The sequence below is a fragment of the Melitaea cinxia genome, chromosome 5 (genome assembly GCF_905220565.1).
Source record: "Melitaea cinxia chromosome 5, ilMelCinx1.1, whole genome shotgun sequence".
NCBI classification, from domain to species: domain Eukaryota; kingdom Metazoa; phylum Arthropoda; class Insecta; order Lepidoptera; family Nymphalidae; genus Melitaea; species Melitaea cinxia.
In genome coordinates, this window is record NC_059398.1 from 18,292,463 (window position 1) to 18,363,670 (window position 71,208).

The following is a 71,208-nucleotide window of genomic DNA, read 5'->3' on the forward strand; positions in this document are numbered from 1 at the left end:
TTTTACGATTTATGTAATAAGTATAATTAGAGGCAGTCTAGATGAATGAGTTACTCTTTTATATGAGTGATGTCCTGGCAAGATAATTTACATTAATTTTTTATCAGACTACAGAATAGAAAAGGAGTACTAACTTATATGTAATGTAAGGTACATGTATGTTTGTGAATCTTGAGCGCTTGAAAATTTAGTGAAAATCTTCGAGACATTGAACATTCCATAACAAAATATGGGACTAATATTTTATTTTTATGTATGGCTTTAATTTTAAAATTTTAATCATTTTTTTTACACAATAAATGCTATCATTACATTATAACACATTGTATTGATTAGTTCGATACAGACGGACAAAATCGTATACGCGTTATTTCGAGTCAATATAACGACTGAAAATAACTGGAAACCCAAATTATATCATTTTAATTCCTTTTTCTTCTTCGTCCTTTTCCGTGTAGATTTCATCATCAAAGTACTAAGGTTAATCCAATGAACCCAAACATGACACCTGTGTTGTATGCTAGTCTTAATTGATGATGCTGCAGTACCAGGTCAAGGATATTAAGTTAATAAAGTTTGACCCCGAGAGAAACAAAACTAAGCATTAAGCTCCCTTTTTGTTCCAACTGATTTTTTTTAATTAACATATAAGAATTGTTATAATATAGTAAAAAAAAAACTAAATAAAAAAAAATTAAAAAATAAATAAAAAAATAAAAATTGCATGTTTTTAGAATAAAAAAGGACATGGGTTCATAAGCCCGTGGATGTATATCACTTGTATAAAAAAAAATATATATACATATAGTTAAAGAAACACGTGGAAAAGATTTGATAGTGAATTATAGCTAAAATATCTTTCTAACGAAACAAAACTATATTAAAATCGGACTATTTATATCATAATGCTCATTTTAAAGTACCTTCTTTTTGTTCGGATGGAGGGGGGGGGGGGAGGTCCTACGTTGATATACAATAGTGCAAAGTGCACAATATTTTTTGAGATCGTATTGCTAGACAATCACAAATCGCGGCGATGACGCCTTACAAATTGATCCAATATATAATGGAACTGTGAGTGTTCAGCGCTCAAGATTCATCGGGTTGCCTATAAATAATTGCAGGCTTTCCAGAAATTAACTTAATGACACTATTAACGTACTAATAATGTATAATTTGTGACATTTATAAATTGATATTATTAAACTATTTTTATTAATACATAATTATAGTATATTTCAATTGCTTTTAAGCCATAAATATTACAAGCTCGTATCATTAATACTAATTTATTTATTTATTTAAATATTTACTAATAATATTAGTAGATTCTTTATCAAATGACAAATTATATAATATGATATTGTTGATTGCTCGATACTTCGATCAGTTAATAGTTACTAAAAGAAAGTTCTTACCTCACTACTAAGGAAATACATATATGATGGTTATTGTTAGAAGAATTTAGACGTCAAATGAAAGTAATTTACTAAAACAGATAGTTTTGCGTTAGTTTACGTTTTGACGGTTTTCATTATTTAAATTACAAATCAACAATGTTCACAATAAAATTGAGAGATTACAATTATCTATTTAGACTTTATAAAATTTCTATCAATGTCAACATAATAAAAGTTAATAATAAAAAAAATTAAAGTCAATACCTACTTGGGTCAAACTCTTCCACATAAAACTAAATTTAATTAATTTAACAAATTAATATTTGAAAAATGTGTATTAACATCAAGTGTCATCCACTACAACCTAAAAGAAGAGTCATCCCGTGACTGTGGTTGCTGTATAGTGTAAAGTATCCGAAACGTCGGGCATCTAAAAAACTTAATAAACCGTGATAAAATCCGACAAAATTGTTTTGTTATAACCTTAAAAAGAATTTTTTGAAAAAGAAAGTATTCTATTAACGGTTGTAAATTTTAACAAGATATATAAATATACAATTATAAGGAGAGTGTGACATAATAGTAGGAATTAAAAATGGTATTACATTGTATATACAATATACTTTTTGTCACCTATGTGACTACTGCTGCGACTCCTAGTGCTTCTCAAGCAGGGCTCATGTCACACCATCATCACTAATGTATACATACATACGTAAAATATACTTTTTTTAATATTAATAAACACTATTTTATCACATCAAAGAAATATTGAGTAAACTTTTGCTATACTCAGTCATAAGAACATTAGAATATTTATTTTTATACCTTAACACTTCTAAAATATTTAAATACATTATAAAGTATAAAGATTTGTTTATCTGATTGATAGTATATAATAAGTGTAGGGCAGTTTACTTGGCTTCAGATTTCTTCTCGTCATCCTTGAAGAGTAGTGGCGTCATCCCTAGGAAACACCCGAGAGTGATGCCCAGCACCCGACCCTGAAACGCATTATTATAAACTTTAATGATGTGCTGTAGAATTATATACATATATATTAGAAAAATTAATGTTTCTATTTGGTTGTTATAAATAATATGAAGTAACTAAATTTGGAAGACTGGGTGTAGCCTCTGTGCAGCTTACTGACGATGATTTGATTTTTCTATTATTACAAATTATGATGTTTCCTCAGGTAAACATGACCATTGTATGACTTGTAAATGTAATGTCAATGTCAGTCAGTAGTGTGACGTGGTACCATGTTAGCGAAGCGGCGGCTGACGGGCATGTCGAGCTGCACGGGCGCCAGTCCACGTAGTGGGCCGAGCAGATGTCAGTCAGTAGTGTGACGTGGTACCATGTTAGCGAAGCGGCGGCTGACGGGCATGTCGAGCTGCACGGGCGCCAGTCCACGTAGTGGGCCGAGCAGATGTCAGTCAGTAGTGTGACGTGGTACCATGTTGGCGAAGCGGCGGCTGACGGGCATGTCGAGCTGCACGGGCGCCAGTCCACGTAGTGGGCCGAGTAATGTCAGTCAGTAGTGTGACGTGGTACCATGTTAGCGAAGCGGCGGCTGACGGGCATGTCGAGCTGCACGGGCGCCAGTCCACGTAGTGGGCCGAGCAGATGTCAGTCAGTAGTGTGACGTGGTACCATGTTGGCGAAGCGGCGGCTGACGGGCATGTCGAGCTGCACGGGCGCCAGTCCACGTAGTGGGCCGAGCAGATGTCAGTCAGTAGTGTGACGTGGTACCATGTTGGCGAAGCGGCGGCTGACGGGCATGTCGAGCTGCACGGGCGCCAGTCCACGTAGTGGGCCGAGCAGATGTCAGTCAGTAGTGTGACGTGGTACCATGTTGGCGAAGCGGCGGCTGACGGGCATGTCGAGCTGCACGGGCGCCAGTCCACGTAGTGGGCCGAGTAATGTCAGTCAGTAGTGTGACGTGGTACCATGTTGGCGAAGCGGCGGCTGACGGGCATGTCGAGCTGCACGGGCGCCAGTCCACGTAGTGGGCCGAGTAATGTCAGTCAGTAGTGTGACGTGGTACCATGTTGGCGAAGCGGCGGCTGACGGGCATGTCGAGCTGCACGGGCGCCAGTCCACGTAGTGGGCCGAGTAATGTCAGTCAGTAGTGTGACGTGGTACCATGTTGGCGAAGCGGCGGCTGACGGGCATGTCGAGCTGCACGGGCGCCAGTCCACGTAGTGGGCCGAGTAATGTCAGTCAGTAGTGTGACGTGGTACCATGTTGGCGAAGCGGCGGCTGACGGGCATGTCGAGCTGCACGGGCGCCAGTCCACGTAGTGGGCCGAGTAATGTCAGTCAGTAGTGTGACGTGGTACCATGTTAGCGAAGCGGCGGCTGACGGGCATGTCGAGCTGCACGGGCGCCAGTCCACGTAGTGGGCCGAGTAATGTCAGTCAGTAGTGTGACGTGGTACCATGTTAGCGAAGCGGCGGCTGACGGGCATGTCGAGCTGCACGGGCGCCAGTCCACGTAGTGGGCCGAGCAGATGTCAGTCAGTAGTGTGACGTGGTACCATGTTGGCGAAGCGGCGGCTGACGGGCATGTCGAGCTGCACGGGCGCCAGTCCACGTAGTGGGCCGAGTAATGTCAGTCAGTAGTGTGACGTGGTACCATGTTAGCGAAGCGGCGACTGACGGGCATGTCGAGCTGCACGGGCGCCAGTCCACGTAGTGGGCCGAGCAGATGTCAGTCAGTAGTGTGACGTGGTACCATGTTGGCGAAGCGGCGGCTGACGGGCATGTCGAGCTGCACGGGCGCCAGTCCACGTAGTGGGCCGAGTAATGTCAGTCAGTAGTGTGACGTGGTACCATGTTAGCGAAGCGGCGGCTGACGGGCATGTCGAGCTGCACGGGCGCCAGTCCACGTAGTGGGCCGAGTAATGTCAGTCAGTAGTGTGACGTGGTACCATGTTAGCGAAGCGGCGGCTGACGGGCATGTCGAGCTGCACGGGCGCCAGTCCACGTAGTGGGCCGAGTAATGTCAGTCAGTAGTGTGACGTGGTACCATGTTAGCGAAGCGGCGGCTGACGGGCATGTCGAGCTGCACGGGCGCCAGGCGCGGCGCACCGAACCCCAGCAGCGCGGCGGCGCGCTCCACGTAGTAGGAGGAGCCGATGCCGATGACGTCGCTGAACGTGTTGCCTAGCGCCGCGGCCGCCATCGTCGACAGTGTGATGTACGCGCTCATGCTGCTCTCTATACTGTCACCCTACAACAGGAATAGACAATATTTTATTAACTTTCTTTTATTTTTAAAATTCATCAAAATTAAATATTTTTATTGTAGGTGTTTTTAATATCTCAGTAATTGTACAATACAATAAGCTGTGTGGTTACGGCAGTAAAGAATATAAACACCCCGTCTCTTCTTGTGGGTGTCATAAGAGGCGAATAAGACATAACACAGTTCTACTACCACCTTGTAACTTAAAAAGCCGACCGATGGTGGGATAGCCATCCAACGGCTTGCTTTGAAATACACAGGTCAAAGACGGGCAGCAGCTTCTTTGGTGAGACAAAGCCAGCCCCGCAGTCACCAAACCGCCTACCCAGCGTGGTGACAATGGGCAGTTTGCGCCATTTCTGGCATAAACTTGGGGAGCCTATGTCCACCAGGACTGAGACAGGCTTAAGTGTGTGAGTGAATTGTATTAAAATGACTATTGTATTACTTTTAAAATCACATTCCACATAACAATACTTTTTAGCTTTGATTAGATTTACTTACAGCAATTATCATGATGAAATTATCCAAGAATCCAAAACCAATGAATGGTATAGAGTTAGCGAGTGACACTGCAAACACACAGATACAATTTACATACTTTGTTTAAAAATTATCAAATAATTAAAGAATAGGTTATATAATATAACACTTACAGTGTAATAATTCTTTTGTTGTGGGTCTTGGAACATTTGCAGCTGAAAACATAAGAATTTTAATTAAATTAATAATGATTCAAAGACTAATTTTATTTTCTACAAAAATATTTCTTACACAACACTGCTTTTTCTTATGTTGTATTATGACTTGAATTAAAAATTTATTATATAACATTATTCTATATTTACTTCTTCTTCCAGGCTTCTGTTTTCCAAATTGGAATCATAGTATAGTTTGTTAGGCTTTATTACTGTAAGTTATATACGTTACATTTGTAGGTTAGTAGAAGCAATTATAAATGGTTTAGTGATATTAAAGAAACTCATATAATATAATAATTATGTGACAGATTTAGCTAAATTCACTATGAGTAATACATTTGGTCTCTTCGCAAATAGCTAGCTAGCTTTAGACTGAAACTCTACCAAGTAACTTTTTTTATTAGACCAGATTAAAGCTGGATCTAGTCAGGTAAGTTAACAGAATAAAAAGCAGTGTAATCAGTGCTATAGCAGTTTCAATTCTAATGATAATTACCATATTTCTTCTTCAACCAATCTTCAGGAACAGGACAATATGACCCGGTGGGGTCGACATCTCCTAATGTGGGCACCTTGCTAGGCCGCCCAAACTTACTCCTCCATCTCTGTCCACCCAATTTGTCTGAAGCAACAGATGGAATAATGTAAACTGTACTGTGACCTGTTTCATACAGTACATGAAAAAGCTTTGTTTTTAAATTTTAAATAGAACTGAAAATAAAACCTTCGAATTCGTCTTTGATCCTTGTAGATTCGTACTCTTGTAATGCGGTGAATAACAATTTTCTTTCGTCATCGTTCAGTCGAAGGATAAGTTCTGTTGCGTGCGCTTTTGTTACTGGACCCGTAAATTGAGTCGGTTCCTCGAAATCCTTCGACGTAGGGCCTAAACCTAAATGTCGAATATTTATAACAAGGGGGGTCAATTTGCTATAATTTGAAGATATCACTGTCGCACTGCGTCTCACGTGAAACAAAGTAGGTTTTTTATGAGAGTAAATATTGACATTATTTATTGAAACCCTACAAATCCTGTTCAGTAAATAAAATGATTTCATTTTTATTTATTTACTTATTTACCAAATAAACAATAACGTGATTTATTTATTATAAACAGCATTAAAAAACACGTTACACGCGGGTTTGTGACAATGCTAAATAATATTATAAACGGCTGTGACTCAATTCAATACCAGTAAACAAACACATATACAGCAAATATCTTTTTAGTTTTTAATTACCATAAAATTCAATAGTGATTACGTTTCGTATTACGGAGAGAACTGTCATATGTCAGTTATTGATAGATTACACTCGTTAAAATAAAATTTTAAAGTATTTGTAATGTAAGGCATGTTGATTTTAAGCTAGAGTATCGGCACAATAAATTTTTTAGGCAAAACAGTATGAAAACATCACTTAACTCATCCGGTAATCATTCTATGTAATACTATTATTAGTATAGCTTTGGAATTTAGGTACAACTCATACCTATAGAACTAATTCGACTTTGAATCGAATTGTCAAAGATTATGTCATACAAGAGTGAGTTATGACATAAGTCAAAATTTGGCAAAGAAACTAAAAACAGATGCAAAGTTAAATTTTTTGGAAGCTGTAAAGTGACGATGTACTTGTACTACGCCAATAATAATAGATATTTTTATTTATTACAGCCCATAAGTTCTGTGTTAAATTATTTTTAATAATAAAAAAAAAATACACCGGATTGCAAGTTTTGCGTGAAAGTGTTATAACTACAAAGGAAGCAAAGGAAACCATGCACGATGTTGGAAGGTCTGGTAGCTTGGGTATTGAACAACTACCTCGGGAAGTATGTGGAAAACCTGAACACCGATCAGCTGAGCGTCGCTCTGCTGTCCGGTGAGTAAACTTTAGACCCGAAAATAGGTCAATCCATCGGCCATTGGCGCTTGTTTTTAAATGTCCCTGCGAGTTGTACTCCTAATATTCCTTTGTTTATTCATAATATTTTGATATTGTAATAAAATGTTATTTCGTCTAATACATAGAACATTGTTTATGTTTAATATTATGCTACAACTTGTGGAACAAGTTATAAAACGCTAGTATTCAGTAGATATAATATATATATAATAATAGTAGCAAAAAATATATCAAACTCCACAAATATTTCTTTTTAATATTTTAAATATTGATTTTTATTTTATGGGTCTTTAAACTTGCAGGAAAAGTAGAGTTAGAAAACCTTCCACTAAAGAAAGATGCCCTTAGATACCTGGGTCTTCCGGTGGAGATTAAGGCGGGCTTTATTGGCAAGGTTCAGCTGCAGGTCCCAGTGAGGCAGATACGTTCAGCGCCATGGCTGATAGCCATCGAGAAATTATACCTGGTAGCTGCACCTGTTAATTTAGATGAGGTAAGGAAATTGACTAGTGTGAGCTAGCTTTTATGAGCTTGTTTTAATTAGAAGCAAGGGCAGATCCAGGAGGGGGGGGGGGTCAAGGGGGTCATAGGGCCGTTGAATGTGAACCATTTGTAAAAAAATAAAACAAATTACATTAATGTACTCAATTTTTCATAATGACAGCTGCCATTATTTTGAAAAAGAAGATCATTTATTAAGGGGACACTTTTTCTTAATTATTTTTCATACCAATCCATTCATTTTGTCAAACTTTTTAAGAAAAGTTATAGTATAAATAATGTCACATGGTGAGCTAAGAATCATCAAGTGATTATATTATTAAAAATTGTTATGTTATTAGCTCATCGCCTCACTGTTTGAGACTGATGAGAGAAAACCATTTTCTTTGAATTTGGTGTTTTTCTCTGACCAAATGTTCTGTTCATATTAAAACGATCTATCTAATAGGAATCTAGGAAATCTAATACTATAATATTATAAAGAGCTAAAGTTTCTAACTATGTTTGTAGGGGGTAATCTCCGCAAATACTGATCTGATCACGAAAATTCTTTCACTAATAGAAAGCTACACTATTCAGGAGTGACATAGACATATATTTTATTGCGAATGAACAAAAAATTCAGTGAAAAATCTTATATATATAAAATTCTCGTGTCGCAATGTTAGTTATAATACTCTTCCGAAACGGCTGGACTGAAATTTATGAAATTTTGTGAGCATATCGGATACGTTTGAGAATCGGCCAACATCTATTTTTTATACAGATAAGTTATAAGGGGGAGAGGGGGGAATTAAAGGGGGTTTAGTAAAATTGGCAAAACAATGTTTGCGGGGTCAGCTAGTCACTAAATAAGTAAAAGAAAGTCAGTACAATAGTCCCATTACTGTCCGATTTTCATGGTATTTTTAGGTCAATTTGTATTTATGATTCTAATTATACTAGAGAGATAGATTGTTACGACATTATTATCTACATATTGATAACGTAACTTAATACTTGAAATGTTCTTATCATACAAACTTGTACGAAAACAATACAGTCACATGACCTTGCATTTGAACTTAACTGTCTGTATGAGATAAGATTGTGACAAAAAATTTAAATAAATTGATAAAAGGGATTAATCTAGTTGTTAAAACTGGATTTTTATTGTTCCTAATCTAGTATGCTATACAAAATACATAAAAAATATATGATGATGAGAAGTTATGATTTTAACTTAATTAGCCGCGACTTTTTTCCTGAAAACATATTTTTAATTTCATCCCTCATCGAAGAGTAGAACCTAATCATATTAATGTCGGAATATAATTGTGTTTGCTTCGCAAACGAAAAAAAAAAAATCGACTTCAATTACGTCGACAAGTAATACAACGTAGGTACGCGAAAAACTAGTCAAGTAAATACGCGTTATCAAAGGTTACTCAAGAAGCCATCATCATATCTCGATCAAATTTAAATGGTCTCATTATGGTTATTTAAATTTGACATTACATGACAAGCATAACGGTATGTATACAACGTAATACAACGTAGGTCGACGAAAAAATAGTAAAGTATTATTAGATTCAACTCCAAAAGTACTTGTCAGATCTCAATTAATTGTACATGACCACATGACACGCACCACCTTTCGATTACAAAAAAAAAAAAATTATCGAAATCGGTCCACCCAGGAAAAAGTTCTGGGGTAACATGCATAAACAAATAATTGTGTTTGCTCGCAAAAGAAAAAAGAACCGACTTCAATTACATCGACGAGTAATACAACGTAGATCGACGAAAAAATACTCAAGTAACTACGCGTTATCAAAGATTACTCAAAAAGTAGTGATCAGATCTCGATAAAATTTATATGTAACCACATGATAAACATCAGCTTTCGATTAAATTAAAAATTATCAAAATCGGTACACCCAGTAAAAAGTTATTACGGATTTTCGAGAGTTTCCCTCGATTTCTCTGGGATTCCATCACCAGATCCTGGTTTCCTTATCACGGTACCAAACTAGGGATATCCCCTCTCCAACAAAAAAATTTATCAAAATCGGTACATCCAGTAAAAAGTTATGTGGTATAATACAACGTAGGTCGACGAAAAAAGCGTCAAGTAAAAACGCACTATTAGATATAACTCAAAAAGTAGTTGTTAGATCTCAAATAAATTTAAATGGGACCAAATGATACAACACCTTTCGATCAAAAGAAAATTTGTCGAAATCGCTCCACCCAGTCAAAAGTTCTGAAGTAACATACATTAAAAAAAAAAACAGTCGAATTGAGAACCTCCTCCTTTTTTGGAAGTCGGTTAAAAAATTCAATTGAATTGAGAACCTCATCCTTTTTTGGTAGTCGGTTAAAAAAGATTCGAATTCGTTTAGAGTAGTTCTATCGTGAAACACAGTCGATACAGACAAACAACTATGAATAAAAAGGAGAATAATACCCCCAAAAAATATTTCCTAAGGGCTTATTAGCGCGATATACGTTAAAAGCCGTAAATATAAGGATTCGTAATCTTCAATAACTATTTAGCTCACTAGTAACGCGTGTGTGTATTTTAAACGTACCTATTTGTGTGTTTATTTGTAGGTATCGTAAAAAATGTCCTTATATTTTTTCACCTTTTTAAACAATAAAAGAAACTGTCAACTATCTTGTTGTAAATAAATATTTATTTATATATAACTAGCTTTTACCCGCGGTTTGCTCGCATTTCATTTTTTTTAATGAAATGTATCCTATGTTACTTCTAATACCTCCAAGAATATGTGTACAAAGTTTCATGATGATCGGTTAAGTAGTTTTCGCGTGAAAGCGTAACAAACAAACTTACATTCATCATTACAGCCTATACAGTCCACTGCTGGACATAGGCCTCCACAAGTTTACGCCAAAATTAACGTGAACTCATGTGTTTTGCCCATAGTCACCACGCTGGGCAGGCGGGTTGGTGACCGCAGTACTGGCTTTGTCGCACCCAAGACGCTGCTGCCCGTCTTCGGCCTGTGTATTTCAAAGTCAGCAGTCGGATGGTTATCCCGCCATCGGTCAGCTTCTTAAGTTCCAAGGTGGTTGTGGAACCTTGTTATCCCTTAGTCGCCTCTTACGACACCCACGGGAAGAGAGGGGGTGGCTAAATTCTTTAGTGCCGTAGCCACACAGCACTTACATTCACATTTATAATATTAGTAGGGATTACTAATGTGATTAAACTACTACATAAACTGATTTATAAAATTGTGATTGTTTCTACTAAAAATGAAAGAAAGAAAGAAATCTTTCTTTCTTTCTTTCTTTTTACTAAAGATAACATTGACACCTATACCACGTACGCAAACCCCCATCAGTAGTCAATTAGTAAATTTATTCGACGATGACTTCTTTTTAAACAAAAGATCTAAGCATTACTAACCCACGATCCTAGTTTTACTAGGCAGTTGCAGGAATGATGGTCTGAAGTTAGTTATGTTATTAATCGACTGCATGATAAGCATAATGTATAATGTTTCTACAAAATACACGGGCAATTTAAAGCTCGTGAGTGTTGTATATTTGAGTCATAATAAAATACCATTAACTTTACACATAGGTAAGCAACGTTACGTCTTAAAAGTAATGTAGGTAGTATAATTGTATGGGAATCTTCTCATATTCAAAGGGTCCTTTTTACAGCAACAAACTTGTTTACTTCGTTGTTTTTAATGTTAATATGTTCTTGATAAAATCTGATCAAAGAATGAATACCCTCTGTTACAAGCGGGTCTCTATATAAGTTTAGTTAAATCAGCAACATATTATAACAAATTAACTGTCGTTTGTAGTGGGACAGCGCAGTGGAGGCGAGTATAGCCCACGAGCGCAAGATGGCGCTGCTGGACGCGCTGGAGGCGCAGTGGCGCGCCGAGCACGAGTCCAACGACGCCGGCTACTACGCCGCCTCATACTCCTCCTGGCTCAGCTACGGCACGGGCCTACTCGCCAACATCGTCGAGAACCTGCAGGTTAGCTCCTAAACGAACATCAGCCTATAATAATATTATATACAGTTTTTCTCTCAGGAAATGTAATTTAAAAAAAATAAATATATATTTTAATAAACAATATCAGTTACGCCTACATTGTTATTATGTTCTATGCTTTCCATAGGTTTTATGCTTTGTGTAGAAAGGAAAGAAAAAAAAAATATTTAGATATTTTCTTAGTTGATATGAAACTGAACTGTTGAGGGCATCCTCTTAAGTAGGTGATTTACTCGTGTCAGGGTGTCTTTATTCCATAACTGTATCCGGTCATATTACTATCATATGTCATCAACACGCCATATTATCTTTCAGCTGAAGCTGAACGACGTACACATCCGCTACGAGGACGCACTGACGTGCGGTAGCGCGTTCGCCGTTGGTCTGGCGGTGGAGTCCCTGACGGCGGAGTCCTGCGACGCGTCCTGGTGTCGTGGGTTCACATCGGTCACGGAACCTTGCTCCTTCAAGCTCCTCGAGCTGCATAACTTGGCGCTCTACTGGGACCCCATGCCCGTGCCCGCCGGCATGATGGCCGACTGCACTATTGCTGAACTCACTGTTAGTTGGAGAAACATTATACACATCAAAAAATTACTGTTGTTTCTAGAGGAAATTGTAGTAAAGACTTCGTTTCTAGTAAAGCGAAATTCGTAATGAAAAGAGAAAATTGTTGAAGTTTTTCGACCGTAACATAAGGTCTTAATAAAACACTTGTTTGCAGGAGTACATTAAGCTACAAAAGCACTTTTAAATCGGCAATTAACAAATTAAAATAATATTTGTTTTTTAATATATTCATTATAATTTATATGAAGCTACTACCACTTTAGAATGTATAGTCTACAGAGGAGAGGTACTTTTAAAAAAATGTCAATAATTATAAACGTTGTCTTAGTGGCGCTGTACTTCATGCAAGTGCCACTAAGTCCATAAATTTTCACCATTACTAAGCTCGTGAAGCTAATGTAAAAAAGACTCCATGAACTGCAACACAAATGTCGCGATGTCCAGGAGCGCATGCGCGCGACGTGGGGCGGCGCGCACCGCTACGTGCTGGCGCCGTCGACGGCGAGCGCGCGCGTGCGCCGCGAGCGCTGCGAGCAGCCGCTGCGCGAGCGCGACCGCCCGCGCCTCGCCGCGCACCTCACGCTCGACCTCGTGCAGCTGCGCCTCTCGGAGGTGACTGCCTGCTGCCGAGATCTTGGCACTGGCCTACGACTTCATTTCATTCGTGTTGATTACGATCGTAGTTATATAGGTCCTTGTAAAAATGCGTTTTCGTAATCTATCCGGCTCGAAGGATCAAAATTGGTTTCGACCCGTGTTAATAAACCTATTACAATCCATCTGTATATAATTCATATTGTACTAGCTCATCGTATATGTTAAAAGCAATAGGAGTTATTAAGATTTATATTCATTTATCAGAGCGTGATATAGTGAATACTGAGGTATATAATACTGACACATATGAGTGACACTTGTGTTTATGGCTATGTGTACAGAGGCAGTACAGCGAGATGGCGGGCTGCGCTCGCGGGCTGGAGCGCATCGCGCGCCTGCGGGAGCTGCGTGCACTGCGGCCCGAGCGGCCCGTGCGCGGGCACGCGCGCGACTGGTGGCGCTACGCCGTGCGCGCGCACCTGCCGCACCACACCTGTACGATACCAACCCCCACCTACCACTAACGTTATTGCTACTCCATATCGTCGATGCTGAATGATTTCATTTTATATTGTCTTTACAATATGTTCGGTGCAAAAAGAACAGAGTCTTTATTTCATTTAAAATTTTATTTTTGATTACATATAGAAGCATATTTAAAGTCGGTATTAATAAACCATTCTAAAGACGACTTATATTAAAATGTACTAATTTTGTAGTAGTGGAGATCTCAGTCGCTCAGAGAACGACACTAATGTGGCCCGCCCCGCAGGGATGGATCCGCGGCCGACGTGGGCGACGTGCCTGGAGCGGGCGCGGTGCGCGCGCGAGTACGTGGACGCGTGCCTGCAGGTGCTCAGCCAGCCGGCCGCCACGCTGCCGCCGGAGCGCCAGGCCGCCAAGGACGAGTTCGAGTGGCGCGCGCCGCTGCACGTGCTCAAGGCGCTCCGCGAGGTGGCCATCCGCCGCGTGCCCGCCCCGCCCGCGCCCCCCGCGCCGCCCAGCTCCGGCCGCGGCGTGCTCGTGCGCTGGTTCCCGCAGTGGTGGGGCTGGTACGCCGCGCCGCCCGACGAGCCGCGCCCGCCGAGCCCCACCGCCGCCACCGCCGCGGCCGCCGGCTCCGCGACCTCCGCGTCGCGCCTCGAGGACGAAATCCTCGACGTCATCGCGGACTCGCTCGACGACAACACTCTGCTGAGACGAGACGCTCTTTTCGGACTCTTCGAATTCACCCTGTCGAAGGGCTCGCTCGATCTGTACACCGACACCGACGAAGCTTCGAGGTTAGGTTTTTGTTCACCGTAACGACCGCACTTCGGTATCAGACCATAAGCACACTGACGACGACCGTACTCGCCAGCGCGGCGGGCGCGGAGACGCTGGAGGGCCTGGAGCTGCAGTTCAGCGGCGTGAGTGCGCGCGTGGAGTCGCGGCCGCGCGCCGGCGCGCACGCGCTGCACGTGGCGCTGGGCGGCGTGCGCCTGCGCTCGCGCCTCACGCCGCGCTCGCTGTTCCCGGTGCTGGTGGCGCCGCAGGGGCTCATCCGCGCCGGCCTGAGCGCCGCCGCGGCCCGCGCGCCGCGCGCCGCGCCGCCGCCGCCGCCCGCCGGCGCCGAGCCGCTGTTCCAGCTCTCCTACGAGCGGCGCCCCGCCGGCCTCAACTGCGACTACAAGTACCTACCGCCTGCACTACTGTTTGCTTTTCATCTCTCTTCATCGATCACAACGTTATAGTGTATAACGTATATATAAAAAAAGAGTGTGCTTTAGGTTACACGACTGAAGTAAAACTTATGAAACTTAATTCTCTCTCTCTCTCTCTTTCTATCTTCATTAACTTGTATCTCCCTCTCAACTTCCAAACACAGACAAAGGAGATGGAAACATTTCATACATTCTTGGGCTAAAATGTAATGAAATGAAAACGGTATCAATTAATGCATTTAGGCTTATTGATCCCTCGCTGAAAATTATCTATATTTTGGTCTTCCGAGAGTGGAGTTATTAAACTTTTTATAAAAGTGAGGTTATGTTACAATGTCTATAAAAAAACCCGATCACTAAGTTCCTGTGGCACTAATGTTTGTTATATTTAGTGAAGAATGTTTGAAAACTCATTACAAATATTGATGTACATTTGAAACAATAAACAAATATCAGGAATGGACTCAGAATGCATAGGAAAACAGTAAACACGAAACGAGTGACGTACACAGTATTACTGTTAGTCAGCTGTCAAAGCTGTCATTAAAAATATGATTTATTTTAAATCAATACAAAATCGATAATCATTTTGGTTTATCAGATATAACTCGATATTTTCGCTATTAATGTAACTTTATTTAAATGCACTTTATTGTTTACAGCTTTAATTGTGCATCTAAATACCTTGAGTTAATTAAATAGTGCAAAAATTTTCTTTTTAAATTCTGTGATTGATTATAGTTGAATCGATACCCAAATAATTTGACGAAAACTATCTTTCTCAATTTTCTTCGTTTCCAGATTCAGAATTGAGCTGATATTTTATATGTAAAAATAAAAAAATATGACCAATTTTTTAAACCACATATCTATTCTACATTTTGGCCCAAAAGTCCCCATCTCCTTTCCAATAACGTCACAAAACGTGACGGGCGAAAACGTTTTAAACTGTAACTGTACCTGTGTGTTAATGTGCTTGCTGGTGTAATATGTAAGAGTGATCGACACAATGAGTAAGGCTCGCGTCGTGCCGCAGACTGCGCGTGAAGTCGCAGTCGCTGGAGGTGGTGTGGTGCGCGGCGGCGGCGCGCTGGGCGCGGCGCTGGGCGGCGGCGGGCGCCATGGCGCACGTGCGCCTGCACACGCGCGCCACGCTGCACCACCACTGGGGCCGCCTGCTGCACCACACGCGCAGACCGGTAACCATCGCTTATAGCACCAAACTTCTTTTTTTTTATGTCACTAGGTCGGCAAACAAGCGTACGGCTCACCTGATGGTAAGCGATTACCGTAGCGCCATAGACGCCTGCAACACCAGAAGCACCGCAAGCGCGTTACCGACCCAATCCCCAATTCCCCCAACAGGAACACAATACTGCTTGAAAACAGTATTATTTTGCTGTGATCTTCTCTAAGGTCGAGGTACTACCCCAGTCGGTTGCTCCATATTTTGAGCAAGAAATTCCTGCTATGCCCTACCTCAGTTAACTTCGGCTTGGAATTATTAATCCGAAATTTTACCGTGAGGATCTGCCTTGGAACTGACGGCCCTCCACTTTACGTGACCTTTTCCATCATTCTCAGTTAGACTATTGGCCCTTATGTCCTGCTTCTTTCTTTCTTGCTACACTTTCTATCATGAAATATCATATGCAATTTTATTGAAATAGGACACAGCAGTATTAAGAAAGGGCACAGAAGGATATATCTGGGCAAAATTTGGAATAACCCGACTGGGGAAGAACCTCAACCTTACAGAAGACAAATACAGCTAAATATTGTTCTAAAGTAGTGTTTAGTTCCTATGGTGAGTGGTGGTGTGGTTCCTATGGTAGCTAAGGTCGACGACAGGGTCGGTAACGCGCTAGCAATATCAGGGATGCTGCTGGCGTCCAAAACCTATGGTATACAAAAAAATGTTGTCATTTCGTAATTGTCGTCAGACGGAGCGTCGTTCGTGGCAAATCGAGCTGGACATATCGGCGCCGCAAATCCTATTCGTGGAGGACTTGTGCGACAGCGACGCCTCCGTCCTGGTCGTTGACTTCGGACGCTTGAAGTTGGCCAATGCCAACCTACCTGACACCGAAACTAGCACCCTGAAACAACAGTCTATGGATGACGATGAAGGTGATGTACAATTTTGGCTTAAAATTTGACCAGGGTTAAAGTCGTACATAAATTTGTTTTTTTTTTTTACTATAACATAAATCTATACTAATATTGGAAAGCTGAAAAGTGGCTTGAATTGAAAATTTCTTTACTCAAACTCAATTCGACCGTATATATTTTTTATTTTTTTATGTATGTTCGGAGATAACTTCGTCATTTATGAACCGAATTTGATAATACTTTTTTTGTTAGAAAGGAGATATCCCTGGTGTGGTACCATGATAAGGAAACCAGGATCTGATGATGGGATCCCAGAGGAATCGAGGGAAACCCTCGAAAATTCGTATAACCTTTCACTGGGTGTACCAATTTTGATGATTTTTAATTTAATCGAAAGCCGATGTTTATCATGTGGTCACATTTAAATTTCATCGAGATCTGATTACAACTTTTGGAGTAATCTTTGATAATGCGTAGTTACTTGACTAATTTTTCGTCCACCTACGTTATATTACTTGTCGATATAATTGAAGTCGTTTTTTTTTTCGTTTGCCTGCAAACAGTAGATAATAAGAGTTACGAGTAAAATAAAGACCAGGCGTATTGTATTGTGTTTAGAAATGTTTTTGACGCCGTGCTCGACGCCGCCGGGCAGCTTGCTGTCTCCAGCGTCACCTCCCTCGTCGCCGCCCGCGCAGCCGCCCGCCCTGCACCAGTATCTGCGCACCAGCCTCTATGACCGGTGCGCACCGATCGCACCACACACCTCACACATACAAGATCTCGTATCGTGTTTTTTTTTCTATGAAACGTGAACAGTTCACAGTAAATAATTCGACGAAACGCATACGTTCTATTGAACATACAACGCTCGTGCTCGCACGCACACGTTCAGTTGACACTACTGTAGTCTACTAGTTGAAGTATTAAGTCAGCGACGTAGTCTAATACAAAGCACATACCGACAGGTACAAGATCGAGCTGAGCGACCTGCAGATCTTGGTGGGGCGCGCGCGTGACAACTGGAAGTACGCGCACACCAAGAGCACGTCCGCGCTGCACCTGCTCGACCGGTTCAGCATCTCGCTGCAGGTACCGTCCGATTTACTGTGGGAGTGGTACGATCTGTGCATTGATATCTATGTTGCAATCAGAAAATAGATTTTACGGAAGTGTAAGAATATGGCGCCCGCAGGCGGAGCGGCGCGTGGTGGCGACGTCGGAGCCGCAGTACCCGCGGCTGGCGCTGTGCGGCTCGCTGCCGGCGCTGGTGGCGCACCTCAGCGAGCACAAGCTGGCCGCCGTGCGCGCCGTGCTGGCCCGCGCCGCGCCGCCCCGCGCCGCGCCCGCCCGGTGAGTGCACGGTGCCGTGGGGGGGCCTCGCTGGTGGCGCACCTCAGCGAGCACAAGCTGGCCGCCGTGCGCGCCGTGCTGGCCCGCGCCGCGCCGCCCCGCGCCGCGCCCGCCCGGTGAGTGCACGGTGCCGTGGGGGGGCCTCGCTGGTGGCGCACCTCAGCGAGCACAAGCTGGCCGCCGTGCGCGCCGTGCTGGCCCGCGCCGCGCCGCCCCGCGCCGCGCCCGCCCGGTGAGTGCACGGCGCCGTGAGGGGGGATGGGGGGGCGGCTCGCTGGTGGCGCACCTCAGCGAGCACAAGCTGGCCGCCGTGCGCGCCGTGCTGGCCCGCGCCGCGCCGCCCCGCGCCGCGCCCGCCCGGTGAGTGCACGGTGCCGTGGGGGGGCCTCGCTGGTGGCGCACCTCAGCGAGCACAAGCTGGCCGCCGTGCGCGCCGTGCTGGCCCGCGCCGCGCCGCCCCGCGCCGCGCCCGCCCGGTGAGTGCACGGTGCCGTGGGGGGGCCTCGCTGGTGGCGCACCTCAGCGAGCACAAGCTGGCCGCCGTGCGCGCCGTGCTGGCCCGCGCCGCGCCGCCCCGCGCCGCGCCCGCCCGGTGAGTGCACGGTGCCGTGGGGGGGCCTCGCTGGTGGCGCACCTCAGCGAGCACAAGCTGGCCGCCGTGCGCGCCGTGCTGGCCCGCGCCGCGCCGCCCCGCGCCGCGCCCGCCCGGTGAGTGCACGGTGCCGTGGGGGGGCCTCGCTGGTGGCGCACCTCAGCGAGCACAAGCTGGCCGCCGTGCGCGCCGTGCTGGCCCGCGCCGCGCCGCCCCGCGCCGCGCCCGCCCGGTGAGTGCACGGTGCCGTGGGGGGGCCTCGCTGGTGGCGCACCTCAGCGAGCACAAGCTGGCCGCCGTGCGCGCCGTGCTGGCCCGCGCCGCGCCGCCCCGCGCCGCGCCCGCCCGGTGAGTGCACGGCGCCGTGAGGGGGGATGGGGGGGCGGCTCGCTGGTGGCGCACCTCAGCGAGCACAAGCTGGCCGCCGTGCGCGCCGTGCTGGCCCGCGCCGCGCCGCCCCGCGCCGCGCCCGCCCGGTGAGTGCACGGCGCCGTGAGGGGGGATGGGGGGGCGGCTCGCTGGTGGCGCACCTCAGCGAGCACAAGCTGGCCGCCGTGCGCGCCGTGCTGGCCCGCGCCGCGCCGCCCCGCGCCGCGCCCGCCCGGTGAGTGCACGGTGCCGTGGGGGGGCCTCGCTGGTGGCGCACCTCAGCGAGCACAAGCTGGCCGCCGTGCGCGCCGTGCTGGCCCGCGCCGCGCCGCCCCGCGCCGCGCCCGCCCGGTGAGTGCACGGCGCCGTGAGGGGGGATGGGGGGGCGGCTCGCTGGTGGCGCACCTCAGCGAGCACAAGCTGGCCGCCGTGCGCGCCGTGCTGGCCCGCGCCGCGCCGCCCCGCGCCGCGCCCGCCCGGTGAGTGCACGGTGCCGTGGGGGGGCCTCGCTGGTGGCGCACCTCAGCGAGCACAAGCTGGCCGCCGTGCGCGCCGTGCTGGCCCGCGCCGCGCCGCCCCGCGCCGCGCCCGCCCGGTGAGTGCACGGTGCCGTGGGGGGGCCTCGCTGGTGGCGCACCTCAGCGAGCACAAGCTGGCCGCCGTGCGCGCCGTGCTGGCCCGCGCCGCGCCGCCCCGCGCCGCGCCCGCCCGGTGAGTGCACGGTGCCGTGGGGGGGCCTCGCTGGTGGCGCACCTCAGCGAGCACAAGCTGGCCGCCGTGCGCGCCGTGCTGGCCCGCGCCGCGCCGCCCCGCGCCGCGCCCGCCCGGTGAGTGCACGGCGCCGTGAGGGGGGATGGGGGGGCGGCTCGCTGGTGGCGCACCTCAGCGAGCACAAGCTGGCCGCCGTGCGCGCCGTGCTGGCCCGCGCCGCGCCGCCCCGCGCCGCGCCCGCCCGGTGAGTGCACGGCGCCGTGAGGGGGGATGGGGGGGCGGCTCGCTGGTGGCGCACCTCAGCGAGCACAAGCTGGCCGCCGTGCGCGCCGTGCTGGCCCGCGCCGCGCCGCCCCGCGCCGCGCCCGCCCGGTGAGTGCACGGTGCCGTGGGGGGGCCTCGCTGGTGGCGCACCTCAGCGAGCACAAGCTGGCCGCCGTGCGCGCCGTGCTGGCCCGCGCCGCGCCGCCCCGCGCCGCGCCCGCCCGGTGAGTGCACGGTGCCGTGGGGGGGCCTCGCTGGTGGCGCACCTCAGCGAGCACAAGCTGGCCGCCGTGCGCGCCGTGCTGGCCCGCGCCGCGCCGCCCCGCGCCGCGCCCGCCCGGTGAGTGCACGGTGCCGTGGGGGGGCCTCGCTGGTGGCGCACCTCAGCGAGCACAAGCTGGCCGCCGTGCGCGCCGTGCTGGCCCGCGCCGCGCCGCCCCGCGCCGCGCCCGCCCGGTGAGTGCACGGCGCCGTGAGGGGGGATGGGGGGGCGGCTCGCTGGTGGCGCACCTCAGCGAGCACAAGCTGGCCGCCGTGCGCGCCGTGCTGGCCCGCGCCGCGCCGCCCCGCGCCGCGCCCGCCCGGTGAGTGCACGGCGCCGTGAGGGGGGATGGGGGGGCGGCTCGCTGGTGGCGCACCTCAGCGAGCACAAGCTGGCCGCCGTGCGCGCCGTGCTGGCCCGCGCCGCGCCGCCCCGCGCCGCGCCCGCCCGGTGAGTGCACGGTGCCGTGGGGGGGCCTCGCTGGTGGCGCACCTCAGCGAGCACAAGCTGGCCGCCGTGCGCGCCGTGCTGGCCCGCGCCGCGCCGCCCCGCGCCGCGCCCGCCCGGTGAGTGCACGGCGCCGTGAGGGGGGATGGGGGGGCGGCTCGCTGGTGGCGCACCTCAGCGAGCACAAGCTGGCCGCCGTGCGCGCCGTGCTGGCCCGCGCCGCGCCGCCCCGCGCCGCGCCCGCCCGGTGAGTGCACGGTGCCGTGGGGGGGCCTCGCTGGTGGCGCACCTCAGCGAGCACAAGCTGGCCGCCGTGCGCGCCGTGCTGGCCCGCGCCGCGCCGCCCCGCGCCGCGCCCGCCCGGTGAGTGCACGGTGCCGTGGGGGGGCCTCGCTGGTGGCGCACCTCAGCGAGCACAAGCTGGCCGCCGTGCGCGCCGTGCTGGCCCGCGCCGCGCCGCCCCGCGCCGCGCCCGCCCGGTGAGTGCACGGTGCCGTGGGGGGGCCTCGCTGGTGGCGCACCTCAGCGAGCACAAGCTGGCCGCCGTGCGCGCCGTGCTGGCCCGCGCCGCGCCGCCCCGCGCCGCGCCCGCCCGGTGAGTGCACGGCGCCGTGAGGGGGGATGGGGGGGCGGCTCGCTGGTGGCGCACCTCAGCGAGCACAAGCTGGCCGCCGTGCGCGCCGTGCTGGCCCGCGCCGCGCCGCCCCGCGCCGCGCCCGCCCGGTGAGTGCACGGTGCCGTGGGGGGGCCTCGCTGGTGGCGCACCTCAGCGAGCACAAGCTGGCCGCCGTGCGCGCCGTGCTGGCCCGCGCCGCGCCGCCCCGCGCCGCGCCCGCCCGGTGAGTGCACGGCGCCGTGAGGGGGGATGGGGGGGCGGCTCGCTGGTGGCGCACCTCAGCGAGCACAAGCTGGCCGCCGTGCGCGCCGTGCTGGCCCGCGCCGCGCCGCCCCGCGCCGCGCCCGCCCGGTGAGTGCACGGTGCCGTGGGGGGGCCTCGCTGGTGGCGCACCTCAGCGAGCACAAGCTGGCCGCCGTGCGCGCCGTGCTGGCCCGCGCCGCGCCGCCCCGCGCCGCGCCCGCCCGGTGAGTGCACGGCGCCGTGGGGGGGCCTCGCTGGTGGCGCACCTCAGCGAGCACAAGCTGGCCGCCGTGCGCGCCGTGCTGGCCCGCGCCGCGCCGCCCCGCGCCGCGCCCGCCCGGTGAGTGCACGGTGCCGTGGGGGGGCCTCGCTGGTGGCGCACCTCAGCGAGCACAAGCTGGCCGCCGTGCGCGCCGTGCTGGCCCGCGCCGCGCCGCCCCGCGCCGCGCCCGCCCGGTGAGTGCACGGCGCCGTGAGGGGGCGCGTGGCGGCTCGCTGCCGGCGCTGGTGGCGCACCTCAGCGAGCACAAGCTGGCCGCCGTGCGCCGGGGGCCGGACACAATACGTCACGATCGACCACGATTCAGCCGTTTCTCCATGTACTAGGGTGGGAGCTTAATCGGCCACTATTAAGTGTCTATGATAACAACCGAGACAGACTGCTTAGCGTGCTCTCCGAGGCACAATGGCAAGCTCCACAGGAGAGCGATGACAAGAAATATGTACGATATCTAAAATATTTGACCAATCAAACAAAATTCATTCAGATCGCCCAGTCACGAGCGAGTCCAGGAAGAGGAAGAAGAGGACAGCAACGACAACACGGAAACAGAGTTCTCAGATTTTTCTGTGAACCAAAACGCGACCCTACTCATGTTGCAGTTCGCTATCGATCAAATGTCACTCGAGGTAAGTAGCTTCCGAATTTGGGCAAAAGTTTGGCAATTTCTATAAGCTCGCATCATCTGTTCAACTATTAAATTATTCCATAAATTATCGGAAAACAAATTGCAGGTTATATGAGGAAGGGTTTTTCCTACATAATCAATCAGTAAAACAGCGTGGCAAATTATGTATCAAATCATTTTATACAGTAAGAAAAGCGGTCACTAACGCCACATTTACAAGATAATAGGACTGCACTGTGTCTTAGATATACGAAACGTAACTGGCGTGTGCTTGCACCTATCTTTTGTTTCGTTCGCCTCGACCGATCACACTTTTCGTAACGGTCTCGTCACGCGTTTACCAGCTCACTCCCCAAGTCGAGCGTGCGTAAAGAAGTTCTACTTCAATAATTTGTATCGATATATCCAAAGTTTATTATCGCCGAGACAAGGACCGCTAACGTGTAGTGGGCGCGCGCAGGTGCAGTCGCGCGGGCGCAGCATCGCCGAGGTGCAGGTGTGCGGCGTGCGCGCGGCGCTGGGCGTGCGCGCCGCCGACACGTCGCTGGCGCTGAGCGTGCACTCGCTGCTGCTGGTGGACGCGCTGCAGGCCTACGGGCCCGACTTCGAGCTGCTCGTGGCCAGCCACCGGCACGTCGGGTACGGCCGCCCGCAGTCTCGCCTACTCGCTTCACACGGCCGCGTGTATCATTTGATGTCGACCCTATTCACCCGAGCCCTATTCTATATTGCTGTTAAAAATTCAAAAGAATAAAAAAAAAGAAACATATGAAAAAAGGGTGTTTGGTCCAGGATGGACACGGCGTCGGGCAGCATCCGCGGCTCGGAGCCGACGTCGCCCACGTCGCCGGCGTCGCCGGACGCGCGTGCTTCACTACCGCCCCCCACGCCGCTCGCGCTACACCGCGCCGTGTCCTCGCTGCACAACGCCACCACCGGACAGCCTACCAGTACGTATTCCCTACGTATCAGAAAGCCCGCTCCACATATTCTGACAGATAACCAACGCAGTACACTTATTTCGGCTAATATCCTCGTCTCAGGTCATCCGGAACCGGGGCCCACGAGTCCTACTCCCAGTTGGCTGAACGGTCCGGCTTGGAACTCGAGCTCGTACGGGACCGCAGGCTCGACGTGGGGGACGAGCTCATCCGCTTGGGGCCCGGCTGGAACCGGCTGGGGCGCCGAGGGCGTCTCCTGGGGGAACGCCGGTGGCTGGGGGGCGCCGGGTTTGGTGGACTCCGAGGCTCTGATCGCAGTGGAGCTCTGTTTCGTGAAGGGCGACGGAGAATCGGAAGACTTGAGGATAGCGAATATACTGTTTAATAATTTGGATGTCATCGGTAAGCTTACTGAATTTTTACAAAAGGTTTCGTCTACATCATTTTATTTATTTTAAGGTATATTTATATCTCCCTTCCATATAATAGAAGAGCACACTGGATCATTGTGGTCCAGGCTTTCGCTTATCACAATAATTAGGGACTCATATACGTTTGTAATAATTGTTATGAATAAAGTATTATTAATATCATAAATACTTATTTATTTCAACTTGAAAAATACGCAGCGAACCAGGAGACGATAGTGGAACTGATCGGGTTCGCGCACCGCGTAGCGGGCGCGCCCGCTCGCCGCTCTCAGCCACCTCCCGCCGCGCCCGCCGCGGGCTCTGACGCTGACGGTGACGGCGACGGCGACGGTGGCGGTGACGACGTGGCGCCCACCGTACGTTTTGTCACCTTTGTCAACATAACGTGACCTTTATAAGTCGTAATTTTATTTATTACAGTCAAACACGTGGCGCCTGAATACGAGTTAATTACAAAACTTTTAAGGCCCAATGTTAAAATAATATTCCAGACGTCTTTGAATCTCGTAGCACTTTTATTTTATTTATTTATTTGATTTTATTTGGAACACCAACAACACATAAGACATTATATGAGTACAAATTGTACATTTCGACTAAGCCATTTACAGGTATTCGCATATGGTAAGGCAGGTCGCAGGTGGTATAACTTTAGAATGAAGATTGACGATGTACGATAACGCTAGTCGTGTCCGACAGAAACGCGTACGCACCGAGATCACGTTCGACTTCCACCGCCTGGGCGTGCTGCTGCTGCGCGCCGGCGTGCGCGACGGCGCGCTGGCGGCCAGCAAGATCGCCACCGCCACCGTCGGCGACGCGCGCATCCAGGCCACGCTCGGTCGGTGCACCACCGTGTGACACGTCTCAGTTTGTTCTATACAGCTAGGCCGGCAATAACAAAAGCTTACAGGTCACTTGACAGTAAGCGATTACCATAACGTAAACGCCTTCTATACCAGAAACAAGCATTGCCACACGACACTGCTTAAAAGCAGTATTATTTAGTTGTGATCTGTAAGATCGAGGTACTGCCCCAGTCGGGCCGCTTCAGATTTTGAGCAGAATATTTCCTGCTGTGCCTACCTCAGTTAAAGTTGGTCAAGTATTAAATTGAACAACATATCTGTCGATGGCACAGACGGCGACCGCATCGAGGTGGGCGGGTCGCTGGGCGGCGTGCAGGTGGTGTCGCTGTCGGAGCGCGCCGGCGTGCACTCGCGCGTGCTGGCGGCCGGCCGCGCGCCCGCCGCGCCCCACCCTCACCACACCCACCACGCACACCACCCGCCGCGCGCGCCCGACCACTCCACCAGTGAGGAGAAGGCGCTGCTCTTCACCGTGTCTAGGACCATCAGGCCGGCGAGGCCGGAAGACTCGAAAGGTGAGCACAGATTTATATTGTTGTTAATGCGTGAAACGGATTTTTGGTTGCCTACGTTTGTCATTAATTATTCTCATTGCCCGAGATTTTGGCACTGTTGCATATGCCATGTCCACAGAACGGCTTTCCGGATTCGGCTCGGTTATATTTCTTTGCAATATTTTAATTGTAAGTTTTCCGACAGCGGCAGACGGCGCGGCGGAAGGTGCAGAAGCGGCGGAGGTGGAGGTGGAGGTGGTGGAGGTGCAGGCGTCGCTGCGCGTGGCCAGCGTGTGGTACACGCACTCGGGCCCGCTGCTGCGCGAGCTGCAGTCGTGCGTGGCCGAGTTCCAGCAGTACCTGGCCAACCTGGCGCGCTCCATCCGCGCCGCCGCCGCTGACATGGCCATCGGCCTCGTTCACCCCAGGTCACCCCGCGACCCATCTTTCCTACTTTCTTGGAGACGTTGTTACAGAAAATACTGAAAGATTTACTCGTTTCCGTACAGAGGTGAAACGCTGTACGCGAATCCGCGCCTATCTCAGTCGACGGAAGGCGTATCGCCGAGGAGACGCACAACGAGCGTGGGCTACTCGATCGATGAGCCCGACCGAGACTCTAGACAGATCGTTTTGAGGTAATAGATACAGGCAGTTCGTAGCCATTCTATACGTTATATACGTACAGTAGTCCGCAATACACCGTCTCGTACACTTCGCAGCGTCACCGTCGAGCTGGAGTCCCCGGTGGTGGTGGTGCCACGTTCGGCACGCAGTCCTGAAGTGTTCGTGGCCCACCTGGGCCGCATGAGCCTGGCCAACCGACCCGGTGCCCCCAGCGACACAGTTTATAATATACGCATTCGGGATATCTCGCTTGTTTCGGTGAGTGGGACTACCTACCAGTAACACATCTAAGAATTGTTTGTGAGAGTACTAATTTATTTCTAATTTTGTGAACGTAGCTGGACGTGAGCGACAAAATAAGTAAACGGCACATGTCGACGGCTACTGACAACCTGGCGGACATCTACGACGTGTCGTGCGGCCGGCCCGTGCTGCACGACACCGCGCTGCAGCTGGCCGTGGCCTTCTGCGAGCTGGAGGACGGCCCGAGGGTGAGAGCTAGTCGAGCTATTTTGTCGTGATTCAAGAACAACATTTCAAATCGGTTTCAAAAGCTCCTTCGAACCATAATTTCACAAATAAAATTTTTAATATTGGTTAAAAGACAAGCTCGGACCATCGATTCGGAATATAGTTATTGTTTAAAAAAATAATATTTTAATATAAAATTGGTAATATCTTGCATGATGTACAGCGCCTCATAGATTTTTATCATCTGCATCGAATAATAAACTTTCGCTATGAGTTTAACTTTATTCCAAACTTGAAATGAACGGTCACCCGTTAACGCCCGGCGCGCCCGCAGTGCTCGCTGGACGGGCGCGTGGTGGGCGGGCTGCACGTGTCGGCCAGCCGCGAGCAGTACGAGCAGCTGCTGGACACGCTGCACTGGCTGGCCGACTCCGCCCCCGCCGACGCCCCGGACGGAGCCGCGCCCGCCGCGCCCGCCCCCGAGCCTCACGAGGTATGTAGCTAGCGAATTTTGGTCTGGACTTACAATTATAATTTTTGAATTCTGGAATTTTCTAAAGATGACATTTGACTGTCGCAGCCGGGCTCGGTGGTGGACCCGGCCGTGCCGACGCTGCGCCTGGACCCGCAGCTCCGCGCCGCCGTGCTGGCCGTGCCGCCGCCCACGCACGCGCCCGCGCACGCGCACTCGCACACGCCTCTCGTCGGTACGTTCATTGAATAAGGGGTCGTTCACTAACACGTGACGGAGAAACAATCGGAAAAACATCAGGAAATATTATGGGGGGGGGGTCTGAAATGAGATATGACGTGTATTATTTTTCTTTTATATTTATTTGATTTCTAAACCAAAAAAACTGTACTGTGTGGCTACGGTACCAAAGAATATAGCCACCCCCTCTCTTCCCGTGGGTGTCGTAAGAGGCGACTAAGGGATAACACAGTTCCACTACCACCTTGGAACTTAAAAAGCCGACCGGTGGCGGGATAACCACCCAACTGCTGGCTTTGAAATACACAGGCCGAAGACGGGCAGCAGCGTCTTCGGTGCGACAAAGCCAGTACTGCGGTCACCAACCCGCCTGCCCAGCGTGGTGACTATGGGCAAAACACATGAGTTCACGCTATTTTTAGCGTAAACTTGTGGAGGCCTATGTCCAGCAGTGGACTGTATAGGCTGTAATGATGATGATGATGATGAAACCAAAAAAAAAAACAACCAACCAACACCCTGCAACCTTGATACTTTGTATCACGATGCTTGAATTTTTAAAATTTAATCAGATTACACCTGAATTTGAAGAAAATATTTTGAAAATTTCCATTTGCTCCGCAAAAAAGGTTGGGGGTTGGGGGTTAAAAAGTCGCTAAAACATCATGTGATTAATGGACGAACCATAAGTAACGCACGTCTCCCGTCTCCGGCAGTGACGTTCGAACTGGCCACGTTCACGGTGGAGCTCCGCGCGGACGTGGGCGCGGGTGAACGCAGCCTTGTGGCGCTCACTTTTCGCGAGTTTTCACTGCGCCGAGAGCGACTTCACCCACACGAGTCCACGCTACAGGTGCGTCCTCATTGCTCGTTACGTCGATATCAGTTTTTCTTAAATATAAAAAAACTTTGTTTTATGTAAGATAACACTTTGTATGTATAATTTACCGAAAAAAAAAAAAAATTATGAAAATAGGAACAGATGACCGTGTTGTGTTAATGTTAAAGATATTTATCAATTAATTTATTTATTATCTGTGGTTACCATCAAACTTTCAGCCTTATTTGGTTGGGGTTAAATGTACTTTATCCCCGCTTCCCGTAGGTATCCCTGCACTCTATTACGATGGAGGACCTGACCAAGGATCCCGAGTCAAAGCACCGCATGCTGATGGTGTCGCACACGCCTCCGATGCCGCCCAAGGCAGTGTTCGTGTCCAAGTCGTGCCCCGACTTCGTGACGGCATTCCCCGGGGCGGTGGCTGGCGCCTTGCACTGCGCTCTTCCGCGATCCACGTCTCTGCCCAACGAGCTAAATGTGGTGGACCGGATTCCTGGTAGAGAGGTACCTTATAGGACCGAATATGCTAAACTGATTTGATAAGATTTGTAAAGTAGTATATTTAAACTACAAATAAAATACTTTTAATGAAGTAGATGATGTGTAATTCGGATATAACTATTCGCCAGTACAAGCGCAAAAAGGAGAAGGACAAGCAGGAGAACCGCTGCCCTACGCCGCCCAGCTCGCCACAGCACGACGCGCCGCGCACCACTCGCCCCGAGCGCCCCAAGCGACCCGAACGCCCCGAGCGCCCCGAGCGCCCCGCTGGCCCTGAGCGCGACGACCTCGTATGGGTGCACGTCCACACGCGACACCCTTCGCACCCGCGCTTCACGGACCTCTACGACAAGGTACTGGGCCATGGACAAGATTGGACTGGTCTCATCTACTTACTATAACAACGTTATGGATTTTGTCTGATAGTCGAACCAATCGACTGCGGCATTGTCTAATTAAGTATTTGTTTGTAGGTGTCTCGAGTGACCAAGGTGGAATTTAATTGTCTGAAACTGGTTCTGAGTATCGACAGCTGGGTCGCGGTGCTCGATTTCTTTGGCATCGCGGGAGACGAGCCGGACCAGTCGTCGACCGCCACCGATTCAAATAAAACTAGTGAGTTGATAATTAGTCCTTTGTATTTTATTTTGAGAAGTAAGTTTAGGCAGGGCACCATAGTAAATATTTCGCTCAAGATTTGGTGCCGCCCGTCTGGCAAAACTCATACGCATACGCGTATTCACTCACCATCAGGTGGACTGTATGCTTGTTAGTCACCTTTGTTATATAAAAAAAAAACGATTGTGCATTAGACCACATGACTGCAATGAAACTTCTTTAGCAACAGGCCCCCACAATAGGCCCGCACTGTGAGAGAAAGTAAACGCGTGCTCGCACTTCTCTCTTGCTCCGTTCGCCTCGCCAGATCACCTATTTCGTAACGCTCTCGTCACGTATTCACCAGCTTACTCCTCAAGTTAAGCGTGCGTAAAGAAGTTTTACTTCAAAAGTTATTAGTTTTCTAAACATTTTTGAATATCATATCAAAAATTGACCGCTCCAGCGGGGTTCGAACCCGCGTCTCCGACTGACCGTGTCGGCGCTCTAGCCAATTAAGCTATGGAACGTTCCATACGGTTCGAATCCCGCTGGAGCGGTCAATTTTTGATATGATATTCAAAAATGTTTAGAATTCCTAATGTGTGGGTAACACAAAAATAAAATCGTACATATTATTAGTTTTCAGTAAATTAGGTATAACATATCGTTTGTGTTTCTTAGAGTCGGCGGCCGATAACAGCAGCGAGAGCGCAGCCGGCTCGGAGGCGGGCGCGACGGAGACGGAGATGAACGTGCGGTCGCTGTCGGTGGTGGTGGTGGGCGCGCGCGGCGACGCGTGCCGCGCGCTCGTGTCGCGCGTGCACGTGCGCGTGCGCGACGAGGCGCGCGCCGGCGGCCGCGACGTGCGCGCCACGCTGGGCGCGCTGGCGCTGGCCGACCTGGCGCCGCGCGCCGTGCTCTGGCGCGAGCGTCTGCGCATGCGCACCGCGCACGCGCTCGACCTGCACTACCGCAGGCATGTGGCCACTTCCTCCGTTACTGCCTGTATTGACTTTGTCTGTACTAAAATTATAAAGCTGACGAGTTTATTTATTTGCTCGTTTGTTTGAACGCGCAAATCTCAGGATCAGCTGTTTGAAAATTGAAAAATTATTTTTGCGTACGATAGACCATTTACTACGGAAGGCTTTAGGCTATATAATAATTTAGTAAAGTTTTTCGTAATTAACCGCGGGGGGCACAGCTAGTCGTGTACAATTAGATTCAACGTGTGCAATGCGTCGCCGTCACAGACTGAGCGGCGCGGAGGCGGCCGAAGCGGGCTACGAGACGAGCCTGTCGCTGGAGATGGGCCCCGCCACGTACGTGCACACGCGCCGCTTCGTGCTGGAGCTGCAGGCCTTCGCGCGGGACTTCAGCCTGCTCAGGCGCGTCATCGCGCAGGCGAGGAAAAAAGTGAGCGCCGTTTGTAAATGTTATCATTGGTGTTATGAACCAAATGTAGCAACACTAAACTATTATATTATCTATGACAGTTAGTATAGTTTACGAAATGGTTTTTATCTATGAGCTGTCATTCGTCACCTTTTGAATTTAAATTTGCATCGTTTTTCCGGTCTCCGTATAAAAGTTACGCTTTTGTTTGTACTTGTTCGTTCTCGCGAAAAATTATCGCCTTTTGTTGATCGAACCATCCTTTGTTGTTTGAAGTAATTTAATTGTTAATAGCAAATTGTATTCCTTGTATTCCTTGTTGAATTATTGTGAAAAAACGTGAGGGAACTACGCCGAACAACGGCCATTTTGATTGCTGGTTCCTGCTTCAGCCCGCCACTTCAGTTAAGTATAATTGATTAGCATTAGACGTAATGATTGGCCAATTATAGTTTGATGTTAATTAAGTTATACCTGGCGAGGCTTCACCGAACAGTATTCAGTGAAACTAAGGTAGGATTTTTATTTAAGACATTGAGTGTTAGCTCTGCGTACTGCAGACAATTGTTCGTCCCGTTCGTACCTGAGATCACGCTTCCACTCGTTTTCAATATACTCCAGGTCGGACGTAACAAGTTTTGGTAGCAGAGCGTGGTTAACTTATTGTTGCTCAGTTTATTATATTGTATGAATAAGTTAGGTCACAATTTGTTTAATTCTTTCTTTATTAAAATATTATATTTAGATACTTAAGGTCTAATATTTGGATTTGAGTTAATAACAGCTGTTGTCTTATGCTTTATTGAAGGTTAATTTCTTATAAATACTCTTGTTTGTTAGTATAAGATTAGAAATAGCTGTTTAAATGGGTATTTATCAGTAAATTCATTAATTTGTTGAGTAAATTGTGTTATTGCCTTGAATCTAGTTTGTTGAAATATTAGATTAAAAAACTTAGTTTTAATTTTTTCTTGTATTATTACTGAAATTATTTAAGATTTGATACTTGATTTCAATTCAGTGATAGCAGTTGTTTCATTGGAATTAATTTGATTATTGTTTGTTGTTACTGTTGTTATATCTGTGCCTTTGAAGATGACTTCGACCGCGGTCACCATGGTCCGTGAATCTTGTTCAGGAATCACAGCTCAACTGAGATGGTTCAGTTCAGCGGTCGCCTTGGTGAATAGGGAAGACCGCACGGAGGCCTTAATAGACAGGTACGAGAAATGCCCGGCTCGACTTGAACAGGTCGAGACTCTGTACCAGCGCCTCCTTCTGCACCTTGACGATGTGCCAATGGAGTCGCTTCCGAAGGAGCGACGGGATCAAGTCCACGAAGACTACGTCCAAATTTTGGGCCTCGCCGATGAAATCTCCCAACGCGCCCGGGAGATCTTAGCCTCGCGCGCTGGAGTACCGCCTACTAGGGCCTCTTTGAAGACTCCCGTGGGCCTTTTGACCCGACTGCCTAACCTGGATCTCCCCCATTTCGATGGTCGACTCGACGCGTGGATGGGTTTCATCGGCCTGTTCGAAAGCCTTGTGGACTCCAGGGAGGATTTGAGCCTGTCCCAAAAGCTGGCCTACCTGCTCTCAGTGCTGGATGGAGAGGCAAGAGAATTGGTGCAGCACCTCCCGATTTGTGAAGGGAGCTATGCGGTCGCGCGGTCATTACTCACCAAGCGCTACCAAAACCAGCGCTGTCTGGCCGATGCTCATATCGACCAGATAATGGACATTCCTGTCGTGAGTAATACCGCCCAGTTGAGGACCAAGATGCTTAACCCCCTCGTTGCAGCTACCAATGCTCTTAGCCGCTTGGGCCTGCCGGTTGACCAGTCGTCATACTGGTTGGTGCGTATTATGCTCAAGCGGTTGCCGGTGTCCCTGAGAGCACGTTTTGAACAGGCGCACACTAGGGATGAGGCATCTCCTCTCCCTAGTTATGAGCAATTGTTGGCGTTCCTGGAGAATGAGTGTCGCATGGGCGACGTTATGGATGCGCCGGTGGGACTATCAAGCTCCGGACCCACCAACAAACGGCGCACTGCTCAAATGGCGCCAAAGGGAAGGGCGTCCCCCCGCTTTGCAGTCGCGCAGGCTGCGCGACCGGTCTGCCGGTTCTGTAAGTCCCGGGGGCACCGAACGATGCAGTGCCCGGACTTTGTAGCGTTGCATGTGGCCTCTCGTAGGCGGATTGCTAAGGCCCGAGGCTGGTGTTTCTCCTGCCTGGGGGACCACTTTCAGCGTGCTTGCCCCGACATGCACCCGTGTCCTGTTTGTGGAGGGCAACATTTAAAGGTGCTGTGCGCCAACGCAAATGGCCGCCGCGACCACCCGGGGTCGCCTTCGGGCGGGTATGAGAGCGGACACCGGGCTCAGTCCCGCAATTTGGAGTCCGGCTCACCTCCCCCCCGCCACGCAGATTGTGCTGCTGTGGATCGCCGATATGATTCGGCGCGCAGCCCCACGGGCGGGTAAGGAAGGGGGCCTCGGGTTCAATCCCGCACCTTTGTGCCCCGTTCGCCCTCACCGCACCCTCGTGACCAATCACGGTCACCTCCAGTCATTTACCACGATTACCGTGACGCACGTCCGGTACGATTGCCGTCCCCCCCTCTGGCGGAGCGTCCCCGTTTGGAGCCGCGCAACCCTCAGTACGGACGCTCCCGGCGCTACGAACCGCCGACTATGGCTCGTGGCAGTCGCCATCGAGAGGAGGGCGAGTTTAAACCACTCCCTCGTTTTGACGTGCCGTCCCGGGACAGCGGCGATAGATCGCCGCCACGCCAACATTAGGATGTTGGCGTCTGCCCCCGCTATGCACCACCCCCTTTTGAGACCGTCCTCTTGCCCACGGCCTATGTCCGGGTCTGGGGACGGACGGGCGCCTCGGTTGTAGTCCGAGCAATATTGGACACAGGCTCACAAGGGTGCATAGCCTCGTCTTGGTTGGTGGGGCAGACTGGCCTGAATATTAAAAAGTATTCAGATGTAATAAGAGGTGTCGGGAACGCCCCTGTAACCACGGTTGAGGGCCATGTTTCGTTTGAGTTCTCGCCCTCAAATTCTCCACGCCCGACGCTGAGATCGTCGGCCATCGTGATGGAGAACATCTTGGGCAGTCACCCGCAAGTTCGGTTGTCTGCGGATGCGGTAAAATTGACCGCCGATTTGGACTTGGCTGACCCTAAATTCGACCTACCTGGCACGGTCGATTTGTTGCTTGGCGCCGATGTACTGGGCAAAATATTACTCGGTAAGGATCGTGTTTTGCAGCCAGGTGGCTTAGTAGCCCTCCGGACCATATTTGGGTTCGCATTGATGGGGCCTGTATTGAGGGCTCCCCCTCCTGCTGAACCTGGAACGGCTTTGATGGTGGGCCCCGCCCTCTCTGACGCTGTGCAGAGATTTTGGGAAGTGGAAGAGCCACCACAAGCACCCCGCTCTGATCCGGAACACGAGGAGTGTGAACGGTTCTACAAGAGCAACACCAGTTATCTTCGTTCTGGCCGGATCATGACAAGATTGCCATTTCTTGCCGTACGACCGCCCCTTGGCGACTCGCGGCCTACTGCAGAGAAGCGTTTATTGGCAATGGAGCGCCGCATGAGCAGGGACCCGCTACTTAAACAGAAGTACATTGACTTCATGCGGGAGTATGAGAATTTGGGACACATGTCTGTGTCAAAACTTGACTGGCGCTCGACGGAGCATTTTTTCCTCCCGCATCATGCTGTGATAAAGCCGTCAAGTGGCAAGCTGCGCACAGTATTTGATGGTTCTGCGCAGACCACATCGGGAGTGTCCTTGAACCAGTGTCTTCATTCTGGTCCCAAATTGCTTAAGGACCTTTGTGACGTCATCACGCGGTTTCGGCGTCACCAATTCGTTTTCGTAGCTGACATCAAGATGATGTTCAGGCAAACGGTAATCCACCCTGATGATCGTCGATACCAGCTGATATTGTGGCGGGAAAACCCGCAAGATCCCATACTTGTCTACGAACTCAACACGAACACATACGGGCTGCGGTCTAGCCCCTTTTTGGCCATACGTTCGCTTTGGGAGCTCGCAGATCGAGAGCGTATGTCGTTTCCTCGCGCAGCCGCCATTTTGAAGGAGGACCTATATGTTGATGACATATGCACTGGTGCGTCCACGGAGAGAGAGGCTCTCCTTTTGCGTGACGAATTGATTGGCATCCTAGCCTCCGCAGGATATGAATTGCGTAAATGGATCTCCAACTTACCTGCGCTCTTGGATGGGCTACCTGATGACCACCAGCAGGATCCTCACCTATTTGAGAACCGTGACAATCCTACCATGATGACAGTCCTTGGAATACAGTACAGACCAGTCCAGGACATCTTCACGTTCAACGTCGATTTGGATTCGCCTCGCACTTGGACGAAACGGCTGGTTCTGTCGACTGTCGCGAGAACGTTTGATCCCAATGGTTGGATATGCCCAGTCATATTCTGGGCCAAATGCTTCCTGCAGAGACTTTGGACTGCAGGTCTTGGATGGGACGAGCCACTCCGCGAAGCTATTTTGAAGGACTGGCTCAATATGATATCGTTGCCCCGTGCTATGCTTCCACCAGGGAAGCATACAGCGTCCCTTCATGGGTTTTCGGACGCTTCGGAACGTGGGTACGCAGCAGCCGTATATTTGCGCACCGTGACCATGGATGGTCAAGTGAAGGTGTCATTGGTCATGGCGAAGAGCAAGGTCGCGCCTCTTCGAACTACCTTGACAATTCCCAAGCTAGAGTTGTCAGGGGCGGCCCTTCTTGCTCGCCTCTTGAATCACGTCATGTCCACCTTGTGCCCGTCAGTTAACATTGAGACAGTCTATGCATGGACTGACAGTCAAATTGTCCTATGTTGGCTGAAGACGTCAGTCCACACCTTAGAGGTGTTTGTTGCAAATCGGGTCTCTCAGATCCAGAAATCGGAAACCCCGTTAATCTGGAGGCATGTGCCTGGCGAAGTCAACCCTGCTGATTGCGCATCACGGGGATGTATGGCCCCCTTTTTGGTTGAGCACTCCCTGTGGTGGGGACCTGAGTGGTTGACCAGGTCAGAATCTAATTGGCCGCGAACACCGGCCTTGGATACTGTCACATTGCCTGGGTTGCGAACCCTTGCGATTGAACGGCGGGACCATCCGTTCGACCCAGATTTCCTAATGAATCGCTACAGCTCATTAGACAAATTACTGGGGGTCACCGCTTGGATCAAGCACTTCACCAGAAATTGTAGACACCCACAGAACAAATGCTTGGAGGCGTTCTTATCGCCACAAGAGCTCCAGGATGCTCTTCTTCATTGGGTTCGTTCTGTGCAAGAAGAGAACTTTGAAAATGAGATTGATATTTTGAGAAAAGGCAAATGTAAGCTGTCTGGAGCCATTTGCAAACTGAACCCCTTTTTGGACAGTGCGGGTCTTTTGCGAGTCGGAGGGCGTCTAAGGAACGCAAACCTCCCGTATGGAGCTCGTCATCCCCTCCTGTTGCCCAAAAGTGGCCACTTAGTGAGTTTGTTGGTGACTGATCGTCACATCAAGAACTCCCACGCCGGCTGTAATGCCTTATTGGCCATTTTACAACGAGAATTTTGGATTTTATCGGCCCGAAGGACGATCCGTAGTGTGGTCTTTCGCTGCATGTCTTGTTATAGACTCAAGGCCTCTACCATGCAGCCTATCATGGGTGACCTGCCGTCGGATCGGGTCACAGAGACAAGGCCCTTTGCTGGAGTTGGGACGGACTTTGCAGGTCCCTTTTCGGTTAAGACCTCGACCCTCAGGAACAGTAAAACGGTCAAGTCCTACCTGTGCGTCTTTGTTTGCCTGTCCACCAAGGCGGTACACTTAGAACTAGTCTCAGCCCTCTCGACAGAGGCCTTTGTTGCGACGTTAGATAGATTCGTGTCACGACGAGGACTACCGTCCTTGATTCGGTCGGATTGCGGCACCAACTTCAAAGGCACAAATAACTATTTAAAAGAGATATATGAATTTTTGGCGTCTAATGAGACTGAGATTGCGTCTAGACTAGCTAGTCGCAGAATAACTTGGAAGTTCAGTCCCGCGTCATGCCCCCACTGGGGAGGAATTTTTGAAAGTGTTGTAAAGGTTGCCAAAACACATTTGCGACGAGTAATTGGCGAGTCCGTATTAACATTTGAGGAGCTCGCAACTGTGTTTTGCAAAATTGAAGCCATGTTGAATTCACGCCCGTTGTGCCCGATCTCTTCAGACCCTAACGATTTGGAAGCCCTCACACCGGGCCATTTTTTGATTGGACGGCCGCTGAACGCCCTGCCGGAATACCCCTATGTTGATGTGAAACTCAATCGTCTCTCGCGGTTTGAATTGATCCAACAACTCACTCAGAGCTTTTGGAAACGTTGGAATTTGGAATATTTGCATATTCTCCAGCAGCGCGTTAAGTGGACTGACAAGACTGATCCACCGCATGTTGGTGACCTCGTTCTGGTTAAGGACGCTAACTCACCGCCACTGTGTTGGCGCAGAGGGCGCATTCTTAACCTCGTCTTTGGAGCAGATGGAGTGCCCCGTTTTGCTGAGGTTCGGGTGGACGGTTCTGTTCTGAAGAGAGCGGTATCAACCTTGTCACGACTGCCAATTGATTAGCGGCCAGGTAGTCCTGGCCGAGGCGGGTAGATGTTATGAACCAAATGTAGCAACACTAAACTATTATATTATCTATGACAGTTAGTATAGTTTACGAAATGGTTTTTATCTATGAGCTGTCATTCGTCACCTTTTGAATTTAAATTTGCATCGTTTTTCCGGTCTCCGTATAAAAGTTACGCTTTTGTTTGTACTTGTTCGTTCTCGCGAAAAATTATCGCCTTTTGTTGATCGAACCATCCTTTGTTGTTTGAAGTAATTTAATTGTTAATAGCAAATTGTATTCCTTGTATTCCTTGTTGAATTATTGTGAAAAAACGTGAGGGAACTACGCCGAACAACGGCCATTTTGATTGCTGGTTCCTGCTTCAGCCCGCCACTTCAGTTAAGTATAATTGATTAGCATTAGACGTAATGATTGGCCAATTATAGTTTGATGTTAATTAAGTTATACCTGGCGAGGCTTCACCGAACAGTATTCAGTGAAACTAAGGTAGGATTTTTATTTAAGACATTGAGTGTTAGCTCTGCGTACTGCAGACAATTGTTCGTCCCGTTCGTACCTGAGATCACGCTTCCACTCGTTTTCAATATACTCCAGGTCGGACGTAACAATTGGTTTGGCGAAACTAATGTATTCGGTCTATTACCGAACACTGTCTCGAGACATCGAAACAATATGCAACAATGTGCGTGTGTATCGGATTCGCTCATCGACATTCATAAAATTGTATATTAACGTGACATTTAAAAACTTTACTAAAAATTTGGAGGCTATATTGGTTTGTAATTGACTGCTGCACCGCGCGCAGGTGACGAGCTCGGCGCGCGACTGCGCGCAGCTGCAGCGCATGCGGCTGCGCGTGCGCTGCGCGGCGCCCGTGATCGTGCTGCCGGTGTCGGGCCGGCGCCGGGACGCGCTGGCCGCCGAGCTGACGCTGCTGCAGCTGGACAACCGCTTCTGCCGCGCCGGCGACCCGCACACCGTCAGCAAGCTCGTCGACCCCGCCCTCGGTGAGCGACCGCCCACTCCTATAGATTATACATACATGTATGTTTGTTACGGTGGAATGTTTAACTAAATTTTGAAGCGTACATCTCCAATCAATTCAACTGAAATTGTTTAAATTTTGTCTCTGGCCTATGTAGATAAGTAGGTTTTTTGTTCAATTTATTTTAGTTTGTAAAGATTTTAATCGTGATAGTAAAAGTTTTAAAGCAAAAATTTATTGTTTTTCTTGTTAGCATGTTTGAAATGAAAGTTTTTTTTTTACATTTAATTGATTTCTAGTCCCAGATATTCATCGACAGAAAATCTACTAAAGTATCTAAATAAAGTAAGCACCGGTAGCCTGTATTGTGATGGTGCTCAGATAGAATTATAACTCCCATGTTTGCAGTAGTGAAACGTAAACGTCTTCTTTTCTGACTTATGGTGTACACTGATTTTGTACTAAAACGCAGTTTACATATTAATATCAAAAGAGTAATTGCGGAGTTTCTCGCCGCTTCTTTACAGCATCTACATTCCGAGTCGATGGTCTTCGTTTTTAAAATGTATAATCACTTAAACAATTGAAATGTGTAAAACGACGTTTCGACTGTTCGTATTTGAGCCAAGTCGTTTGTCGGCCGCAGCGGAGCGGCCGGTGCTGGACGTGCGCTCGGTGCGCGCCGAAGGCCTGTCGCTGTGGGCGGCGCGCGCGGGCGGGCGGCGCGGGCCGCCGCTGCTGGCCGCGCCCGTGGCGCTGGCGCTGCAGCTGGAGCGGAGCTGCGGCGACTCGCACAACGGTAGCCCCCACCCTCCCCCCTTACACATTATGACATTAACTGTCGCTGTGGGCGGCGCGCGCGGGCGGGCGGCGCGGGCCGCCGCTGCTGGCCGCGCCCGTGGCGCTGGCGCTGCAGCTGGAGCGGAGCTGCGGCGACTCGCACAACGGTAGCCCCCACCCTCCCCCCTTACACATTATGACATTAACTGTCGCTGTGGGCGGCGCGCGCGGGCGGGCGGCGCGGGCCGCCGCTGCTGGCCGCGCCCGTGGCGCTGGCGCTGCAGCTGGAGCGGAGCTGCGGCGACTCGCACAACGGTAGCCCCCACCCTCCCCCCTTACACATTATGACATTAACTGTCGCTGTGGGCGGCGCGCGCGGGCGGGCGGCGCGGGCCGCCGCTGCTGGCCGCGCCCGTGGCGCTGGCGCTGCAGCTGGAGCGGAGCTGCGGCGACTCGCACAACGGTAGCCCCCACCCTCCCCCCTTACACATTATGACATTAACTGTCGCTGTGGGCGGCGCGCGCGGGCGGGCGGCGCGGGCCGCCGCTGCTGGCCGCGCCCGTGGCGCTGGCGCTGCAGCTGGAGCGGAGCTGCGGCGACTCGCACAACGGTAGCCCCCACCCTCCCCCCTTACACATTATGACATTAACTGTCGCTGTGGGCGGCGCGCGCGGGCGGGCGGCGCGGGCCGCCGCTGCTGGCCGCGCCCGTGGCGCTGGCGCTGCAGCTGGAGCGGAGCTGCGGCGACTCGCACAACGGTAGCCCCCACCCTCCCCCCTTACACATTATGACATTAACTGTCGCTGTGGGCGGCGCGCGCGGGCGGGCGGCGCGGGCCGCCGCTGCTGGCCGCGCCCGTGGCGCTGGCGCTGCAGCTGGAGCGGAGCTGCGGCGACTCGCACAACGGTAGCCCCCACCCTCCCCCCTTACACATTATGACATTAACTGTCGCTGTGGGCGGCGCGCGCGGGCGGGCGGCGCGGGCCGCCGCTGCTGGCCGCGCCCGTGGCGCTGGCGCTGCAGCTGGAGCGGAGCTGCGGCGACTCGCACAACGGTAGCCCCCACCCTCCCCCCTTACACATTATGACATTAACTGTCGCTGTGGGCGGCGCGCGCGGGCGGGCGGCGCGGGCCGCCGCTGCTGGCCGCGCCCGTGGCGCTGGCGCTGCAGCTGGAGCGGAGCTGCGGCGACTCGCACAACGGTAGCCCCCACCCTCCCCCCTTACACATTATGACATTAACTGTCGCTGTGGGCGGCGCGCGCGGGCGGGCGGCGCGGGCCGCCGCTGCTGGCCGCGCCCGTGGCGCTGGCGCTGCAGCTGGAGCGGAGCTGCGGCGACTCGCACAACGGTAGCCCCCACCCTCCCCCCTTACACATTATGACATTAACTGTCGCTGTGGGCGGCGCGCGCGGGCGGGCGGCGCGGGCCGCCGCTGCTGGCCGCGCCCGTGGCGCTGGCGCTGCAGCTGGAGCGGAGCTGCGGCGACTCGCACAACGGTAGCCCCCACCCTCCCCCCTTACACATTATGACATTAACTGTCGCTGTGGGCGGCGCGCGCGGGCGGGCGGCGCGGGCCGCCGCTGCTGGCCGCGCCCGTGGCGCTGGCGCTGCAGCTGGAGCGGAGCTGCGGCGACTCGCACAACGGTAGCCCCCACCCTCCCCCCTTACACATTATGACATTAACTGTCGCTGTGGGCGGCGCGCGCGGGCGGGCGGCGCGGGCCGCCGCTGCTGGCCGCGCCCGTGGCGCTGGCGCTGCAGCTGGAGCGGAGCTGCGGCGACTCGCACAACGGTAGCCCCCACCCTCCCCCCTTACATATTATGACATTAACTGACCCTAAAAAGCTTTTTATTCATATTTACCATCGAATTTTACTATATTTATGACATACTTCTATTCGCAAAATATTTATTTCATGATGGTTACAGACACTTCAGAAACGTCAAAACAAAAAAAAAAACGCAATATCTATAACAAAACATCAATACGATGTGCTCAGTCTCGCGCCCGCCGTTCCAGTGCCGGAGATGACGGTGCAGGGGCGGCTGGCCACGCTGCGCCTGTCGCTGGACGCGGCGCAGTACCGGCTGGTGCGCGGCGTGCTGGCGCACAACCTGGGCGAGGCGTGCGACGAGCTGCTGGCGCCGCCGCCCGCCCCCGCGCCCGCGCCCGCCCCCGTGTGGCCCACGTGGTCGCTGCAGCTGGACCTGCAGGACGTGTGCGTGGAGCTGCGCGGCCCGCCCGGCGCGCCGCCGCTCGCCTGCATCAACTTCATCAAGTCGCGACTATTGCTGGAGTCCTACTCGGACCTGTCGCAGGACATCGACCTCGTGTCGCAGGTGAGTTTCCACGATCTTGATCGGTTCTGGCTGTAGTGGAGAGAACTGGAACTCGACTTTAACTATCCATTATAATGTATTTCACTTTATTTTGTGCTCAATTGTATAATGCTAATGTAGAGTATAGTTTAAACAAAATAGCCAATCACGAGACGTGCACTAATTGCGCCGTACTTAACTAACACACGCAATGGTCCTTCACATACTATACGCTTGCTCGCACAGTACTGTAAAATGATCATCAACGTCCGACGTCTTGTTATTGTTGAGTATAAGATGCATATAAAATACCCTAACGTCTAGCAAATCCGACATCCTCATATTATTGAGTTTGAACCGTCTAAGCCCCCCCCCCCCCAGGAGATCCTGGTGAGCGACACGCGCTACGCGGGCGAGCCGGCCAACCGGCGCGGCAACGTGTTCAGCCACATCGTGCAGCCCATGCCCGAGCACAGGCACAGCGTGCAGGCCGAGGTGCACGCCAGGTGGGCAGCGCTCGCTGGTTCCTGTGTAGTGTTCTCACTAGCTGAGCCTTGGGATTTGTCCGTGTCATTTCTCATATTTTGGGCTTCTTCGGAAAAATTTGCCTGTTTTAGTCAAGATTTCTAGATCTACGCATCAAAGTTTTATTATCTTTGACGCTAAAAATCGATCTAAATTTACAATTTTATATGTTCTTCAATAATCAAATCTATAATTTTTAATTACTAAAAAAGTTGACAAGGACGATCGTATCTCTATAGGAGATATCACAATTTTAATTAAATTAACAAGACTTCTTGTTATCTCAAAGATTGTAAGATTTCTTCTTTTCAAAGATTTCTTTCAAGATTTCTTCTTCTGAAGATTTCTTGTTATCCCAAACATTTTATATATATTTTTAATTAAGTTAATGACTTAACTCGTAATCTGAATCAGAAAACGGCCGGACTCGTCCGCGTACACGATCCTCATCAACAACATGCGGCTGATGGCCATCCTGGACTGGTGGGAGGCGGCCAACCAGTTCATCATGCAGGCGCCGCCGCCGGCCGCCGACCCCGACCTGCAACATCTGTGAGTGCCAGACATTTTTATCATTACATACATATTTATTTATGTTTTTAATAGAAAGCCGATGTTTATCATGTGGTCACATTTAAATTTCATCGAGATCTGATTACCACTTTTGAAGTAATCTTTGATAATGCGTATTTACTTGACTATTTTTTCGTCTACCTACGTTGTATTACTTGTCGATATAATTGAAGTCAGTTTTTCTTCGTTTGCCTGCAAACACAATTATGTTTGGATTGTTTTTGAAGTAAAACTTCTTTACGCACGCTTTACTTGGGGAGAAAGCTGGTGAATACGTGACGAGAGCGTTACGAAAAGTGTGATCGGGCGAGGCAAACGGAAGTTAAAAGGGAAATATAAGTTAGATGGAGCTAAAGAAGTATTTCTTTAGTCGTGTGGTCTAAAGCACACTTTTTTAATATATAAGATCGAGTGCAGTGAATAATAGGTTCAAAAGTCGGATAAGGATTTACGTAATGTTTGTGAGACTATAGTGGTATACTTTGTTTGAAACCTCTTGTCATGTTCAGGGAGGACGCGGCGGTGGAGAGCCGTGGAGACGCGCTGGACGGCGCGGCGCCCGGCGCCGTGGAGCTCAAGCTGAACATCACCGACTCGCAGCTGGTGCTGGTGGAGGACGCCTCTCTGTGGGACACCAACGCCGTCATACTTAAAGTGAGCTTCATGACTATGCTCGTCCTTCGTTCACAATTAACAGTTTTTTTTATATAAATGATTAGGTCGGCAAACAAGCGTACGGCTTACCTGATGGTAAGCGATTACCGTAGCATATGAACGCCTGCAACACCAGAAGCGTCACATGCGCATTGTTAACCCTAGTCCCGACCCTTCACAAGAGCCTTGACTACGATACTCACCACAGGAACACAACACTGTTGGAAAGCAGTATTATTTAGCTGTGATCGTCTGTAAGGTCGAGGTACTACCCCAGCCGGCCGCTCCACACTTTGAGCACCACATACCCCCCGTGGCCCACCCCAATGATTGTAATCGGTAATGCGCGCGGCAGAGCACGACGGTGATCACGTACCGGCCGGCGGACGCGGCGCGGCCGGTGCTGTGCGAGCTGAACGAGCTGGAGCTGTTCTCGTGCGTGCTGGGCCTGGAGGAGGAGACGGCGCTGGCCATCGTCGAGCCCGCCGCGCTGCACGCCGCGCTGCGCAGCGACGCCGTGCTGCACGTGAGTGGCTCCTGCTGTGGCGTCCGTGCTGGTCTGGCCGCTATAGGCTCGGCCGGTAAAAACAACGTTTTTGGCAGCAAATTTCTGCTGTCAAAAAAGTGCCGAGGTGGTATTCTGGTCGACTTTCCTTTTTATCGCTGCCTATTGTGTTCTCTATCCCTCTTTATTATATCTTTTGTATCTGTTCTTATCTTAGACTTCTACTTTTTTATAAATTGTAAATTTTTTGTCAAGCCAAGCCTACAAGTTTTCTTTCTTTCCTTATTTAACCCCACTTACCTCCCTGGGAGATGTGGCCACAATACGGTACATGACACGAGCGTAATCATAACTTAACTAAACTTACTAAACTTTGTCCACTCCACAGGTAGCTATGGGCACTCTCAACTTGCGCCTGTCCTATCATGACATGCGCATGTTCGCTTCCATGCTGCAATCGCTTCCAGAGCAGGCCCGAGCCGCACTTTCGGGTAACATATACAGCATATGACCTTTCGATCTTCAATTAATACTATAAGGAAAATTATTATTAATTATACTATTTACATATTTTCAACAGGCAAGTCAGAGGAGGAGGCGGCGGACGCGCCCGCCAACAGCGTACACATGCGCAGTGCAGCGGGCGTGGCGTACGCGGGGGCGCGGCCGCGCTGGCTAAAGTCGGCTTCGCCTGCGCGGGCGCCGGTCCCCGATAAACCCTCTTTTTGGCCGCTAAAAGCGGTGCAGGTGAAGAAAACTGTTTAAACTTGAAACGTTATTTTCGTAGCCGTTGCGCGAATTGCCCTATATTTGTAATACTTCTTCAGGTGGACGCGGAGTGTGTGACCCTGTGCGTTATAGACGACTGCCTGGATTCCGATGTGCCGCTACTGGAGGTTTCCTTAAATGACTTGCACGTGGAACAAGTGAGTGATACTTTAGTGTTCAATAATAATCAATTCAACATTTGATGGTCCTTATATTAAAATATCTGTGTCTAGGATTTACGAAAAGTAGAAGAATCATTCGAGGACCCGCTGCTGGTGTCCACGCCCTCGAGCGCGGCCGGCGCGCTGGCGGTCCCCGGCGCGGCGTCCCCTAGCGCGGGGGAGGAGGCCGAGGGGAAGGTGGGCGCGGGGGGCGGCCGCCTGCGCGCGCAGCTCAGCGTCGACTACTACAACCGCACGCTGTCCGACTGGGAGCCCGTCATCGAGCCCTGGAGGTGCGCGATATCTCGTTGTTAATATATAAAGCTTAGAAGCATTTTCTGACGAAATTACGACTTGTTTAGTTATATCTCTTACTTACGTACACTTTAACACACTAGTGTTTTCACCATGAAACGAGATGTGCGACGTCCGCAGGTTCTCGAGCCGCTGGGAGTACACGCTGTCGGCCGGGCTGGCGCTGGCGCGCGTGCAGCTGGACGTGCGCTCGGCCGACAACCTGGACACCAACGTCACGTCCGCGCTCGTGGACCTGGCGCGCCTCGTGCGCACCAACTGGACCGCCGACTACTACGCGCCGCAGGTGACGTGCTTTCATACGCACCGCTCTTCATTTTTCTTCTTGAGGCAATCTTCCAAAAAAATGTTTAGTCGATAAATCGTTTATAAAATAGACAGGAATGTAGTCTGATACATACAAGCTGAATTTGGCTTGATATTTTAATATGGTATAGTTCGCGTCATGTAAAAAGAACGCTGGCCTTGAAGCTGCGCAGAAGCGATTTATCGGTCTATTTGGTGGTATGGGGAAGCGGGCGGGCGTGTTTATCACGTGTCGCATGCTTGCCGGTGTGCTATTGGTTAGACAGTTCGACGTCGACTCAAAATGTTATGGCGCTAGTTTTAAATTACGAAATAGTTTTACATAAAGAAGCGAGAAAAATGGTTGGCGCTGGTTGTCAAAATGCGCAAAGGCGATTTACAGTGTTGCCAACTCTTGAAAAAACTTTTTCGTACTGTCCATTTTTTGGAACAGCCTTGTTTGGTAAATAAACCACTGCCAATCGTAATTCACGTTTTTTCCGCATTTATCACTCACTCACAAAACATTAGCATACGAACACTTGTAAAACTCCATTTACTATTTATTTCACTAAAAAACGAATATTAATTTATCATTTTAAACACATAAAAATTATTAAGATACGATTATCGAGAGTACAGATAATTAATATTTTTGAATACGACATTTCAATAACTAGAAAATTTGTTATTGCTTTGTTTCAAAAAAAAATTGTAATTTTGTAAAGTGATAATTATTATAATTATTTAGTCCGAATTATTCGCACTGGTATTTGCCGCCAATGTACCTACCAATAACCATTATACGAAGCCGCGAGTGAAAGCCTAATTAAAAAATAAAACAGTAGTACTTTTGTGCGCGAGTATACCCATGCGCAAACGCATCCCCTTCAGTTTCTTTCAGCGTTCTTTTAACATGACGCGAACTATAGCATTGATAATTTAATTGATTGATATGTAGTGTTGAATCAAGATCATAATCTTACTTTGAAAACTTGTTCAGACGTTGACGGCAGAGCAGTCCCCCAAGAGCAGTCCGGCGGGTCACCGAAGGCGCTCGCCCTTCGTGCCCTACGCCCTGCGGAACCTTACCGGACAGCGATTATGGTTCACCACGCTCACGACCACATCGGACGAGTGAGTCGTTTCTCTAAATGTCTACGTTTTTGTTAGTTTTTTTTATCATTGTTATTACTACTATAATTGTTTGTAAATCGACTAATTTCAAGGGAAAATATGTGTCGTCGTGTTAGGGGGTGATGCCCATTGTGCCTAGTCAAATAAATTTTCGTGGACCCCTGCCGTGACCTCTGAAATATGAAACCACATTTTTCCACACCGACGTTGACACCTAGAGACCGTTGAGTTGAGACGTGGACCCCTTAGGGACCACAGGAGACTAGACACTTCGGGGACCGATGGTTTTAATCCAATCCTTCTAATACCTATTACGTGTATGAGAATGACAGAATGTAAGAACAATGGTGAACCCCCGCAGACTGCGCGAGGACGGGTCGGGCGCGCGGCGCGGGCCGCCGGACGACTCGTGGGTGATGGTGCGCGCCGGCGACACGGAGCCCTTCTCGTTCGGCGCGCGGCGCGGGCGCGGCCGGGACACTCCGCACGCGCCCGCGCCGCTGCACCGCCTCGTGCTCAGCGTGGACGGCTGGGCGCCGCCCGACCCCGTCTGCGTCGACCGCGTCGGCGTCTTCTTCCGCCACATCGCGCACGCGGTACGCCCGCGCGTCCCCTGTCACCACACACACCACAAAGAATATAGCCACCCTCTTCTCTTCCCGTGGGTGTCGTGAGAGGCGACTAAGGGATAAAAAGTTTTCACTACCCCCTTGGAACTTAAGAAGCCGACCGATGGCGGGATAGCCATCTAACCGCTGGCTTTGAAGCGCACAGGCCGAAGATGGGCAGCAGCGTCTTCGGTGCGTCAAAGCTGGCCCTGCGGTCACCAACCCGCCTGCCCAGCGTGGTGACTATGGGCAACGCACATGAGTTCACGCATTTTTGGAATTTATGGAGGTCTATGTCCAGCAGTGGACTGCAATATGATGATAGTGATGGTGATGATGATGAACTATATAATCACAACGAATTAAAAAAAAGATAGAACATCACGACATTAAATGCCTACGCAGAAGTCGGATGCGGAGGCGCGGCTAGTGCTGGAGGTGTCGCTGGAAGGCTCGGCACGCAAGTTGGTGACGGTGCGCTCGGCCCTTCAGCTGGTCAACAAGTTGCCACATCCCGTGGAGCTGAGGCTCGATCGCGCACCCTCCGGCTCCGCCGGTTAGTGACGACCTCTATATTTCGTTATTTCTGCTAGATACTAACTCTTTTTCTCGATCATAAACCCTACTGTTGAGTCGCATTTGAGAAATATGGGGTTTATTATTGCTTAATATGTAATAATAAACTGTTTAATATAGAGAAATAGCAAATTCTGACATTATATCAAAACCATTTTCGAAAAAAAAAAACTCGATGATAACGTTCATCGGCCGGTGGCCGGCGCCCCGGGCCGCCGCCGCCGAACGCCACTGACGAGTCCGCCCGCAGTGCCCGCGGCGCCCGTGTCGCGCGGGCTGGGCGCTGCGCAGGCGCACGTGCGCGCCGCGTGCGCCGCACTGCAGCGCCGCGCCGCCCTGGCCGCCCTGGGGCCGCCGCGCGCGCTGCCAGACACTCCCATATTTGTCAACTGCGGTGATGCTCCCTACTCTCGTACTCTCGCCCTAGTAGCGCCCTCGTATATATCGCTTTGTGCTCGTCGCTCGTGTTATCCGTGTCGTCGTACTGTCATGTGTAGTGTTACGCTTATTTAGTTCATATCATATTTATCTAGTGTGTTGTGTAGATTGTGTGTAGTTTATTCGCTTTTATTCGATTCGAAAGACCTACAAAGGTCGTGCGGGCTTGTAATTTTCTCTTTACAATTTTTACCTCGTATTAAGTTTCATTCACGATATGACTAGCGATGCTACCGTATCGCATAAGCTCGAGCGACGTTTAAGTAGTCGAAATGAAGTGTAGTACGATAACGTCCTCACCGGCGCGCGCAGGCCCGTGGAGCGGCGCGGCGCGCAGCGCGCAGCTGGCGCCGGGCGCGCGCTGGGCGGCGCCGCTGGCCGCCCGCCCCGGCGCCGTGTGGGCGCGGCCGCTGCTGCGCGCGCCCGCCGCGCCCGCGCCGCTGGCCGCGCCCGCCGCCGTGGACTGGCGCGCCGCCGCCGCGGCCGAGCGCGCGCTGCTGCACATCGAGTGCCGCGCGCCGCACGACTACGTCTACCGGTACGCGCCGACTCCGTCTCCGTATCGTAACTAGCGGGGAGCTTACTGAAACACACCATCGTCACTCGGAGGCGTAAAAATAACACGCTTCAGCCTGTAATATCTCACTACTGGGCATAGGCTTCTTTCCCCGTGTAGGAGAAGGATCAGAGCTTAATCCACCACGCTGCTCTAATGCAGGTTTGCGGATATATTCCCTACTATGAGTAACGATCACTATCAGGTGTACATGATAACAACCGGGACCGACGGCTTAACGTGCTCTCCGAGGCACGGTAGGGAGACCCACAAGGACTGCACTAACACCCAGACCACGGCAAACACCTGTATGGCCAATACAAATATTTGTCACGTGCGGGGATCGAACCCGCAACCGCCAGCGCAACTGGTACAATCCATGGCCGTAACCGTTGCGCTAACGCGGCGTCTAACTAACGTACGTCCTATTTTCAGACTTACCAAAATACACAAAAAAATCTTAATAATTGTTCAGAGAAGTTCTGTAACAAACACTATGACCCGAATTTTTTACATATTAGAAGATTAATCGATTAATGGATGCGGTGGTTCAGGAAGTGGACAGGAATGTAATTTTTAAGCTGCTAATCTTGTGATCAGCTCACGCTTGTTCTATTCGAGCGCGTGCACCGCACGGATATGTGCTCTCCTTAAACGGTTCGTACTGTACGGCTTACACGCGCCAGGTTCTGCTGCGCCATCGTCCGCGAGCGCTTCCCGCCGGACCGCGGCGAGCTGCTGGCGGGCCACACGCTGACGCTGGTGCCGGCGCTGCGCCTGGAGAACCTGCTGCCCCTAGAGCTGCAGTACCGCGCGGACGCCGTCAGCGGCACGCTGGCGCCGGCCGGCACGCAGCCTTTCCATCAGGTTCATATTATATTAGAATGTCGTCTTTGGGTTGTATGACTACTTATGGCTATTGCCCCGCGGTTTCACCCGCGTCTGTTTGAGGGAAAATATATACTGGAATATTATATAGCCTATAACCTCGATAAATGGCCTATCTAACACAAAAATATTTCTTTTAATGCGAATCAGTAGTTCCTAAAAACCGAGTCAAATGAACAAACTCTTCAGCTTTATAATATTAGAGATATATATAATATATATCATAGATAGACATAAAAAGCTAACACATGGTGCAGGTCAATGTCGAGGAGGGCGTGGAGCTGTGCGTGAAACTGGAAGGCTTCGGTTGGTCGACGCCGCTGAGCGTGGGTGGCGCGGCGGGTGCGGGCTCGTTCTCTGCGCGACTGAAGCTGCGCGACCAGCGCGGGCGTCGTCTGTATCTCAATGCGAGAGTCACCGTCAAGAAGACTGATGGCATCAAGGTACAAAATCGTATTTTGTTATAATTCGATTAGGTCACCAAACAAGCGTACGGCCTACATGATGGTTAGCGGCTACTGTATTCTATAGGCACTTGCAACACCAGAAGCAACGCAAGCGTGGGGTCGATCCTACCTCCAACTTTCCCCAGGAAATCTCATTCACCATAGGTATATAAAATTATTTATTTTAAAGTAGTGCTTGTACAGTGTTCCAATACTGATCGAGAATTTTATATATAAGGAGGATGGGCAAACAATAAGCGTACGTCTCACCTGATGGTAAGCGATTACTGTAGCTTACAGACGCCAACAATTCCAGAAGTATCGCAAGTAATTTTAATATAAGTTGTAAACTTAAATATGGTAATTGATAAAAAGGGCGCAATTTTCACATTTCCAAGCTTATGATATCGCTGTAGTAAATAGAAATGAGTTCAAAGTTAACTTAAAGTGGCGAGAAGTTAAGTTTTAAGAGTTAATAACAACACAGACTGTGCATTGGCACAGTAAGGTCGGGGTACTTTCTCAGGCAGACTGCTTCATATTTTGAACACGACATGTCCTCCTGTACATATATCAAGATCGACAGTCGCGCCGCAGGTGTCGGTGTCGGCCGCGTACTGGCTGGTGAACCGCACGGGGCTGCCGCTGGTGTTCCGCGCGGAGGGCGGCGGCGAGGCGGCGGGGCAGTTCGCGGAGCACGAGCTGGCGCGCATGGTGGCGCCGCTGCCCTTCGCCTTCGCGGACGGCGACGGGCCCACCGTCAGCGCGCGCCTCGGCGCCTCGCTGGCCGCCGGCGCCGAGGTACGGCCCGCTGGCATTACACAAAAGTGTTGTTTGCAATCTTTATATAGCTTTATGAATGTTTCATAAAGATACAGAGTTCAATGACTCGGCAAAACTGTGTTCCTACAGATAAAGATTAATTTTCCGTTATGTTCAACTCTAAGCCCGTAAAGTTACATTTCCATACTTAATACACATATGTAGCTCGTGAGTCATTGAAATCGAGATCGACTCTCGAGCGTGTCAGTGACGTGCGGATGTGTGCAGTGGTGCTCGCCGTTCGGGCTGGGGCCGGGCGTGACGGTGAAGAAGCTGGAGAGCCGCGGCGGCGAGGGCGAGCGTGCGTTCGCGGTGGGCGTGTCCGTGCGCGCGGGGCGGGGCCGCTACCGCCGCACCAACATCGTCACGCTCACGCCGCGCTACCAGCTGCACAACAACACGCCGCACCGCCTGCAGTTCGCGCAGAAGTGCACCGCGACCACACTCGTAATATACCCTATTTTTCGCCTATCCGCTGGCTTTATTTGTTTTCTAAACGTCGTCTTGCATGTACGCGTAGTGCTGCTCAGCTCGATAGCTTTGAATATAATTATCGGAGTAGCGAGTAGAAGTTAACCGCGTCCGTTTGGCGATCGTTCAAGACGAGCCATTGTGATGCCCGTCAGAACGACCCGGGCGCGATCGCGACGCACGTGTCGGCGGTGGCGGGCTGCTACCTGCCGTGGCACTGGGCGCGCTGGGACCGCGAGCAGCTGCTGTGCGTGCGGGTGCTGGCGGAGCCGGAGCCACGGCTCGGCGGCCCGCGCGCCCTCACCGCCTGGTCCGGCGGCTTCCGCATCGACGCGCCCAGGAGCTTACACGTCGCCTGCAGGTGCGCGTCTGACTCTTGGCACTTTACCTAGGGCACCGTCCATTAATTAGCAATTTTTTAACTCCCTACTCTCTTAGTTAAGTGTGGTGAGGTTATAGATTACCTCCATACCAAGAATCACGCGTATTTTTTGTGCAAAGTATATTGAAAATTATCTTTAAATACAGTTATATATACAATTTAAATATGGTGATATAAATTTGTAGACAGGCATCAAGGTTAAGGGTGTTTGTTAAATTTTTTTTTTTTTTTTATATCTCGCGTTCTACGAAAAATATTATATATGGGATATCTCAATATAGTCAGGGACAAATAAACTTTTATTTATACAAAATATTATACATATTTACAATTCAAAACTTAAGAACTAAATATTTACAGATAGTTTTGGAATAAATCATGTATCATGTCAGGGACTATATACTAGTGACATTTCATGATGTATTCCGAACCCCTCCCCCCTTTCGAGCTTCACGTGATTAATGGACGACCCCTAAGGCCCACGAAGATACAGACTAATAATATGTGTTTGTGTGCAGAGAGAGTGGTGGGTCGTACCAGCTGCTGCGCGTGGAGGTGGTGGCGCAGGGCGCGGCGCTGCTGGTGGTGCTGAGCGCGGCGCGCGGGGAGCCGCCGCCGCTGCGCATCGACAACTTCTCGCCCGTCGCCATCATGTTCCACCAGGTCAGGTGTCGTCGAATGTCATGTTACAGTATATTGGCAAAAGATAACTTAATTAGATAAAATGTGTTTGATACTCGTACTTACACTTACGGCTCTTAAGGTCGATTTCTACCAATTTTATTGAGGTATGGCACAGCTAGATATATCGGCTGCTCAAAATCTGACACAGTTCGACTGGGAGAACCTCGACATTGCTTTCAAGCAGTGTTGTGTTCCTGGCAGGATTGAGGCTGAATGTTCCCGGTGGTTGCAGGTGGGCAGCGCGGAGGAGTGCGTGGTGAGCGCGGGCGGGCGCGCCAGCTGGGCGCTGCCGGAGCCCGAGGGCGCGGCGGCGCTGGCGCTGCGGGCGCCCGGCGGGCCGCGCCTGGCGCTGCCGCTCGCCGCGCTGCACGAGGACCACACGCTGCTCTACCAGAACTTCATCTACGTGGCCTTCGCCGCCACCGCGAGCGGCGCGGCCGACCCGTCAGTGCACATCTTATATCTCTAGTCTTCTCCAGAGGCCTAGTGTAGCTTTGAGGGCAACGACTTTGTCTCTTATGAATGAGAAGGGTTAAAATGCTTAGTATTAGGAAGCTCTCCTCATGTTCTAATTTCATTTTAGACGTGCAAGTTTTCTCCTTTAATGTTTGTTCCGTACCTGCATATCACGAAATGTATTTATATTGTAAATTTTACACTTGATAAATTGCAATGACAGCTTTAACTTAGTTTAATTAGTTTATGTTCTGAACCGTCTCGAATCTGCTTATTAAAATAATTGTGTTTGCTCGCAAACGAAAAAAAACCGACTTCAATTACATCGACGAGTAATACAACGTAGGTCGACGAAAAAATAGTCAAGTAACTACGCGTTCTCAAAGATTACTCAAAAAGTAGTTATCAGATCTCAATAAATTTATATAAGTGACCACATGACAAACATCAGCTTTCGATTAAATTAAAAATTATTAAAATCGGTACACCCAGTAAAAGGTTATTGCGGATTTTCAAGAGTTTCCCTCGATTTCTCTGGGATCCCATCATCAGATCCTGGTTTCCTTATCATGGTACTAAACTTGGAATATCTTCCTTCCAACAAAAAAAGAATTATCAAAATCGGTACATCCAGTAGAAAGTTATGCGGTATAATACAATGTAGGTCGACGAAAAAAGCGTCAAGTAAAAACTCATTATTAGATATAACTCGAAAAGTAGTTGTTAGATCTCAAATAAATTTAAATGGGACCAATTGACACACAACACCTTTCGATTAAAAAAAAATTTGTCGAAATCGGTCCACAGGGTCAAAAATTCTGATGTAACATACATATACAGTCGAATTGAGAACCTCCTCCTTTTTTGGAATTCGGTTAATTATTAATACGAACGTTTCTTATAACTAATAAGTTGTTCATTTGGAGATTCAGTTCTTTTCGTCTTGATCTATTTCTTAACTATATGTGGTTTAAATTGTGACAAGCAAAAAACATACCAAGATTTGTAAATAATTCTGGTAGTGACAGCATGCAGGAGGGCGGTGCGGATGAGGACGAGGGCGTCCTAGTTTTGGAGGTGCCTCTGGGTTCCACTCGCGTACAACTGGCGCGCAAGCGATACGGAGACAGGTGAGATATTTTTTTTAGCACACGGAGCAGTTCTCTCTCAGTGCCAGTTGTGCCTTTTATATATTTACTAGCTGACCCCGCAAACGTTGTTTTGCCATATATGTTATTAACTTCATCAATCGCCCCCGCTAAAACTTAGGGGGTGAAAAATAGATGTTGTTCGATTCTCAGACCTACCCGATATGCACACAAAATTTCATGAGAATCGGTCAAGCCGTCTCGGAGGAGTTTAACTACAAACACCGCGACACGAGAATTTTATATATTAGATTTGTATTTAATTAAAATGGTAAAAATATAACTTAAAGACAAATCTTTCACATTTCGAGCTCACATAACTTCTGACCAACTGACAATATATCTCTTGATTCATCGGTATACGGATTGTATTCAGGGTATATGTCAAGGAGAGCGTTAGGCGCTGTTAGAGTACAGGGAATGGGCGAGTCAGCGCGACTGTTCGCTGATGGCGCTGCAAACAATTTTCGTCTTTAACACGCTCGCAGAAGGTGCCTTTGGGGCAATAATTTTTCTATATATGTATTGCCATTGATTGACTCTATTTAGTTAATAATTGTGTTTGCAGGCAAACGAAGAAAAACCGACTTTAATTATATCAACAAGTAATACAACGTAGGTAGACAAAAAAATGTCAAGTAAATACGCATCATCAAAGATTACTCTAAAAGCTGTAATCAGATCTCGATGAAATTTAAATATGACCACACGATAAACATCGGCTTTCGATTAAATTAAAAATCATCAAAATCGGTACACCCAGTAAAAAGTTATGCGGATTTTCGAGAGTTTCCCTCGATTTCTCTGGGATCCCATCATCAGATCCTATTTTCCTTATCATGGTACCAAACTAGGGATATCTTCTTTCCAATAAAAGAAGAATTATCGAAATCGGTCCATAAACGACGGAGTTATCCCCGAACATACATTAAAAAAAAACATATATACGGTCAAATTGAGTAACGTCCTCCTTTTTTTGAAGTCGGTTAAAAAAAGAATATATTAATTTCCGAACGCCATCATTACGATCTGCTCGCATATTTCTTTTCGATCCCGTTTGCTCGAGCCTCGTGTCGTGCAATTATAATATTAGCAATACACTGATTGTGTCACCGACAAATCTATTTTAAAACAATGTAATGAGTACAAAAGGAAGCCCCAGTAACCCGTGCGCGGTCGCAGGAGCCAGCTGTGGCGGCGCGGGCCGGGCGCGCAGCTGCTGCACGAGGGCAGCTCGCCGCCGCAGCCCACCGACGCGCTCAGCGACGACTGCGCGCTGTCGCCGCACGCCATGGTCAGCTGTTCCTCTCGTCCGATACGCTGCACCCGCAGTGGCTTCGTTTATTAACTTTATTTGACGTTTGCCACAGCAGGAATTATCTGCCTCAAAATCGGGAGCAGCCCGATTGAGGGAGTACCTTTACAAAAGATCACAGATAAATAATACTGTTTTCAAGTTGTGTTGTGTTCCCGTTGGTGATTAAGGTGACCAGAGCTCCTGGGGGGAATGGGGTTGTTGGTATAAGCTACGGTAGAATCGCTTACCATCAGGTGAGCCGTACGCTTGTTTGCCGACCTAGTTGTATAAGAAAAAATACACGTGACATATTTCAGCGCCGATAAACGTAGTAAATGTAAATAAGAGCCAATATAGCTGACAACGGTCGCGCAGGTGCTGGACATCGAGGAGGCGGCCCCGCGGCCGGGGCGCGCGGCGGCGCTGGTGCTGCGGCGCGCGGACCCGCGGCGCGCGTCCACGCAGGCCTGGCGCCTCGTGCCCGCCCAGCGCGCGCCCGCCCAGCGCATGGCCTGCGCGCACGCCAACCTCTGCGTGCAGCCCGAGCACGGCCTCATGGGCCTGCAGCCCGGTACGTCCTCTGGTATCTCTTTCATACGTCCCCATTACATGTTATTGCTAAACCAATGTTTAAATATATTTTGAATTAATTATGAAACGTTTAACGTTTAATTGAGATTGGCGTACGATCTCGCGCCTCTCCTGTGGCCGTATAAAATTTCGGCAAGTACTCGGGCCTAGCTTCTTTGCGTCAGAGCGACGTAGGCGATCCGATAAAGTGAGTTGGCTCGTGCGGCAGGCGGGCGCGTGGTGCTGGGGCTGGCGGGCGCGTGGCGCGGCGCCGTGCCGCCCGAGCAGGCCGTGCAGTGGCGCACGCTGCGGCCCGGCTCCGGCCGCCTCGCCGTGGCGCTCAGCGCCGACGGGCCCACGCGCTGCGTGCGCATCCGCGACCGCGCCGACCCCGTGAGTACCGCTCGCTGGCCAGGTGGACCGATCGATAGGTCGCCGGTTCAGACCCGGCTCGAAGGACCAATGTCGGGTGCCCCAACTCTAATATGTTTAAATGTTAAATTACAAAATAGTATGTCGGCAAAATGCATTTAAAAGTTCTTAAATGTTATATTACTGTTAAATGTTATAATATCAATGAGCGCATCCGATTATGAAAACACTAAAATATGCATTGGAGAGTAAAGCGCACGGCTGAAGTATCGATTGAGCTCGACGGCGCTGCGACATTGCCGCGCCGTGTCCCAGCTCAGGCGTCATCAGGTGACCCGGTCCGCAGGCGCCGGCCGAGGACGCGCCGCCGGCGGAGGCGGACGCGCGCGAGTGGGGGCTGGCGGTGTCGCTGGCGGGCGCGTCGCTGTCGCTGGTGGCGCGCTGGCCGCCCGCCGAGCTGCTGTTCGCGCAGTTCTCGCGCCTGCGCCTCACGGTGGCGCGCGCGCCGCGCTCCGCGCAGCTCGCGCTGTCCGTCGACTCCATGCAGTGGGACAACCAGGTGCGAAACATACTAACTCTGGTTGAAAACTTTCACCGACACGGTCAGTCGGAGATGCAGGTTCGATCCCCGCTCGAACGGTCGATTTTTGATATCATATTAAAAATGTTTAAGATTCCCTAGTGTGTGGGTAGCACAAAAGTAAATAATACGTACAAATTTTAAATCATCTTTGATGATGTTATAAAATGGTTGTTTGGCCGTGTACGCAAGGACGGGCAAGGTAATCAATCGTCAAAACCGATTGAATCATCGATCTGACCAATACCGAGTAGTGTCTGATGTGCGGTCCCGTCCGCAGCTTACGAGCGCGCCCAGCCCTGTGCTGCTGTACTGCCTGGAGGAGGGCGGCGCGCTGCCGGCACTACACGTGTCGCTGGAGCTGACGCGCGCCCCGCCCAACTACAACGCGTTGTACTTCTCCCACCTGGTGGTGGCGCTGCGGCCCGTGGCCGTGCGCCTGGACGAGCGCCTCGTGCTGCTGGTGTGGTCGTGGGCGGAGGGCGGCGCTGAGCCCGCGCCCGCCCTCGAGGAGCCCGACGAGGCGGAGTACGAGACGCGCCGCGTACTCCACGAACTGACGGCTCTGCACGCGCCGCGGTACTACTTCGCGCTCATCAAGATCATCCCGAGCCAGGTGCGCCTGTCCATGTTCACGGCCGGCAAGCTGGAGGGCGAGCTGGGCGCGCTCAAGCGCCGCCTCGGCCTCACCTTCATCCGCTTCGAGGACGCGGCCGTCGAGCTGGAGCCCTTCGTGCGCGCGCACGCCTTCGACACTGCGGCCGGCCTCGCGCGCCAGCTGCTCAGGCACTTCAAGGATGTCAGTACCGTCATCTCCTTGTCTCTGATGCGTGTGTTGGTCGAATCTATACTGATGATATTCCTCTTTCATCAGGAATTAAAATGGCAAGCGGCGAAAATTTTGGGTTCCGTGGACTTCCTCGGTAACCCGTTAGGTTTTGTGGCGGACGTGTCGGAGGGGGTTTCGGGCCTACTGCTGGAGGGTAACGTCGGAGCCCTGTTTAAGAATGTCACCCACGGTATATCCAACTCGGCCGCCAAAGTTACCGGTAATGCATAAATACATCAATTTTTTTTAATTTTACTATTTAACTTGAGATGGATTATGATTTTCTGACTGTATTTTATCATTTGTAGAAACGTTGGGCGACGGCCTGGAGCGAGTGGTCGGAGACGAGGCGCACGAGGAGACCCGGCGTCGCATCCGGTCGGCCGCCGCCGGGTCGCATCTCGCCGCCGGCTTCCGGGGGCTCGGTCTCGGGATACTTGGTGAGGGCTGGGTGTTCGAAGTATCGTGAGCTTTAACGAATCGTTTATTTGACTTTCTCTCTCGCACGACCCGCAGGTGGCATGACGTCGCTAGTGAAGCACAGCTACGAGGGCGCGGCGGCGGAGGGCGTGGCGGGCTTCCTGGCCGGCGTCGGCAAGGGGCTCGTGGGCACCGTCACCAAGCCCGTCATCGGCGTGCTGGACCTGGCGGCCGAGACGGCGGCGGCGCTCCGCGAGACGTCGCGGCGCGCCGGCGGAGCCCCGCGGCGCCTGCGCGCGCCGCGCCTGGCGGCCGGGGGCGCGGGTGGCGCGGCGCCGCTGCCGCGCTACTGCCCCGAGCTGGCCGAGGGCGCGGCGCTGCTGCTGGCGCTGCCGGCGCGCGAGCCCGACGAGCGCTTCGTGGCCTACCGCACGGTGCGCGGCCCGCCGCACGACATCCGCGCGCTGCTGTCGGACGCGCACCTGCGCATCGTGACCTGCAAGCACGGGCCGCCGCAGGTGGTGATGGAGACGCAGCTCGGCAACCTGGTGTCGTGCGCGGCGCTGCAGGCGGGCGGCGCGTGGTTCGTGGAGCTGGGCGTGCGCGGCGCGGGCGCCGAGGCGCTGCGGCGGCCGCGCGTGCAGTGCGACAGCGCCGAGCTGGCGGGCTGGCTGGCGCGCACGGCCGCCGCCGCGCGCCAGCTGCACCACGACCGCCGCCACACGCTGCTGCCGCACGCCGACCTCTAGCCGCCCCAGAGACCCGCTGTCCCCACTGTCCCCGCCGGCCCCGCTCACTCGGAGACGTAGCGACATCTTTCGACTGCCCGGTTCTCGATCAGTGCGGAATATAAATTCGACTTAAAGACTTACTTGAAAACGCACACTCGTAACGCTAAGTTCAGCGTAAATATTATCATCGTCACTGGTGTATATTTTGTAACTCAATGTGTAAAACGTCTACTTTGACTGTGAGTCTCATTCGTGTTTGTGGTTTGAACGCAGAAGAGAATTTCAATTAAGAATATTATGAAATCTTTCGATGTTGTCGCAAAAAATGATGCGGTATAAGGCGTCTGACGGATAAGAAACATCGAAGAAATCGCACACAGAACCTTTAATAATAAAGTCTGAATGAAACTAATTGTTACAATGTTTTTACAAACAAGTACATAAGCAGCCAACTGAAGCATCACAAGTGTATCACACGTTCCTTTGTATATAAGACACGGTGAATGAATAAATGAGGGAGTTGAATTGTTAATACTTGTTTAAAACGGTATTCATTGTGATCGGAGAGAATGGTGGACGGCAACTTGATGCAGTGGTCAACGAGTAGTGCCAAGTCTTCAATTTCCACTCAACGAAAATGTTTATGAGCAATATATATGTAACAGCGTGCGCGATGCGTTTGTATTGTATATTTTGTGTGTATGAAGCGTATATTTGATATTTACATAATCTAACTTAACGAGATACGATCAATGTATATAAGTGTACATATTCCACGTGTACCACTGTTACGCTTATCTCGAAGTCCTAATGTTATGTACCGTTCGACAGTTTACTTTTATTGTTTTAGTTATTAGGTAGAGAAGCGTCCGACGCGAAGCAATAACGCACCAAACCATTACTTATAATAATTATTATATTGTAATTTTATTTTGTAATCTTATGATAAAGATGTTATACGTGAAACTACTGGATTTTTAAAGTAAAACTTCTTCACGCACGCTTCACTTGGGGAGTAAGCTGGTGGATGCGTGACGAGAGCGTTACGAAAAGTGTGATCGGGTGAGGCGAACGGTGAAGTTGAGAGGGAGATATAAGTTAGATGGAGCCTAAGGAGTTTTACTTCAGTCGTGTGGCCTAAAGCACACTGGTTTTGTTAAGTATTGAAATACGTACATAAAGGATCGTTACAGAAGAAATATTATTAGTGAAATCGTATGATACATTATCTCAACACTGTTTTTAAGTTGTTTTAATATTAAGTTGATTTTAAGTGAATTGATTATTCATTTTATACGTAAATATCTTAACACGGCTATACTTCTAGGATTAAAATTATCCATTACGATCGCAGTAGGAGTGAATGAAGTTATTATTGTAGGTATTAAATTAAAAGGAATGTTCGGTGTTGTGTATTAACAACAAATGTAAACTTCAATTGCTTTAAATATAGAGTTGCAGACATAGAAATGGCTGTGGATAGCGCAGTGTACAGAATGAGAGTTAGGCCCTGTTTCACCATTTGTCGATAACTACAAGTTTTAGGTTGATATTTGCGAATAGAAATCTATACTAATATTATAAAGCTGAATAGTTTGTTTCTTTGTTTACTTGAACGCGCTAATCTCAGGAACTACTGGTCCAATTTGAAAAATTCTTTCAATGTTAGATAGCCCATTTATCGAGGAGTGCTATAGGCTATACATCATCACGCTAAGACCACTAGGAGCGGAGCACTAATATAAAATGTCTCAAAATCGGTTTTTTTCCTTTTGAGAGCTTCCGTTGTGTGCGCTGCGTAAAAGTTTCGCAAATGATTAAAGTTAGCACTAGCCCAAAGTAACTATTCCACGCGGACAAAGTCGCAGGCAGAAGCTAGTATCTATTTATAAATACAGTGAAATTCGACGGTATAGAATAAATACATCAAAAACTTTTAATATATAATATATAACAGGATATCGTTATCTGTCAAATAGCGTTATGTACAACTGGTGAAATAAGCCCTTAGTATATGTATAGACTAATTTTAAGCCCTAATAGTAACAATTGTGGTATTGACTGATATTTTATTGTAACTTATTCGGGACAGGATTACATTCCCTATTTATGATCTAACGTAGAATTTGTTTTGTTCCTATTTAAAAGAGTGATTAGTGTAAATTGTATACGCAAGCTGTAGTCGATTCGATATCCTTCAACCTCGACGGTCGACATTCTTATTTGCTTTGATCTAATTGGTCAAGGGGCGTGGCTACGCTGAGTCACAGCTATGAGTCTCTGTTTTCTTAACGTATAGGCCAAGGGCTGCTCAAACCCAGGCCAGCTGGCCAAAAAACTATGGTCTCTATATGGGTATGGTGGTTCTAAAACACCGACCAAATTGTGTTACAGTTTGAATTAGTTTTTGGTTCAACATAATATGTATGAATTTGTCATCAACATAAGAAAATTATTTCAAAGAGAAACAATGTCGGAAATTACATTGATTGTAATAACGAATTACTTTCGATTTAGATTCGATGCGATACATAGGTACTGCAGTTAAATTTTTCGTTATCTAGCTTAAGACGCTGTTTGTTGAAGAGGGCCTCAATTCGCTTGTATGCGTGTCAACTGGTCCCATTTAAATTTAATCGAGATCCGACAAGTACTTTACGAGTTATATACAGTAATGTAAATTTTCTTGACTATTTTTTCATTTAAATTTGATCTAAGTCTGATGTTTACTTCTTGAATAATCTTTTAGAACGCGTATTTACTTGACTATTTTTTTATTACCCACGTCCTACGTTGTATTACTTGTCGATGTATTTGAAGTCTGTTTTTTTTTGTGGTTTACGAGCAAACACATTATAGCAAATATTATTTAATAAAAACAAACAATAATTATTAATTTCGTTTCTTAGTATTGGTGTGTTTTATTGCACATGTCCTGTGGGTAAAATAGTAACTGTCAGTGGCCCGCCATAAATGTCTGAATTCTCCGTTTGGTCCGACTAATAAAAAGGTTGAGCAGCCTTTGAACTTACACTAATATAGTTATGATTTTTTATTATTTATTGTTGCGTTGGCAGTAATTGAAATTACTCCATGAATGTATTGTGTTCTTAGCGTAAGACTCGAAAAGTAAATGAGTTGTAAGCAATAAATTATTTAAAATATACACAATAATTTTAAGTTTACTTATATTTTTTTGTTTGACTTACTGAAAGCCTGTGCATATTTAAGAAGAATAATTTACGAAAATATTACATTACACAAATTTTACGAGACGTATGAACAAATACTGTTTGACACAAATATGTTTTAATAAATAGATAATTAATATTTTAACTTCATATGTATTGTAACAAGTGTTGTATTACAATATTTCGTTAAACAAACATACAAAAATATGTATCTGTCACACACACAAGTTATACGTAAATATTATTAATACCGTTTTATTTAAAAATTCACATGTAATAGTTTTTAATTATGGTTTTAATGGGACCTGGTTGTTACGGATATTAAATATATATGTATTAGAATAAATAAATTTTATTTAGTTTTAATAGAATCTTCTATGTTTTCCTATTTATTTTCTCGTGCACTGAATGTTGTGTTGTTTTATTAAATTATTTTTAATGAAAATATTAAGTAAATTAGATAATTATTTTGAAATTGTACTCAGCGATTGCCCTAAACCTTTGGTTCAGGGTTCCTTTAACAGTAATATTTTGAGTGTCTATCTGCAGAGATTTACATATATATGAAGGTATTGCAAGCACGAACAATAAAAAAAATTACTCATAAAATCTTGTCTTTTTTATTTTATTTCGCCTCCAAATAATCCATAACTGAACACATACAAGTAATATTGGCGTTGTCATTTCTATACATTTTTCAAATAATTAGGATTTTAGTTTTTATATTTGATTGTGTGAACGGTCCTCTAGTCCGGGATCGCTTTCGCTTTAAGTATGCTTAATTATAATTTTTAAATCTGCCAGACTGCTACCTAGAGCTAGACTATAAAACAACGTTGCGACTTATATAAGTAATTATACAATTATGCTCGGTGAATAAACGTCTTTATTATTAGTATTATTGTTATTATTATTATATCATTAAAAAGTTAATAACTTTAATAACACATACATGCACGGCATACACGTACACACTCTTGAACTCATGTGTTTTGCCCATAGTCACAACGCTGGGCAGGCGGGTTGGTGCAGCAGGGCTGGCTTTGTCGCACCGAAGACGCTGCTGCCCGTCTTCGGCCTGTGTATGTCAAAACCAGCAGTTGGATGTTTATCCCGCCATCAGTCGGCTTTTTAAGTTTCAAGGTGGTAATGGTACACCCACGTGAAGAGAGGGGGTGGCTATATTCTTTAATGCCGTAGCCACACAGCATAACAATAGGTACATATACGTATACATAATATATAAATATAAATATAAAATGTGTAAAAAATACATAATAACTACATCTAAAAAAATTGTAATAAATAATACATAGAAACCTGCTTAAGTTCATAGCTGTCGTGGTCAAACTATACATTTCCATTGAACACAATGTAATTGTTACTCTACACTCAAAAAATATTGATACTATATGTTTATTTCTATATGTAAAATTTAGATACAGGCTATGCCTAGTTTAGATGTTATGATGAAAATTATAGAAATGTTATTGTAAATGTATTATGCTACATAATACATAAATAAATCGCTACTTTTCCATTAAAAACTTAATACCAATAAGGGGGCGTTAAAGTATTACGTAACGCAATTTGGGAGGTCTTGTAAAATGTTACGATGTGTTACAGGGTGGGAGGAGGGCTCGAACAACGTGTTACGTAAAATTGTTTTTTATTTAAATAAAAAAACGGTTATTCAAATCTCCCAAGTTGGTAACCCTTTTTCGTTTATACCCCTTTTTGAATATATAATGCTTCAGCTTGTAATATCCCACTACTGGGCATAGGCCTCTTCCCCCATGTAGGAGAAGGATCAGAACTTAATCTACCACGCTGCTCCAATGCGGGTTGGCGGATATATTACTTAAGGTGATATCAGACGGTTCACTCGAATGATTGTTCACTCGAGTGAATGCTTCATTTTTTTTTCATTCTATGTTCACACGGCTTAGACGAAATGATACAGAAATGAACATTCATTGTTCTTTCTTTTAAATATGTCATCGAATTAAGTCGTACGTCTTGGAATTCGTTTAATTTGTGATCATTTAATCAAAGAGTTGACAAAAAAGAAGCAAAGAAAACGTCGACGGTGGTGGGTGCGACCATGGATTGCAAGAAGAAATTTATTAGGAGCTTCCAATACATTGTTGAGAGAACTAGCCGTTGAAGATCCTGATTCATATTGTAATCATCTTCGAATGGATGAAAGTCAATTTGAAGAACTTCTTCTTGATGTCCATCGGCTACAGGACTCGAAACAAAATGACCGAATCCGAATGAACGTTCTCTCAGTGTTCAGACCGTTCATTTCTCGTTCATTCGGAGTGGGAATGAAAGATACCGGATGCCAATATCCAACACTGTTGGATCGGTTCACTAATGAATTCATTCGGCACTCGTGTTTCATTTTTTGTTCAGACATTTCATTTCGAGTGAAATGTACCGAATGAAAGGTGAAAATGAACAAAAAATGAACCGTCTGATATCACCTTTACTACGAATAACGATCGCTATCAGGTGTACATGATAACAACCGGGACCGACGGCTTAATGTGCTCTCCGAGGCACGGTGGGGAGACCCACAAGGACTGCACAAACACTCAGACCATGGCAAACACCTGTATGGCCAATACAAATGTTTGTCATGTGCGGGGATCGAACACGCAACCGCCAACGCAACAGATACAATCCATGGCTGTAACCGTTGCGCCAACGCGGCGTCATTTGTTTTGTCGTCATTGTTTTTTTGTATATACTTACTTCAAACGCGACTTTTTTAGCAACTTTCCGGTAGTTTGCACAACATAGTCGTGACATGGGGGTAAAAATGGTCAGTCGGATATGTAAAGACAAAATATGGAGCAGCCCGACTGGAGTAGTACCTCGACATTACAGAAGAACTCCGCTAAAAAACACTGTTTAAAATAATGTTGTGTTCCTGTTAAGCTCTTGGGGGGAATTGGGGATAGGGTTATCAACGCGCTTGCGATGCGTCTGGTATGGCAGACGTCTATAAGCTACGGTACCGTCAGGTGAGCCTTACACTTGTTTGCCGACCGTTAAAATGGCAAAATGATTCATCTTGAAATTAAATCATAATATATATGACTATCTGATATTTAAAGAAAAAGACCTTTTTTGGCTTGTACTGCAGAAAATTACTAGTTATATATTACGTCTAGATCGTTGAAGAGGATGGAAGAGGGGATGGACTAGCGACAAAAACACATTTGAGTTATAGTGAATTATTCGCTGTACCCGTGATCCACTGTTACACCAGTCTCGCTTATATAAAAAAAAAAATATATATATATATATTCCTTTTATCATATTTGAAAAGAGCAGATACTTTTTAAATTCCTGAATCCATTTTCACTAAACTTAGCTAGAGCTACTACAAAGAAAGCCTTTATAATGAAAACCGCATCGAAGTCTGTTCAAGAGTTACGACCGCACAGACATATTGACATTGACGTCAGAGTTAGGGTGAGGACAAACGATCGTAATTTTGACCAACTTTAATAAAGTATTTAGTTAGTGTAGTTGCGTTTTAACAGATAAAAGAAATTCATTTAAATGAAAATGAAAAACGACAAAAAGTGGAGTAGGTCAATATAGTCGAGAACCTCTTTTTTATGAGTAAAAACGAAAAATTATTCTCAATTATGATAAGTGAAGATCAACAAGGCAAAGCGAGTGGAATCAATACGTAGAGGAAGGTCACTTGTCGGCGCGTGCGCACGTCGCTCGATCGTTAAACTCTGCAGCACCGGTGTTTATATACAAACAAGTAATTAACAGCAGGTTAGGATTAGCGAAACTTTATATTAACCTTTAAAACTGAACCTGCTCATCGCGCAAGCTACGTAAAGTAAGTGGTTTTTATATCTAAGGTCATAAAAACGTAATTTTAAGTAACTTGTTTCGAGGGGTAAAGGTGAATGACTTTTGATCTACAGATAAATTTGTTTTACGTCCTTCACATTTTTAAAGTTTAATTAAAGTTATATTCGTTGTGTAATATTTGATTTTATTTGAAGTATTAATTAGCAAGTTTCATTAAAATGTGTTTATTAAAATATAGTTTACTCGCTATTTTCATTCAATGTTTGCTATTAAAAGTCACAGAATCTGCGTCCTTGAGCGACGTAAAAATTTCGTACAGGTACCAAGTTTATAAGTAACAGTTACATATGCGTGGTCACTTGTATTGAAGAGCATATTTAATGTTCTCCATTGAGATAATAACTTAGCTTTACTTTATAACAGAATGACGTCGATTGACTATTCTACTGTCGAGATCAAGGAAAAGCCTTTATACACGCCACCGTTGGAAGAAATAGTAGAAGGTAATTAATTTTTTATTTCTTATTAATTATAATATACTATATGTTTAGTTTTTTGTTATTTAATGTTATAATTAATGATAACTTGACTAGGTCTTATTTTTATTAATTTAATTCGGTTTGACGTAAGTTTATTATTGTTTGATTTGGTCATTGTTTGATTTTAAAAATTAATTCAAATCGATGTATGTCGTCTCTTAGTTTGGTTTGAGTTCATTTTAGGAATTAAGTTGATTGATGAATGTTCTAGTAAAAGTTACGGATTTAATTTGGTCAAATAGGTAAATTAAATTTCTACAAACTAATCTTGATATTATTTTATTCTTAATATGTTACCTATTGTTTGGCACTACAAATACTTTTTAATTATCATTTTTTCAATTTTATGCTTTATTTGCTTCTGAGTGATCTTGCTACTGTTTGATCAAGTTTTCATTATAATGTTACACCAACAGGATAACTTTGCATGTCGTGTGTTTGCTTTAATACAGTAGTAAGTACATTTAAAAAATGTAATATTTAATAAAATTAAAATTGTATAATAATGTATCATAAAATGTAACAACTTCTAGCAAACTTTAATGAATAAATTAATTACATTATTGTTATTAACCGACTTCAAAAAGGGACGAGGTTCTCAATTTGACCGTATTTTTTGAATATTGCAAAAGATCTTCATCGATGTTTTATTAAATTCCTTAGATTTTTTCTAAAGTAAATTGTGTCATAAAATACATGAAAATAATTAAACATAGATATATGTATGAAAGTATATTAAAATGCGAGTGATTTATTTTTTATGTTTAACCATAAAAGTGGTTACTGAACAGAATTACATTGAGATGTAAATTTAACCTCGTGAAGGATTAATTTGTCTTAGTTTTGAATATCTAAAGAGGTCACCTTAAACACGGTATTAAGGCAACCTTAGGAACGACAGAATATGTTTGTATATCAAATATATTTGTATTTAGTTTAGAGAGAATATAGAGATTTTGGAGTTTTTGAAAGAACGGACTTTGTTTTAAATTTCCATGGTTAACATTATTTGAATTCGATTTATCGGGATTTATACCATGTACCTTTTTATCTTTGAGCCTCCGATATTTCGGCGCAGTTGCATGCGCCATGGTCACGGAAGAACTGGAAGAACTTCTTCCGTGACCATGGCGCATGCAACTGCGCCGAAATATCGGAGGCTCAAAGATAAAAAGGTACATGGTATAAATCCCGATAAATCGAATTCAAAGAACGGACTTTTTTCAAAGATGGATTAAAATAAAATAAAAATAATGGAAATATTTTACGTAATTATATTATAAAATATAATTTATGGACTTAAAAATGTTATTTAATAGATACTTCGCGTAGGTCACGCTACGAGATAACAAAATATAAATAAAGCACAAATTGTAAATGCCAAAAGTATACATGGTTTTATCAGTCATTGTTTACAAGAAAAATTTTTGGAACATTTTTTTTTAAATAAAATAAGTTGAAGTGATTCGAATTTTCAGAAACAAAAACTCGTGTAAAACTAATATTAGTAAATAATATATCGAATAAAGTTTGTCTTTTATGTTCTAGTGCTGTCCCGTAGTTTGCCGTCGACGTTTGAATATGTCAGCGTGACTGTCGACGAGTGTCCCGACCTCACACAGGCTCCGTACAACATCACCGCTCCAGGTAATATTTTTTGGAGTTTAAAGTTAAGGGAGTCAACTCCAGTAGCGTGTTGGTGCTGACACACTTCTTATATAAGAGGTCTATGGTGTTTCGTCAAGGAAATCAATCCGAAATAAGTAAACTAAAAATAAAAAAAGTTCAAACGTTTATGCCTCAATTTGTACACCTACACCGACACAATACCATCTCCTTTGCGCCTAGGTTACCTGGAAGAGATCGCTCTTCAGCGATAAGGCCGCCCTTTGTACCTTATGATACTCTGTTAAAATCAATCTGATATGTATTATTTCTGTTTTGGTGTACAATAAAGTGTATTGTTATGTTATGTTATAAACACTTCACACTCAACGGTCCTTAGTTGTATTTAGTTCTTTGTTCAGCAATCGAAAATATACATAATACCATTGCATGAACTCCTTGACTACGCTATGATCTATATCATAACTCTTTACCGTAAAATGGTTTGTCATGAGTGGGCATGGAACACGCGACCATCAGAGCAGTAGTTAGTGCTGTGACCGCTGTGCCAACAGAGTGCCTAGTGCGAGTTTTATTTCATCCGTCTCGTAATAACCCGCGTAAAATTTAACTTAATTTTGTATGGGAAATTCGGTATTTCAACCTAGTTCTCAAGTTTGCCGCTAGATGACTCTGTATCGATTGTATCGTACTTTACTATTCTACTATTCTTTATCGTCTAGGCTGTACTGTTTAAATTCCCATGCAAAATAATCTTCACGTATAAACGCGTTTCTGTCACGTTTCTGCGAATAAAACTCGCACTACGCACTCTGGTTATCAAGTCTATCCGAAAACGAATCCTCGTGTAACACAAATATGAATCTTGTTGACGTCCTGTTACGTCACTACAGCCTTGTTATGAAAGTCTTTTAAAGAAAGTTATAGCGTCTATAAAAATAAAGTTTTTTGGTCATTTGGTTAAATGAGCAATGTAGTATTGTAATTGGAGTCATAAATGCTTATTATAATATTAGCGTGCAAATAACGATAACGAGACGGTAGCTACGAGTGTTTGTGTTATGATGTTGATAAGATGCAAAGCTGTCAGCTGTTATCAGCTGGGGACTTTTATTGCTAATGTATTACTCCGTACTTAAATATAAATAGTATTAAAAATCAGTTGTGTGTCAATCGTATCTTGATTATATTCTAAATCATTAAATTATCGAAGTACTTAGAGATTTCTCAGGTGTTCATATTATTAGAAATTATGTATACTTAGAGATTTTTCCATGATAACTTTTCAAAAGTAGAAATAAACAAATTTCAATGAGATACAGAATTATTTAGTTAAGTATCTATTTTATGTTTGTTTAGCATAAAAGTAAATAAAAAGATAGGCAGATATATATGAAATTAAAAGTCATTAATATTTTGAGGCATGATAAATAAGATTTTCTACTGTGACTTAAATAAAATGTTTTTAAAATAATTAAGCATCTTTTTACGACCGCTCTGGTGTAATGGTGTGTGTGCCGTGTCGGCGGCGCCTAAACACCGACGGTCGCGGGTTCGATTTCTGCTCGAAGTGGATATATGTGTTTATACAAATATTTATTTCCGGTCTTGTTGTTAGTCCTTGTGAGTCACCCCACCGTGCCTCGGAGAGCACGTTAAGCTGTAAGTAGGTCCCGGTTGTTATCATGTACACCTGATAGCGATTGTTACTCATAGTAGGGAATATATCCACCAATCCACATTGCAGCAGCGTGGTGGATTAAGCTCTGATCCTTCTACATAGGGAAAGAGGCCAATGCCCAGCAGTGGGATATTACAGGCTGAAACTAACTAAATATTGTGATGCGAGGGCTCGAAGATAGCGAAGAAGAAAACGTCTTGAGAAATTTGGTTATATTATATGATTTTTAAAGTACAGCGCACAACAATAGTCAAAATTGAAAGATAATAAGTGGTAAAAGTGTACATTTTTTTTGCTAAATGCTGATTTCTGATGTGCACAAATCATAGACTTCTATTATAATGTTGCTTGAACGCCGTGCAGGGTTGACAGGCAATGCGAAGCTGGTAGAACTGGGCGGGCCGCCCTATCTGGTACCGCTTGTGAGGCGTGACAAGATCTATGACCTGGCGGCATTGTTGCGACATTTACGCCGTGACCCCGCGCTTCTTATTGGTGCTGGTGCCGGGCCCTGGCCATTCCTCGGGGTCAACTGTGAGGTAAGGAGGCTCACAGCCACTCACGTCTACATCGGTTTCCTATAACTGATACTGCTAAGCGTACCTCAAAAATATACTGTATGAATATAATTATGCTGTATGAATTTACAATTATGAATATCCACAGCATATTTCTGGCTACATAAAAACTTGTAGGGTTTGCTTAAATCGCTAATAATTTTAATTTAATACAAGAAAAATTCTGTAAAAAATTCTAAATTATATAGGTACGCAAGTTCCATTATCACAATTTAGTAAACTCTCATTCAACTTGGCACCCTTAGAAGCCTCGAACTATTCTCATTTTTTGGACGGATTCTGTAAATATTCCTCTATATAAGATCTTGAATTATTCAAATGTCGAAAGTGAATCGAAACATTATACCAACAAATGTGAAAAAAGTAGACGCTACAATTTAAGAATACTTTCCTCAATTTGGTAAATCTCACAGTTAACTTACACCACACCAGTTGTCTAACGTGGCCACCCCCAGGGCATCATAATCCTGCGCGTGGAGTCGGGGCGCGTGCAGCAGGGCACGCGTGTCGTGTCGATGGCGGGCGGCTCGTACCGCCAGCAGCAGTTGCCGGACTCGGAGACGCGCACTGCGCTGCTGGGCAACTACCTTTTGTCGGATGGAAAGCCTGGGAAGGTTTGTGTTTACATCTTCTAATCCTCTTTTGTTTATAGATTTGCAGGTGTCGTGGCTAAGGATAATAGATTTTCCCACTATTTTTGGGTATGATACAATTATCCACCTACCTTTATAAATAAAGCGTAATTATCTCGACAATGGGGACAAGGACCACCGATAAGAGGTACTGTTTAGGGGGTTGGGTGATACAATTAATGTTTTGTTTCGTTACCACTTAGTATACATTTTATTTAATTTACAGTTATTTTATTTTGCTTTAGAATATACATTATTCTATACACTTACTGTACCTACTTATCCTCTCTTTTAGTCTACATTCAACAATATTTTATAAAAAAAATTGGTTGTCTGTAAAGTTGGCTTACGGACGATAGTTTAACGTGATCAGACGTATAGGCCAATCGAGTGGAAGATAGACAGTTTCTACATAACGCTACAATGAGCGTCAAAAAGCCATGCTTTGAATATCAAGACGAAAAAAATTTTTCCTTAGGCCCTTTTATTCGATATTTTCAGGTTATAAAGGTAGTAGCAAAAATGCGAATTGGAAAAGCGAATTTCATCACAGCCATCAGGGAAGCGCTTCAAAATCACTACGGGGACAAAGTTGTCGGTAATTACTACTTCTAATATACTTTTTATGAAAAGTTTTCGATTGTGTCTAGTCCATATCTTTTTCCAATAATTCGATCTATTTTCAAATTTTTCATCAAAATAGTCATTGCTGTTTGGCCGTGTAATTTATAAGTCCTAAG

At 47.9% G+C, this 71,208-nt stretch overlaps 3 protein-coding genes across 3 annotated transcripts in view; 2 read left to right on the top strand and 1 right to left on the bottom strand.

Annotated features, from left to right (window-relative positions):
- Window positions 1-2,158: 2,158 nt before the first annotated feature.
- On the bottom strand, window positions 2,159-6,413 carry LOC123653917. The gene is made up of 6 exons (XM_045589894.1): window positions 6,080-6,413; window positions 5,852-5,977; window positions 5,311-5,352; window positions 5,159-5,226; window positions 4,436-4,639; window positions 2,159-2,404 (listed from the first exon to the last, which is right to left on the bottom strand). Exons 1-6 carry the CDS (start codon window positions 6,411-6,413, stop codon window positions 2,315-2,317), a joined length of 864 nt encoding a protein of 287 aa, XP_045445850.1. The 3' UTR covers window positions 2,159-2,314.
- A 729-nt stretch (window positions 6,414-7,142) lies between these two features.
- On the top strand, window positions 7,143-58,393 carry LOC123653918 (vacuolar protein sorting-associated protein 13D). The gene is given in 67 exon segments (XM_045589895.1): window positions 7,143-7,239; window positions 7,566-7,756; window positions 11,592-11,771; window positions 12,105-12,350; window positions 12,804-12,971; window positions 13,298-13,451; window positions 13,729-14,239; window positions 14,317-14,628; window positions 15,696-15,858; window positions 16,609-16,789; window positions 17,390-17,513; window positions 17,740-17,863; window positions 17,967-18,128; window positions 22,427-22,537; window positions 22,997-23,175; window positions 23,329-23,486; window positions 23,580-23,879; window positions 24,107-24,264; window positions 24,608-24,749; window positions 25,050-25,270; window positions 25,515-25,699; window positions 25,781-25,909; window positions 25,994-26,156; window positions 26,237-26,389; window positions 26,704-26,862; window positions 26,950-27,076; window positions 27,711-27,992; window positions 28,187-28,290; window positions 28,552-28,776; window positions 28,897-29,042; window positions 29,724-29,999; window positions 30,277-30,439; window positions 31,514-32,898; window positions 33,424-35,959; window positions 37,897-38,098; window positions 38,723-38,875; window positions 40,880-41,199; window positions 41,560-41,684; window positions 42,118-42,255; window positions 42,786-42,930; window positions 43,286-43,456; window positions 43,824-43,926; window positions 43,992-44,182; window positions 44,263-44,361; window positions 44,437-44,499; window positions 44,557-44,657; window positions 44,800-44,964; window positions 45,961-46,101; window positions 46,463-46,697; window positions 47,115-47,265; window positions 48,036-48,261; window positions 48,966-49,146; window positions 49,425-49,610; window positions 50,211-50,414; window positions 50,664-50,882; window positions 51,062-51,267; window positions 51,807-51,951; window positions 52,205-52,422; window positions 53,451-53,558; window positions 54,759-54,870; window positions 55,249-55,444; window positions 55,673-55,836; window positions 56,162-56,374; window positions 56,676-57,194; window positions 57,270-57,444; window positions 57,533-57,664; window positions 57,741-58,393. Coding segments are annotated over 67 exon segments (16,275 nt in total).
- Window positions 58,394-65,836: 7,443 nt separating this feature from the next.
- LOC123654113 (ester hydrolase C11orf54 homolog) overlaps window positions 65,837-71,208 on the top strand; it is a 6,672-nt gene continuing 1,300 nt past the window's right edge. Inside the window, exons 1-5 of the mRNA XM_045590073.1 lie at window positions 65,837-65,915; window positions 67,500-67,598; window positions 69,622-69,797; window positions 70,292-70,450; window positions 70,970-71,066. Of these exons, the coding sequence (XP_045446029.1) occupies window positions 65,837-65,915; window positions 67,500-67,598; window positions 69,622-69,797; window positions 70,292-70,450; window positions 70,970-71,066 (610 nt within the window). The remainder of the gene's footprint in view (window positions 65,916-67,499; window positions 67,599-69,621; window positions 69,798-70,291; window positions 70,451-70,969; window positions 71,067-71,208) is intronic.

Excerpts from the sequence above, each read along its gene's own strand:
- LOC123653917 (XM_045589894.1), bottom strand. The coding sequence starts at position 6,413 with ATGAAATCATTTTATTTACTGAACAGGATTTGTAGGGTTTCAATAAAT. Across the intron at positions 4,640-5,158 it reads ATTTCATCATGATAATTGCT|GGTGACAGTATAGAGAGCAG; the intron begins GTAAGTAAATCT and ends TTCCTGTTGTAG. Across the intron at positions 2,405-4,435 it reads GCCGCCGCTTCGCTAACATG|GGTCGGGTGCTGGGCATCAC; the intron begins GTACCACGTCAC and ends AATGCGTTTCAG.